This window comes from Megachile rotundata, chromosome 2, assembly GCF_050947335.1.
Source record: "Megachile rotundata isolate GNS110a chromosome 2, iyMegRotu1, whole genome shotgun sequence".
Taxonomy (NCBI): Eukaryota; Metazoa; Arthropoda; class Insecta; order Hymenoptera; family Megachilidae; genus Megachile; species Megachile rotundata.
This window is the reverse complement of record NC_134984.1, coordinates 3,035,228-3,107,316: the sequence shown is the minus strand read 5'-3', so window position 1 is coordinate 3,107,316 and position 72,089 is coordinate 3,035,228. Positions and strand designations below refer to the sequence as shown.

The 72,089-nt window shown below is 38.4% G+C and overlaps 3 protein-coding genes and 1 pseudogene across 3 annotated transcripts; 2 read left to right on the top strand and 2 right to left on the bottom strand.

Annotated features, from left to right (window-relative positions):
- The first annotated feature begins 23,208 nt into the window (after positions 1-23,208).
- On the top strand, positions 23,209-25,151 carry LOC105663865 (uncharacterized). Its single transcript, XM_076540150.1, has 2 exons — positions 23,209-24,637; positions 25,044-25,151. Exons 1-2 carry the CDS (start codon positions 23,926-23,928, stop codon positions 25,055-25,057), a joined length of 726 nt encoding a protein of 241 aa, XP_076396265.1. The 5' UTR covers positions 23,209-23,925; the 3' UTR covers positions 25,058-25,151.
- A 14,796-nt stretch (positions 25,152-39,947) lies between these two features.
- Positions 39,948-42,097, bottom strand: eIF3l (eukaryotic translation initiation factor 3 subunit L). Its single transcript, XM_003707659.3, has 3 exons — positions 41,789-42,097; positions 40,220-41,680; positions 39,948-40,136 (listed from the first exon to the last, which is right to left on the bottom strand). Exons 1-3 carry the CDS (start codon positions 41,807-41,809, stop codon positions 40,002-40,004), a joined length of 1,617 nt encoding a protein of 538 aa, XP_003707707.1. The 5' UTR covers positions 41,810-42,097; the 3' UTR covers positions 39,948-40,001.
- Positions 42,098-42,892: 795 nt separating this feature from the next.
- On the top strand, positions 42,893-59,512 carry LOC100883526 (developmentally-regulated GTP-binding protein 2). The gene is made up of 5 exons (XM_003707660.3): positions 42,893-43,053; positions 43,498-43,805; positions 43,868-44,298; positions 44,439-44,640; positions 59,219-59,512. Exons 1-5 carry the CDS (start codon positions 42,990-42,992, stop codon positions 59,303-59,305), a joined length of 1,092 nt encoding a protein of 363 aa, XP_003707708.1. The 5' UTR covers positions 42,893-42,989; the 3' UTR covers positions 59,306-59,512.
- LOC143264019 (uncharacterized) lies at positions 50,094-51,029 on the bottom strand (annotated as a pseudogene).
- Positions 59,513-72,089: the final 12,577 nt, after the last annotated feature.

Sequence of the window (72,089 nt, the reverse complement as noted above, 5' to 3'; positions counted from 1 at the left end):
CGACCGAGATGCCATTTGGCAGGAGGAAGCGTTGCTTCTTTTACAAGTACAAGATCGTTCGGTCGGAGATTTGGACGACGTTCACGCCACTTTGTTCGTTGTTGGAGGGTATGGAGGTAATCTTGGGACCACAGTCGCCAAAATTGTTCGTACTTTTGTCGCATGAGGGTCCATCGGTTTAGTCGATTTTCGGGTTTGTCGAATACGGAAGGCATAGGAATGCTCTTTAACGCCGTGCCGATTAAAAAATGCCCTAGCGTGAGGGCATCGAAGGAATCGATGTCATCCTTGAGAGGGGCCAGAGGTCGTGAGTTTAAACATGATTCTATGTTACATAATAAAGTACTGAATTCCTCCACCGTCGGGGTGGAGGCGCCCAGCACCCTTCTTAGGTGGTGCTTCACGCTTTTGACCCCGGCCTCCCACAAGCCACCGAAATGCGGAGCTGCCGGAGGAAGGAACTTCCAATCAATTGAATCTTTTAATAGTCGGTTTCGAAAAGAATCGCTGGTCATAACGGTTTTAAACGCTTCTCGCAATTCACGCTCCGCCCCGTGAAACGTGGTACCGTTGTCCGAATACAGGGATTCTGGAATTCCGCGACGAGCACAGAATCGTTCGAGCGCGGCGATGAAGGCGTTCGCGGAGTAGTCGTGGACCAATTCAAGATGAATTGCGCGGGTCGCGAAGCACACGAAGATGGCAATATATGTCTTGATCGTCGTACGGCCACGACCGGACGCTGGTCGAACTCGAATGGGACCGGCATAATCAACACCACAGTGTGTAAATGGACGTGATATGCGGATACGGGATTTTGGAAGGTTGGCCATGAATTGAGTTTCGGAGATAGCTCGCTCGCGGACACACCGGACACAACGATGTATGCAATTTCGAACTAGGTTTCTGGCGCCGAGCACCCAATACTTTTCCCGTAATACACGAAGCATTAACTGGACTCCGCCATGGAAAGTGTCAAGATGAATTTGGGAAATAATTAGTTTCGCGATATCACATTGCGGGAGTACTATTGGATGCCGAACAGAGAAGGGAAGGTCAGAAAGTCGCAGGCGTCCTCCTACTCTGATAAGACCGGACTCATCTAGAAACGGGTCAAGCTTGCGAAGAGGTGAATTTGCGGGCAGAGGATGGCCTCCTTTCAATGACCGGTATTCGAGGGCGAATGCATTGCGCTGCGCGGAGCGCACCCAAAAGAACTGTGCGCCGACGACCTCATCTCGCGACAAACAAATTTCTGTGTCTGCCACGTCAGGGTATCGGCATCGCGTTACAAAGCGTCGTACATACGCGGTAATACGTAGAAGGCGCGGCCACGAGGAGATGCGGGTGCACAAGTCCCATTGCACTTGCACATGATGCACAGTAACGGTTTTTATTTCGGGATCAGGGCCGTCGCAAGCGTTGGTAAGGGGAGTTTGGCTTGGCCATGCGGTAGGTTCAGCCGTGAGCCAGGAGGGACCGTGCCACCACAATTTGAAGGTCGCGATTTTCGAAGGAAATAATCCCCGGGTCGCACAATCTGCGGGATTGTCCTCGGACGAAAGATGTCGCCAGTTTGCGGCGGGTATTTCGGTTTGAATGGCAGCGATCCGATTCGCGACAAAAACTCGTAACGTGGAGGGAGTTTTTTGAAGCCAGCTCAGGACTATGGTGGAGTCGCTCCAACAGTGAACGGACGCGACCTCAAACGGGAGTGATCGAAGAACACATTTCAAGCACCGTACCAGCAATACTGCCGCGCACAGCTTGAGTCGGGGAATGGTGAGAGTTTTCACGGGAGCCACCTTCGTTTTCGCGAGGAGTAATTGAACACGCGGTCCAGACGGAGTTTTCACAGCGAGGTAAACAACCGCGGCATACGCGTGTTCCGACGCGTCGCAAAATCCGTGGAGGTGGACACTTTGCGTGTCGCTTCCGTAACCGGACCATCGAGGGATGGTTAGGGAGTTGAGCGCGGTCAATTCATCGTAGAAGGTGGTCCACCGTGACGCAATCTCGCCTGGAAGGGCTTCGTCCCATCCTCGTTTAAGCTTCCACAACTCTTGGATGAGGATTTTCGGAATCAGGATGACTGGTGCGAGCCAGCCAAGAGGATCGAAGAGGTGAGCGGCAATGGATAGAATTCGTCGCTTCGTCGGGGTTTCCCAGCGGGGAAGTGCAACAGAAATTTGGAATTGGTCGCGTGCAGGATTCCAACTTAGTCCGAGGATCTTGACCTTGGATTCTAGGTCAAAAGGACGCTCCAGCGCGAGTCCATGGTTCGATGGTTCTATTTCTTTCAGGATTTCAGGGTCATTGCTAGCCCATTTTCGGAGAACGAATCCACCTCGCGCAAGACAATTTACGGTTTCTCGCCGTTTCGCGATCGCGGCAGGGATGGTATCTGCGCCTCACATTATGTCATCGACGTATCGCTCATTGCCTAATACTGGGATCGCGAGTGGGAAATCGGGGCCCTCATCCTCCGTTAGCTGCTGGATGACCCGTTGGGCTTGGTAAGGAGCAGAGGTCGTCCCATAGGTGACCGTACAGAGTTGATATGATTTCACCGGTTCAGAAGGATTAAACCGCCACAAAATTAACTGGTATCGTTGATCGTCGGGATGTACCAGAATCTGCCAATACATCTGTGCGATATCCGCAGTAAAAACGACTCTCCACTGTCGCCAACGGAGAACGAGGGAAACGAGATCGGTCTGTAATTTGGGGCCTGCTAGAAGATGGTCGTTAACTGATTTTCCGTTTAAGGTTCGCGCTGAAGCGTTGAAAACTACCCGTAGCTTAGTGGTGACGCTATCCTCCCTGGTCACGGCATGGTGTGGAAGAAACGCGTTCTGTCGCTGGAGGAGGGATGGATCGGCGGGACGCATATGACCGGATTGGAGATAATCCTCCATAAACGCGGTATAGTGTTCGCGCAACTCGTTCGATTTGAGGAATCTTTTCTCAATGCGATTCAAAGACGCTAATGCGACGGAATAAGAGTCCCCGATGTTAATAGGAGGGCCTTCGCGAAAAGGAAGACGAACGATATAACGACCGGTGGAAGTGCGAGAATGAGTCGCCACAAAATGGGCCTCACATTGCTCCTCTTCCAACGACAGAACGGAACCGCAGGCGGGAAGATCCTCCACCTCCCAGAAGCGCTGAAGGGTTTCATTGAGGTCGGAGAGATTCGCGTGGTGGACTCGGATGGGCAGTCGCGAACGGTGAAGGGTTGGAAGTGATCCGGAAAGAATCCATCCGAAGATCGATCGCTGGGCGAGTAAGGTTCCGGTGGAATTTTTTCGAATTCCGTCCAGCATTATTGCAGCGTAGAGGTCTGCACCAATGAGCAGGTCAATGGGTGTGGAGGAGCAGGGGTCAGGATCTGCGAGCGGTAGGTCTTGACAGAACGTCAGCGCTTCAGGGAGGCAGGTTCGGTCGGGAATGTAGGAAGTAATTCGCGGTAAGACCAGCGCGCGAGCTGGTACGATTGGAGAGGGGGTATCAGTGGCGCGAAGACAACAATGAACTATGGTGTTGATTTCGGTAGAGAGCTCGCCACCTATACCCGCGACACGAGCGGAAGCCTTTTCTCGTTTGAGCCTAAGGGTTTGCACGAGAGACCCGGAAATGAAGGTTGCATCGGAACCTTGATCAAGAAGGGCACGCACTGTGGTGGTTCGTCCTTGAGTGGATTCCACCGTCACCCACGCGGTTGCAAGTAAAATCAAATGGTGTTGACGGTCAGCGTGCGCGGATAATGTCGTGATCGTATTTGGAATTGGCGGAGTACTTGACCGTTCAGGCGCGGACGGAGTGCAGTCAGAGCGCGTTTGGTTGTTGGAAGAATTTTTAGTCGCGGAGGTAGATATTAAATTTTCAGGATGGAGCAACGTATGGTGTCGATTTTTACAAATATTGCACGAGAAAGTGCTAGGGCAATCAACCGCACGATGGCCACGACTTAGACAGTTGCAACATCGAGCCTGTCGACGCACCCACGCATCGCGATCTGCAGGTTTCATGGATCGAAATTTATTACACTGCACCAGACGGTGTGACTCCGGACACCACGGACAATTTCCGTGAGAAATAACGGTATTATGGGTTCGAACAGTATTTCGTATCTCCGACTTTCGCGACTTATTCGAAGTTGACGTTTCACTCCGCACGGTTCCGGTTGTTGCAACCGGGAGGGGGACGGTGGCTTCCAACGCGCGTACATGCGAGTCAATCATCGCGATTAGCTGACTCAATAATGGGAAAGTCATCTCCTCACCGATGTGGAGTTCCCATTGGGAACGGGTCTTGGGGTCCAATTTTTGGACGAGGCAGTGTACGACAATGTTATTCCAGGCGTCTACTGGCTGATCAAGCTTCCGGAGAGCGTTAAGCGCCTCCGTATAGCCAGCGCGGAGTCTTGTCAACCCGGTGTAGCGATCGGATCCCACAGCAGGGATCGCAAAAAATTGATTTAAGTGAGCGGTAACAATTGCGCGGTGTCTGTCGTATCGCGCAACCAGTAGACCCCAGGCAATGTCGAAATTTGCATCGGAAAGACTGATATGTGCAACCAACCTCGCGGCGTCCTTTCGGAGCGTCGACAATAGATAGTGGAGTTTTTGCACTCCGGTAAGACTCGAATTATTGATTATGAGTGAAGTAAACAAATCGCGGAACGCGATCCACTCGGTGATCACGCCCGAGAACGTCGGGAGGTCAATTGCAGCCAGTTTTATGGGGGTTTGACTCACGGGGCCCGGACCGGGCGACGTCGGAGTGGAGGTGGGTGGCAGCGTCTCCTCGAAGGTGGCCAGCTTGTTGTGCAGGTAATCATATGCAGCGAAGTATGAGGATTCCACCTCCTCAAGGTAGTCCCCTTGGAAGAACGGGAGCTCCTCCCGCTCGATGGTGGTGGCGGCGACTTCAATCCTTGAACACGCCGTTTGGCACTGGGTCCAGTAGGTGTCCAGGAGTTTGAGTCGTCCCTTCAGGGTCGCTTTGGTTCGGTGTTCTTCGCCAAGCTTCTCCACATTCCGGATGAAATTGCCGATCAGCTTCGCCGTGCGGTCAAAGGTTGCCATCTCCACCTTCAGGTTGATCCTCTCTTCTCCAGTTTTCGCCATCTTGGAATTTTTCAAATTCGGAACGGCTCTGGGAACTGGTTGGTTGCAGCGCGAGGGTGCGCTTCGATCGGTTGGTCGTTGGATTTAAATAATTTCAACGACCCTTGGCGAACCGTTGGGATGGTCGTGTGCGTGTCTCTCGGTTCGGGGATGATTTTCCACAATCCGGTGTCGATAGGTGCAGGTTTCACGGTGATACACTCGTGAAGATCCGGCTCGAAGGACCACTTTATTGTTTGGGAACTCAGGAATGGTGAGGGTTCCTTCAATGAACGGAACTCGATTGTTCTTAACTAAATTTAATGTTAACACAAACGACACTGAGTATTATCACGCACACACCGAAAACAAGACGATTCACACACGGAGACGAAAAACGTGAAAAATTAATTATTTGTAATTGGGGAGTGACTAATATCACTGTCGGATCGGTAATCGCGAGGATGTGTCGTACTTGGGGTTTCGTTGTCTTCTAACCGGCGAGAGCTAGACGATCACCTGAATTCGGAAACGCGCCGTGACGTCACGAACCAATCAGCTGTCGCTAATCCGGCGCACCGTGCGATCGGAGCCAATAACCGGATTAACGACAATGCTAACGGTAACGCGACGAACGAAAAACATTGCCGTTGGATTTAAAGACAGCAGGGATGCGGGGAGACGAAATGGTTTGTTTTCGTCTTGAGGTGAATTCAGGGCCGCCTGCGCTCGCCGGTTACAATACGAAACAACTCAGAAAACCGCAAATTACCGCAAGATATCGTTACAGATCCTTATTCGGGAAGCTTCCAGCTTTCATTTAAGCCTACTTGGTAGGTGAACTGAGGCGTAGATCACAACTTTTACCTTACATATACATTAAATATATCTATGGTTTATATCTCTTTCCATATCAGTATTAAAAATAAACATTTTGTTGTGTAACTTACATAATTTGTAACGAGGCATATTTTCATTTAGTTGATTACTTTCTTTTTTCTTGGTTACTATGCCTCGTTACGAGGATTCTCCCGAATTGCCGGCCCCATTCCTCCGCCCAAGCGGACCCCTCGCCGCTGGGGCAAGAACGAGAGAGAGAGAGAGTGAGAGTGTGCCCCGTTTTTTTTTACTTCGGACGCCACGTCTTCCTCCCCCCTTTCTACCCTTGTAACGAGGCATATTTTCATTTAGTCGATTTTGTTTTTTTTGGCTGTTATGCCTCGTTACGAGGATCTCCCCGAATTACCAACCCCACTCCCCTGCCCAAGCGGACCCCCTCGCCGCTGGGGCAAGAATGAATGAGCATGTGTGTGTGTGTTTTTTTTCTTTTTCGAATGTTTCCTTTTTATATATATTTTGCGAGCCCCGCTTTTCTCTCCCCCCCCTTCTGCCTCCAGCCACCATCGGAGCCACCGTTGTCCCCGGTCGCGGAGGAACCTCTCCTTGAGCGACGGAGGCGCGGGATGGGTCCACCAAAGATGACATCGGCTGTCCGATCGCGGCGCCACCCCGTCATCCTCCGCGGGGGCGACCGGCAGCCGACCATCAAAAAACGCCAGGCCTGGGGACGAGTCACCCCCAACTGCCACCTCGAGAGGGCCCCAGGACCTGGCCACCAAACGTCACCACGGAATGGCCCATCCTCGACGCCGAAATCCTCGGGGTGGGGGAATACCGCGAACCGGGGAAGAAGAGGATGGATCGAGGAGAAGCAAGCGAGCCGCCGCGACGTCGAGTAGGATTTTCGCCAAGGCCCCGCTAAAAGCCTCGGTTTCGAACCTTTTCTTTTACTCTTTCTTTCGTGTCTCGTTTTTAGTTTGATTTGTTTGTAGTGCGTTCCGTTTTTCTGCTATTTTTCTGCTTATTTCTATTGTGTGTGTGTGCCTGCGTGGAGTGTTTGTCGCCGCCGCCCCAGTGTGGAATATTTTTGGAGTACACCAGCGCAAAAAGAAATCCTCGGGGTGGGGGAATACCGCGAACCGAGGAAGAAGATCACGAGGAAGAAAAGAAGCAAGCGAGCCGCCGCGTAATCACGTCGAGTCGTTTTCGCCAAAGCCCCGTTAAATAAATCGGCCGTGGGTGTGAGCTTCGGTGCGTGGAGGGCCGCTTTCCCTAACTGCCCCTACTCTAGGGAACCCCCTTCGGGCTTTCCCCCACCGATCCGTCACAAATTATAATACTAAAGTATTATATAAAAAGCTAAAAATACTAGATGAATATAATATTTAAAAAATAATAAACAACATTATGTTAAACTTTGCCCGGAAAAATTGACTTTAAAAAATGTTCAACTTTGGAGGCTTATATCTTCGAAATGGTAATAATAAAATCATTTAAAGTGCGAGAACATTATGCACAGATTCCTTATAAACTAGTTCCATTAAACAGATTTCAAGAACTGCGATTTTCATTTTTTGACTTTTGTCCACGTTTTCGCCGTTTTTCGCCACTGTGCAACGTTGAAAAGTTGAAAGAGAAAAGAATATACCAAAATAATTGCTCTGCAAAATATATTTGAAGAATATGTATTACGGAAATGATTATTACAAATAACTTATAAAAAAATGAAAATCTATATATTACAAGAAATTACAGATGAATGTGTTACAGAGATATGACAAAATATTTATAACAAATAAATGACTGGTGAATATACAAGTTTAAACTATTGTTTTTCGACCGCCATACTTCTACACTATGCACATGCGCACCTCCAATTCTTTTGATTTGGACATTTAAATTAGTTGTATCCTCTATCCTCTCTAGGAAATAGATTTCCTTGTCTAGTGTCGCCTCTTGTATCCCTACTCTTTGACCGAGACTTGACTTTTTCCCTTCCATACATTCCCGCGTCTAAGGCAAGGGTCTGCTAGGATGCCTTACTGTCGAATCCACTAGCAGGATCCGGATGAAACTCTCTCTCTCCTTCATTTTTCCTAGCTCTCCCACTCAGTCAGCCAAACCGCCAAACTACCTATAGTTATAAATTTTATGGTGGCGTATGCGTTAATGTTTATTGCCATTATCAACTAATAGGGCCAATGATCATAGCAGTCGAGGCCCTTATAAAATCTATCAATCAATCAATGTTTTTATCAGATTATATTATACTTTTTATTGAGTACGACCAACAATGCATAACATTGGCGTTATTAAATTAGTTCTATATATAGTTGAAGGGCTTTGTGCGACTTGATTGCCGAAAGTTTGAATTTTTCCGGTTCAATCTCGTTACGCTAAGAGAGCAAAAGGTCCGGATCGTGCCCGATGCGTTCGCGTTGTAAAGGAGGGAGTTGCGAAGGTGTAAGTCACCACGAGAAAAGTTCGCTTAGGTCAGATTTTATTAAAAGGGCCGCAAAATTACAATGACGTCGATTGAGCGCTAGCGATTGAACAGCTGATAGATTCCAAACATACACTGACTGTTTTCGAGAATTCGGCGCGTATATAAACCTAACGAGGTCGATAGTTCTCGAAGTACGAACCTTCTCGACGCAATATTTACAAAATAGGTGTAACCGACCGCGAAGGTTCGCGTCGAGCGGGCCTTCGCGGTCCTTCGCGAGCTAGCTCGTCTCGCTCCCCGCGCCCCTCACCTCGTAGTATGCTTCAAAACAAAGAGAGACACGCAAGAGGTGGGAGCGAGAGAACGAGAGCGCGGTTTGGATGGTTCGATGGTTCGGGATTTTTCCCAAACAGGCTTAAATTAGTTATATATATAGTTGAAGAATAATTATTTTGTTATATCACTATATCAGGCGCAGTTAATTTTTATTTTGTGACACACAAAATTGTTCCCTTCTTTTTACCAATTAATAGTGTTGAGAGGTAACGCTTCTTTCTCACCTTATATATATATATGTGTGTGAGTGTGAGTGTGGTGCCATCTGGGGAGCGTGTGAGAGGTTGAAGAGAGTCGGAAAAAGAAATGAGAGACACGTGTGGTGCAAGACATGAAAAGCATTACAGTCTATTGCGTTATTTTATTATTGTTAATTAATTAAAGGAAATATATATCTCTAAACCAACGAAGACAGGAGTGGATTATTTATACATAAAAATAATCATAGGTTATGGGCCCAGGAGGCTTGATTCGAGTGGATTAAGAAAATTGAGGTTAACCGCGTGGAGAAAAACGATCCGAGAAATGGCGGTATGTGTTAACAACTATTTTAACATTGATCCCTTAGTGAGAGATAATTATTACGCATGGAAATTTAGAGTTGAAACTATAATGATTGAACAAGATGTAAAAGAAATGGTTAATAATGAATATAGAGATATGGATTACGCAATAGTTGAAAAACGGGAAGAAGCAAGGAGAAAGGATAATAAATGCAAATCAATTATTGTTCAAAGCGTAGACAATAGCCAGTTAGAGTTAATCAGAGGAAAGCAGACAGCATATGCTATGTGGGAAAGTCTAAGAGAGGCATATGAGAAAAAGGGCATGCCAGGGCAACTATTTCTGAAAAGGAAGCTAATGACGATGAAACTAAGTGAAAATGAAAACTTGGAGGAATTCATTCTAAAATTTGAAGAAGTGCTGAATCAACTTAAGACATCTGGTGTGGAAGTTAAAGAAGAAGATGCCATATGTAATCTGCTCCTCTCTCTAGCAAAGTCATATGAAATGGTGGTGACAGTGTTGGAGAATATGCCAGCAGAGATTCTCACATTCAATTTGGTAAAGTCAAAGTTGAAAGCTGAAGCTGAAAAGAGAACGGGAAGATCAATAAATAACGATAGGGAAGATGTGGAATCTGCTGCTTTCGCAGCGAACAGGCATAGAGTCTGTTATGGCTGTGGAGAACATGGACACTTTAAGAGGGACTGTAAGAAGTGGCCATCGGAGGAATCTAAAAGATACGAACAACCTAGAAATCAGAGAGGGCAAAGCAGAGGATATCCAAGAAGAGGGCTAACAAGGGGAGTTAGCCAAGGATATGGCACAAGAGGATCGTACCAAACTCAACTCGCCAGAAATCAGAGAGGGCAAAGCAGAGGTTACCAAGCAGTCAGAAGAGGAAATTATACTGAGAGGAATCAGCAAGCCAGAGAACTGGGAAACAACAATATCTGCTTCATGGGTAATAGTAAAGAAGATAAAATTGTTGTAGATGACAAGGAAATCACGTTCTTTGTTGATTCAGGATGTACTGACCATCTGGTAAATAATGACAAATATTTTTCAAAGTTAGTAATTGTAAAAAAACCTATAATAATAGCTATTGCCAAAGATAACCAGTACTTAGAAGCTGTTGGAATAGGAAAGATAGATGTATTAAGTCAAACAGGAAATGGAAAAATAAGATGTACAATCAAGAATGTGTTATATGTACCTACTTTAAGGAGAAACCTTTTGTCAGTTAAAAGGTTGGAGATGTCAAATATAAAAGTAATTTTTGAGAATGGTCAGGTGCGACTTGTGAATAATAAGACTCTGATAGGGTTAGGTCATAGAGATAATCTATATGAGATTTCGTTTAAGATATTAAGAGATGAATGTTTAAATACTGAAACTGAAAATGAAGAAGCAACATTATGGCATAGGAGGTATGGTCATATTGTATACTCAAATCTTAGGAAACTGGTAGACGAAAAGATGGTTGAAGGTTTAGGTAACATAAAGGTAAATAGTAGTGAGCTTTGCGAACCCTGTATAAAAGGTAAGATGACAAGATTCAGTTTTGGCACTGGACTCAGAGTAGGAGAATTCTGGAAATTGTGCATTCTGATGTGTGTGGGCCAATAACACCTATTTCAAATGGCGAGTATAAATATTTTGTAACCTTTATTGATGGGTACTCTAATTTTGTATGTATTTACCTTATTAGAAATAAGACTGAAGTGTTTGATAAGTTTAGAGAATATGCTCAGATGGCACAAGTAATGTTTAATCAAAGAATTGCTGTGTTGAGGTGTGATAATGGGAGAGAGTATACGAGGTGTGACCCAAAAGTAACGAGACTGGTCCAATAAATCATTGTACCTGCAGAATCAGTTCTCCGTGACATTATCACCTTCAAAGTAGTCCCCTTTAGCATTCACACACTTATGCATTCAGCGCTGCCATTGCATGTAACACTTCTGGAACGAGGTTTTTGGAAGTCCTTTCGGAAGATTCTCCGTTTTTGCCTGAACCTCTTCAACTGAGGTGAAATGGGTTCCCTTTAAGCAAAATTTAACTTTAGGAAATAAAAAAAAGTCGCATGGATCCAAATCAGGTGAATAAGGAGGATGCCCTATCACAGTAATATTTTTGCTGGTCAGAAACTGCTTGACAGACAATGCCGTGTGAGCGGGTGCATCGTCCTGGTGCAACAGCCATCCATCGCTCCACAACTGTGGCCTTTTTTTCCTAATTTTTTCACTAAATCTTTTTAGTACTTCAATGTAATAGTGTTGGTTAACAGTTTGATCACTGGGAAACCACTCAATCATTACAATTCCATTAATGTCGAATTTTGATTTTGACATGCGTGCTTTTTTGGGTTTTGGGGATCCTGAAGATTTCCACTGCATCGATTGGCGCTTACTTTGTGGGTTATAGGTAAAAATCCATGTCTCATTACATGTTACAACAGATTTCAACAAATTTTACAAGAAACTTGATGTTTATTCGCTGTTCGGTTTTTACGTTAGACATTTTTCCGGCAAAATGCAGTTGCACGTGTTCACTAAATAACGCAATACTTCCAAATGGTATGACCGATTCAATCGAAATTTGCAACATGGATAGAGGAGGTATGTGGAATGATGCCACAAAAACAATTGCTGCCAATTCCATTGTTTTTTCAAGATACACACCGAGTCTCGTTACTTTTGGGTCACACCTCGTATTTTAGAAAACTTGAAAAATTATTGTAAAGAAAATGAAGCTAGAATAGATTATACCATCCCATATACACCTCAGCACAACGGTAAAGCTGAACGATTTAACAGGAGCCTCATTGATAAGGCGAGGTCAATGATTAATGATGCAAACATTTCTAGGGAGTTTTGGGGTGAAGCTATTAGAACTGCGGCATATATTGTAAACAGGAGTCTCAGTGCAAATCTGTTGGGAGTTACACCAGCTGAGGTGTGGTATGGTCGAAGACCAGATGTCAAAAATATGAGGGTTTTCGGTTCAGTGGCATACGTCCATATACCGAAGGAGTTGAGAAGTAAGTTAGACTCGAAAGCAGAAAAATGTATATTGATAGGATACGCTCAGAATGGTTATAGACTGTGGGATCCTAAAAGAGAGAAAATTATAGTATCAAGAGACGTCGTAGTCAATAAAAAATCCACTCAGCAGAAACTAAAACAGGTGCAAATAGTAGATGAAAATGAGAATAATTTAGAAGACATAGAAAGTAAGGAAGAACTGAGAGATAGGACAACTGTAAGAGAGGAAGATACTTTAGAAGATATAGAACAGGAAAGAGTGAGTGAGGCTAATACTGAGCTCAAGAATAAGAGAGATAAAAGGGTTAGAATGTTGCCATCTAGACTAAGAGATTATGAAATGTATATGGCTTTTGATGCTATGTCCTATGTTGGGGAAGCTCCTAAAGACTTTAATGAGATAGAAGAAAGGCAGGATAGGAAATATTGGTTACAGGCAATGGAAAGGGAAATAGAATCGATCAGTGAAAACAATACTTGGGAGGAAGTCGAGATACCCAAAAATTCAGAGATTTTAGATACTAACAAGGAAAGGCACGCAAATGTCCCCCTCCGATTTTGATGAAACTTCGTAGGTTTGTTAAGCAGGCAAAAATAAGGGACACGTATTTTTTCTTTAACGGCTGAGACGCGAGTTTAAGGGGTGAAACGAGCCTTTAAAGTTTCGACCCCTTTTTAACCGACTTCGAAAAAGGAGGAGGTTACTCAATTCGATCAGTATATTTTATTTTTTATGTGTGCCCGCCAATTACGCCTAGCTGGATGGACCGATCGGAACGAAACCTTTTGCATCTGGTAGGTTCTGACTCCCCATTAGTACCATTATCAAAAAATTTTTTATTTTTTAATTGCAAAGTGTTGTTATTGCAAAAAAACCGGCAACTTTTGAAATAAACTTTTCTCGATTTTAGTGCGCTTTTAATTTTGTTCATATACAAATTTCGCGGAAAGCTTTAGTTTTCGAGATATTAGCGAAAAATTGTTGAAAAGTTTTGAAATCAACTTTGGACGATTTTAATGTCCTTCTAATACGTTATTAGTGGCATGATTCTGAACGAGTTTTTCCTTATGCATAATTGACGGAAAACTCTAGTTTTCGAGATATTAGCGAAAAACTATTGTTATTAATATTAGTGGAACGCCCCGTGCTATGCACGGGAAAGACAAGAAAGGGCAATTACAATGCACTGTACCAAAATACTAACTAAGCTTTGCCGCTTTGACACGTGACTTATGCAGCAAGATGAGTTCACGTTGACGTTGGTGTATTATTCCCATTGCTTGGTACAGTCTCCGTATCGTTCTAAAAATGCATCAATTTGATTTGTTAGAAAATGGTCTGTAACGAGGCATATTTTCATTTGGTTGATTACCTTCTTTTTTTTTGGTTATGCCTCGTTACGAGGATCCTCTCGAATTGCCAGCCCCACTCCTCCGCCCAAGCGGACCCCCTCGCCGCTGGGGCAGGTATGAATGAGTGAGCGGGTGCATGTGTTTTTTTTTCATTTTAATTTTTTTCGCGGACGCCACGCTTTTCTCTCCCCCCCCCCCCCCCCCCCCCCCCCCCCTTCTCCAACACCAGGAAGGATCCACCGTTGTCCCCGGTCGCGGAGGAACCTCTCCCTGAGCGACGGAGGCGCGGGATGGGTCCACCGAAGGGGACACCGGCTGTCCGGTCGCGGCGCCACCCCGTCATCCTCCGCGGGGGCGACCGGCAGCCGATCACCGGGAAACGCTAGGCCTGGGGACAAGCCACCCTCAACTGCCACCTCGAGAGGGCCCCAGGACCTGGCCACCAGACACCACCGTGGAATGGCCCATCCTCGACGCCGAAATCCTCGGGGTGAGGGAATACCGCGAATCGGGGAAGAAGAGGATGGATCGAGGAGAAGCAAGCGAGCCGCCGCGACGTCGAGTAGGATTTTCGCCAAGGCCCCGCTAAAAGCCTCGGTTTCGAACCTTTTCTTTTCCTCTTTCTTTCGTGTCTCGTTTTTAGTTTGATTTGTTTGTAGTGCGTTCCGTTTTTCTGCTATTTTTCTGCTTATTTCTATTGTGTGTGTGTGCCTGCGTGGAGTATTTGTCGCCGCCGCCCCAGTGTGGAATATTTTTGGAGTACACCAGCGCAAAAAGGTAGGAGTCATCTCCGTACCCTTTTTATTGTTATTCATTTGCGCGTGGGCGAGGGCGATAGGACCCCTGGCCCCAGTGACGAGGACCCTAGAGGCCGCGGACGGTTTACACGACACCGTCCCCTCTAATCTAGTTTTTTTTTCTCTCGCTGTATTTCGGTATTTAGGACCAACGTCCCCTTACTGTCCACGACCCCTAAGAGGGCGTGTTCCTTCGCGGGCGAATACCGCAGCGTTTTCTTTGGACCGTTCTATCTTTGTACTCGCGCGTACCGTGAGCCCCCGCGCCGCGAAAGCCTCCCTCGCAACTGGCGAGTCGACCCCTTTTCCTCGACCGTTGCTTGTAACGCGTGGGGCCCACGCGAATTCATTTTTCTGTTTTGCTTACGTGGCCTACTTGGAGGCCCGAATAAAAGCATTTTCTATTGGATACGAACTCGCGGGTCTTTTACTAGTTTTTTTTCTGACCCCCTCTGATTCCCGCTCCCGACAGAGCAGCCGGAAGGGCGATTACTACGGACGAGTGCATTAGCACTGGCGCCCCGTTAAATAAATCGGCCGTGGGTGTGAGCATCGGTGCGTGGAGGGCCGTTTTCCCTGACTGCCCCCACTCCAGGGAACCCCCTTCGGGTTTTCCCCCACCGTCACAGGTCTAGCCGGATAAATATGGGAAAACGGTCCCCGCACCAATTTTGATATTTATTCATTCTAAATATTCCTTTATATCCAAAAATCAATTACAGAAAGTTTCAAATGCCTACCCCATCGTATAAGGGAGATATAGGGATGACAACCCTCAGAGTTAACGCCGATTTCCTCGAAAACGAGTTGTGATATCTGCACACATTCAAATGGAAAAGACAGATATTTATTAACTTTATAACATTTATTTTTTTCAGAATTTTAGTTTAATCACAAGGGGTGGAAAAAATTATTTTCATTTTTTGGGGTGGTTTTTGAGAACAACCCTTTGAGTGACAATCTCCAAAAAAATTAGGAATGATGTATTGCTATCGAATTATTATGTATAAAATCCTCAAGAGTGTCGGAGGGGTGGAACATAGTTAAATAAATTAAAGAATAGAATGATAACGCGATTATTTCGATAACCGGTAGCACACAGGTTGCAATGATTGCCTCTAACATATTCGGATTTTGCAATAATAAGCAAGGAATGGGAATACCCATTTTTAAAAATATATTTTACACCATTTACAAAATGCACTGTTTTGTAATACCGACCGCGGAGCAGGTATTCGTTCTCTCCTCAGCGACCGAGCGAGTAACTTATAAGACGCTTGTTTTCCTTATACATCAAAATAAAATTAGTTACATTATCAATACAATAATTGTATTAATTATTTACGCCTCAAAAATCCTGCACATGCACCACTATAAAAAGTGTGCAAGGGTATTGGGAGAATTGAAAAGAAATTCTACTCTTATGAAGGAAATGTTTTTATTTAATCTTCATCGCTATTTTTCTCAATAATTGGTACTGTTTGTGTTGTGTCGAATATATTTTGTATTCTATATAACATTAGTACGTTTTTCTATTAATATGGCGTGAGCGCACCTTAATATTATGCACAGGTGCGTATCAGTTAGCGCAAGCAGTGTGTTTTCTTGCAGAATTATTAAATAATGAAAACTCTTTAAATGTAGAGTATTTAGTAGAAAACAAGAACATTATTAGAATGAAGGAATGTTTTAAATAAAAATTAACATTTCCTATGTTTAGGAGGGCATTAACCTGGGCCAATCATATGTTTAGGCGATTACCGTGAAGCAGTGCGAGTGCGATAGTGCGTGTGCGACAGTGCGAGTGAGATAGTGCGAATGCGAAGTATGGATGCAGGCGAACAAAGGAAACATTTGACGAGCGAAAGAGAAAGAGAGAGAACATGTAAAGAAAGAGAGAAGATAGATCGCGAGTGGGTCAAGGCATGAGAGTCGAAACGGAGCAGTTTTTTTTAGAGAAGCGAATGCGAATACAGCGAAAATAGCGATCACAGCGAATTTGGAGTTTTTGTATACGGTAGCGAAATAAATTTATGAAATTTATTTCATTGGATAGTTCCTTTTCATTTGCCATCCCGACTACTCTATTAATCATTCGCATACTCTATTAATCTAGATAGAACATAGTTACATTCTATATGCACTAACACCTACTTCGCGGCCTGCTGTCGAATTATATGTATGGAAAAAAAAATAGCTATACAAGCTTTGCCTATGTCCGGCTGTCCAAAGGTTGACATGTTCAAGAAAAGGTTGAAATGTATTTAATATACTACCTAACGAGTAAATAGGTTTCATTCATATCTGTTACGTAATTGTATGATTCAATGAAATAGAAATTACTTCATTAGGAAATAGGAATTATTGTATACTTTTTAGTGCATTTCGAAGTCGGCGTATTTTTTTTTTCTTAAAATTATTTTATCTGTTTTCTTGTTGATCGTTTATTTTTATATATCGCTTTTTTGTGCGCTTGGTATATTTGTCCTCTCTTTTTTATTACAGAATATACTCTACGAGCAACTGGAAGCTTGTTATATAGTTATTAACAAGACAGCAGACCCCAGTAAATGGGGTGGGTTTGCATCTGGAACTGGAGGTGGTAGTGAAACTCTTTAGAGGGAGTGGTATCTTAGTAAAACGAGAGGTACTGTCCAGAGTACGAGAGAAAAGTAGCGGGATGGGAACGGGGCTAGAGGGACGAAAAGAGCATCGCAGTGGTCGGATTGTAACGTTGCCGCCTATTGTCACACGCATTTTCGGCAACAACACGCTATTTGTCGAGGCGCACACATACATTAATCGGTCGCGTGACGCGGAGATATATGTAGAACAAGCGAGACAGAACGAGCGATACGTTGAGCGGCATTCCATTGTCGTAGTGTCCAAAAGTTTTACGCATCGCGTAAGAGGAAAAAGATAGAGTTTTTTAACATATAGTAGCAATATCTGTTTTTATACGTATGTAAAACCACACCATTGCGGATGAACGGTGGGAGCTACGCGTGAGTCGAAAAGTGGGGATTAGGTGGTCCTAGCGGCCTACCCTCTTTGCCCCGCTCCCGTCCCGCTACTTTTCTCTCGTACTCTGGACAGTACACGCCTCAATAGGGTGGCCCTTATTTTTCGACTTCCGATTTTTTTTGGTCTCACCCCCTAAAATTGTGACACTTGATGAAAAAATGATAATGTCAAAGTTTCAGCATAATTGGATAACAGAAACCCGTGCCGCAATCGAGTTGAAGTTTTGAAATTTGCGCGATTTCAGGTTATCGTCGAATATGTTAGTGGCCCTTTATTTTACAAGTATCAGCGAATATTTTATAATGAAAATATCATTTTTTATATATATAATTTTAGTGTTGGTGTATGATTTTCAAAAATATATTAAAAATTACTGAATGTTACCGCTAATGTTAATATGAATCTCATTCTGTAGTTGCTGAAGCGGTCATCTCGAATACGAAAACTAATCTTCTATTCAGTTAGCCATTAAAGATCTTATGTAAAATGAAACAAATATTTCGGTATTAAAAGAATGTATAGTAGGTTCTCTGCATGGTAGGTATACAAAAAGATTCCCGGCAGTTGTGAATATTACCGAGTTTTACCTGATCAAGGGATCAGGTAAGAAGTACCGCTTTTTAAAAAATTTCAAAAAGCTTGGCCTAAGATTAATTTATTAAATTTTAAAACAGGTATACAAAATACTTATGTTTATGGAAGGCTCCAGGATGTAGAAGAAAAAATCAATTTTTGCTTGTACCATTTACGACAAAAGCAGCCGAGAGATGATTACAAAGAACTTTTGGAGTTGATGATAATTTTTCTTGGTGGATCTCTTCCACGATGGAAATACTTTTCATGTTCCTGGAGCGTTTCATAATGCTAGGTGGATGGCTAAAGCAATTTACGTGCTAAAAATTTATTTATTCCGACAAGAATTGTTATTGGATAGTAACGAAATCATAGGGATAAGTGATATACGTATTCTTTTAGCTAATTTATACATTCAAGCCTGGATTAATGCACCAATTCCCGTAAGAGCGTCAGTACAAGATCTAAAATTCCTACAAAATCTATACTTGTATTTTACAATTGATAATAATATTGCTAGAATAGGAATACGCATATTTTCTAACCATTTATGGTACCTTGTATCTGAGAACGTGGCATTATCCTTTTTCAATGAAATAATACCATTGAACACAAAAAGGAAAATGATTAAGGCTCTAAGAAATGATAATAAGGAACATTCAACAAAGAAACTTGTAATACTTCCGGAAAACGTACAAAATTATGTAAATATGAATATTGATAGCTTCATTTCTACTGAATCCAAAAAATGACTTAACAGGTACAATATACCTACAGATTTCTTAGAAAAAGACCCTTCCTTATGGAAAAATAATATTTCATATCAAAAAGGTTTGGAAATTGCAAGAAATTTGAAAGTGGTAAACGATACCGCTGAACGTGGTGTTAAACTTATATCTGAATATAATAATCTGCTGACCAAAAATGAAGAAGAAAAACAATACATATTACAAGTAATTGAGAATTAGAAAAGCTTTTATCCTAATGTAAGCAAATCTACATTAACACAGAATACATGTATACATGGTGTGTTCCATAAGTAATGCGAAGTATTTTTTTTAAAGGAATTTATTGTACCAATTCTTACAAATACTTAAAATTCTTCAAAGTACTGCCCTTGGGCATCTACACATTTTTGCCAGCGACCCTGCCATAAACGGTACGCTTCCTGGAATGCGTTTTCCGGAACCGCTTTTAGGGCCTCGGTCACGGCCGCTTGAATGTCTTGTACGGACGAGAAACGCGTTCCTTTCAGGGGTGTCTTGATCCGGGGGAACAAGAAAAAGTCTGCCGGTGCCAGGTCAGGACTATAGGGGGGTTGGGGAAGCGTTAACACTTGGTTTTGGGTCAAAAATTCTCGTACTTGCAACGCGTTGTGGCAAAGCGCGTTGTCGTGATGCAGTATTCAGGTACCGGAGATGTGTTTTCTCGTCCTGACAACCCTTTTTCGCAGTCTTTCCAGCATATTCACTTAGTAGGCGGTGTTAACTGTCTGTCCTTCAGGAAGAAATTCTTTATGGACTGTTTGACGGACTGTTTTGCTGGTTGGTGGCCGCCCGGAGCGTTGATCGTCGCGAACCTCTTCCCGCCCTTCCTTAAAGGTCTTTAACCACCTCGAAACTTGTGAATACCACAGAACAGAGTCCCCATAAGCCTCACGAATCATTTTAGTTGTCTCCTCAAGAGATTTGTTTAGTTTAGCACAAAAGCTTTATCGCGTATCGTTGTTCCGATCGTCGACTCCATTTTCTCCGTGACACGGTCACCAAACAGGGGGTCACAAAAATTAACGTCCTGTCCCTTTCACAGCTCGGAGAGCCCTGGGACCGGGTTCGTTGGAAAGCTAAGGGTCCCCCGCATCTAACGCGCGTGGTCCGATTCCCCTCCGACGAACAGGAGCGGCTCACGAATTTCCTTCGCATTACTTATGGAACACACCATGTATATTAAACGCTACGTACAATTTAATAATAGGCTAATTTATAAGACATAACTGAAATTCCTTTAAAGAATATTTTGCTTATAAGTATTTAAAAAAAATTCGTTTACAAGTGCTAATACAATCGAGATTATTGAAAAATTTACCAACTTTTGTACAAATTATATACAGCTCCCAATTGCTGAACCGCCACATTCTCCGGTAACTTAAAAGCTACGTTACATTTGTGTGTAAATGTATTGTATGTAAGTATGTAAATATGTATGTGTTGTAATTGTATGTAAACGCTAGTATTACACGTGTAAAAAATTATATTTTCATTATAAAATATTCACTGATTCTTTTAAAATAAAAGATCACTAACATATTCGACAATAACCTGAAATCGTACAAGTTTCAAAACTTCAACTCGATTGCGGCACGGGTTCCTGTTATCCAATCATGCTGAAACTTTGACATTATCATTTTTTCATCAAGTGTCACAATTTTAGGGGGTGAGACGATGAAAAAATCGAAAAAAAAATCGAGCTCTATAGCTAAGGGCCACCCTACGCCTCAATGGTGTATAGATCTGTTAAGTATTGTATATATTTTATTGACGCACGGCTAGTTTACGGACAACCCCTAATTAGGGCCTAATTAATTCCCTAATTTGGTGTGGTGTGATAGGTGTGAATGTTTTTGTTTTTGTTTTTTTCTAGATGTGCATATATGAGAAGTGTGCGATTAGGAGTGTGTGGGCCTGGAGTGAATGTTTCTTAACTTTTTTAGTACTGATTTGACAAAGCATTCCTGTGATAGTAGGTGATAGACACAGGGGTATGGATTTTTACAATCAAACCTAACTTCCCCATGAAGCAGGGGCCTCCTGCGTTCCCACAGGTGTGTGTACCCTTCATGAGGGCAACTGCGATAGCCCGTCCCAAGCCGGGTTGAGAAAAGTAGAGAGGCCTAACGTAACCTAACCTGAATGTCCCCTACCGGCCACCCAGTGCCTGGGGTGGAAGAGTTGCCGAAAGGCGACTGCTCCATCCCCCGGACTGAGGAACCCCAACTCGGCGGTGGTGTCAATATAAATTTTTCTGCTTTCGAGTCTAACTTACTTCTCAACTCCTTTGGTATATGGACGTATGCCACTGAACCGAAGACCCTCATATTTTTGACATTTGGTCTTCGTCCATACCAACAGATTTGCACTGGGATTCCTGTTTACAATATACGCCGCAGTTCTAATCGCTTCATCCCAAAACTTTCTAGAAATGTTCGCATCATTAATCATTAATCTCGCTTGATCAATAAGGCTACAGATAAATCGTTCGGCTTTGCCGTTATGCTGAGGTGTATATGGGATGGTATAATTTATTCTAGTTCCATTTTCTTTACAATAATTTTTCAAGTTTTCTGAAATATACTCTCTCCCATTATCACACCTCAAAACAGCAATTCTTTGATTAAACATTACTTGTGCCATCTGAGCGTCTTCCCTAAACTTATCGAACACTTCAGTCTTATTTCTAATCAGGTAAATACGTACAAAATTAGAGTACCCATCAATAAACGTTACAAAATATTTATACCCACCATTTGAAATGGGTGTTATTGGCCCACGTACATCAGAATGCACAATTTCCAGAATTCTCTTACTCTGAGTTCTAGTGCCAAAACTGAATCTTGTCATCTTACCTTTTATACAGGGCTCGCAAAGCTCACTACTATTTACCTTTATGTTACCTAAACCTTCAACCATCTTTTCGTCCACCAGTTTCCTAAGGTTTGAGTATCCGATATGACCATACCTTCTATACCATAATGTTGCTTCTTCATTTTCAGTTTCAGAATTTAAACATTCATCTCTTAATATCTTAAACGAAATCTCACATAGATTATTTCTATGACCTAACCCTATCAGAGTCTTATTATTCACAAGTCGCACCTGACCATTCTCAAAAATTACTTTTATATTTGACATCTCCAACTTTTTAACTGACAAAAGGTTTCTCCTTAAAGTAGGTACATATAACACATTCTTGATTGTACATCTTATTTTTCCATTTCCTGTTTGACTTAATACATCTATCTTTCCTATTCCAACAGCTTCTAAGTACTGGTTATCTTTGGCAATAGCTATTAGTATAGGTTTTTTTACAATTACTAACTTTGAAAAATATTTGTCATTATTTACCAGATGGTCAGTACATCCTGAATCAACAAAGAACGTGATTTCCTTGTCATCTATAACAATTTTATCTTCTTTACTATTACCCATGAAGCAGATATTGTTGTTTCCCAGTTCTCTGGCTTGCTGATTCCTCTCAGTATAATTTCCTCTTCTGACTGCTTGGTAACCTCTGCTTTGCCCTCTCTGATTTCTGGCGAGTTGAGTTTGGTACGATCCTCTTGTGCCATATCCTTGGCTAACTCTCCTTGTTAGCCCTCTTCTTGGATATCCTCTGCTTTGCCCTCTCTGATTTCTAGGTTGTTCGTATCTTTTAGATTCCTCCGATGACCACTTCTTACAGTCCCTCTTAAAGTGTCCATGTTCTCCACAGCCATAACAGACTCCATGCCTGTTCGTTGCGAAAGCAGCAGATTCCACATCTTCCCTATCGTTATTTATTGATCTTCCCGTTCTCTTTTCAGCTTCAGCTTTCAACTTTGACTTTACCAAATTGAATGTGAGAATCTCTGCTGGCATATTCTCCAACACTGTCACCACCATTTCATATGACTTTGCTAGAGAGAGGAGCAGATTACATATGGCATCTTCTTCTTTAACTTCTTCTTTAACTTCTTCTTTAACTAGACAACACCAGATGTCTTAAGTTGATTCAGCACTTCAAATTTTAGAATGAATTCCTCCAAGTTTTCATTTTCACTTAGTTTCATCGTCATTAGCTTCCTTTTCAGAAATAGTTGCCCTGGCATGCCCTTTTTCTCATATGCCTCTCTTAGACTTTCCCACATAGCATATGCTGTCTGCTTTCCTCTGATTAACTCTAACTGGCTATTGTCTACGCTTTGAACAATAATTGATTTACATTTATTATCCTTTCTCCTTGCTTCTTCCCGTTTTTCAACTATTGCGTAATCCATATCTCTATATTCATTATTAACCATTTCTTTTACATCTTGTTCAATCATTATAGTTTCAACTCTAAATTTCCATGCGTGATAATTATCTCCCACTAAGGGATCAATGTTAACCCTTTCCTTACGGCAGTCCGCTCCGCTGGAGGGACGCCACTGAACGGGTCACCGCGCCGCGAAGTGTGCACTTTGCTCATCAGTGGTCTTCGATATTCGGACTAACGTTTTTCAACGCCACTTTGTGATTGTCTTGTATGTACACTTTTTTAAGAGCTACATAACAACTGTTTCATCGTATTATAGGAAAAACATGAAAATGAGTATATTGTATGAATATTCAGTTATTTACATATAACACCCGTACACACAGGTCGTCGCGCGGCCGCCGCCTATAGGCACCCGTAATGAAAGGGTTAAAATAGTTCTTAACACATACCGCCATTTCTTAGATCGTTTTCCTCCACGCGGTTAACCTTAATTTTCTTAATCCATTCGAATCAAGCCTCCTGGACCCATAACCTGTTATCGTTTCTTGCACAAATAATCCACACCTTTGTTCCTTGGATTTGAGATATATATTTGTTTATTATGTATTAGTTAACAATATTAATACAATGCAATTAAACAGACTTATACTCTAGTCTTCGTTATTAATCTCACGCGTTCCTTTTCGATTCCGAAGGAGAGAAGATGGCGGCGAGTGAATAGGAAGCGCGTGCGTCAGCTTACTGTTATTTGAGTTTTTTATTTAATTTGCGTTTTTGTTGAGTGGTGGTGGAGAGGCGTAGTGTATAAATAGACACTGAGAAACTATTATTTATATTGGGGTTTGGGTTTGAGAGGCGAATAAATAGATGAGGGGAAGTGTATGAGAAGTAAGGTCTCCCCTGGTAGTGCTGGAACCAGGGGAAATATAGAAGGAGGAGGGGAAGACAGGGAAGGAGGAGTGGATAAGAAGGAGAGAGCGAGAGAAAAGAGAAAAAAATGTATAAGGATAATGAATAGAGAGGAGGAAGAAATAGAGAAGGAGGTGAGAGAGGAGGAAATAGGAGAGGAAGGCAGAACGGAAGACAAGTCAGTAAAGGATAAAAAGGGAAATGAGGTCTTGGAAAATTTAAGAAAAGACTGGGTCCTCGAATACTTGTCAGGAGAGGAAGAGGCGGTATTAACTGCAGCAGCTAAAGAGAAAAGTGAAGAGGAGAGCCAAGAGAGAAGAAAAGAAAGGAATGAGGAAGAAAGAATGGATATAGAGGAGTGTAAGAAAAGAAGTAGGGAGAGAGAGATGGAAGATGACTCACGGGAAGAGGAAGAGGGGACGGAGAGGAAGAGGATAAAGGAGGTGAAGGAACATGAAGTTGGCGAGGAAAACGAGGAGAATAGGTTGGCAGGAGTGACAGTGTTGGCAATGGCAGAGATGCCAGCGCCGGAAGAGAAGAAGCGGTGGCGTGGTAAAATAGCGAAGGACGCAACAAGTGTCGGCCATTTCAGTTTAGAGAGTGGTGCGAGAAGGTCGAGAAGTGTAAGTAGTGAGCGTATAGAGAAAGACAAAGAGGACAACAAGGTGTTGCAGGAGAAAATAGGTATTAAAGACAATGCTTGTAATAATAAGATAGTAGATAAGAAGGATAGTGATAGGGAAAGCACAAAAAATAATGAAAAAGACAGAAGTAAGACTGACTTAGTGTTAAGAAACGCGTGCGGGGAAAATGGCGTGGGTGTCGAACACGTGGCTAACGAAAGAGTGAATGATAAGTCTCCAACAAGGAGAGGTAGAGAATGGGGAATGCAGTTATATGATGATGATGTAAATAAGGATGAGTATGTGGTGTGCATGATTTTAAAAAATAGACATGTAGGCAATACTAATAATAATAGAAGGGATAGAGTAATAAAAGCGTCGAAGAGAAATAATTTAATTAATCTATACAGAGTAGCCCAGGGCGCTGGCGTTAAGATAAAAAGTATTAAAATGGTCGGTTTTAACAGGGCAGAAATCGTGACAAGGGAGAGAGAAGAGGCGAACGCTTTATTAAGAAAATATAGCAGGCCGGAAGGAAGAGTGAGAGCATTCTTATCAAGAAGAATGGCCTACAGAAAGGGAATTATCTACGAATGGGAGGACTCGGTGGACGAACTAAGAGAGGAGGCGATGCCGGGACAGGGCCAATACGTGCTCGAAAGGATGACGAAAAGAAGAATCATCGACAGAAAGGTTGTGTTTAGTCCTTTAAGAACAATTTTGATTACTTTCAAGGCGGGCGTATTACCCACGCGCCTACTGATAGGACAAGGCCACGTGGGAATTAGAATAGAGTCCTATGTGGAACCGGTCAAGCAGTACTTCCGTTGCTTGAAATTCGGACACTACCAGGCCCAGTGTAGGGAGGAACATAAAAGATGTGCGATGTGTGATGATAAACAGCACGGTGAATGTGACAGGAAGCCTAAGTGCCTTAATTGCGGAGGTGAACATGGATCTCTTGCCAGGCAGTGCTGGGTATGGCAAAGGGAGGCTGCCATTAAAAAGGTAATGGCTTATAAAAACGTCGAATTCGATACTGCTAGGGGGATGGTGGCGCGTGCCACGGGAGACGTGAAACCGGATAGAGTTGAGGGAGTCGAGGAGTTTATGGGGAGTAGTGGGGACTTCCCAATACTACCAATGAAGAAAAGAGAGAACTGGACAATATTAAAAGAACAAGACCTGGAAGAAATAATAGAAGGGTCGCAGGTGAGGCACAAACAGAGAACGGAAGAAAGGCATTTAGCGAGGTGGTAAAGGGAAGAGCGGAAGAGAAAAGGACGGAGGAGGAAGAAGAGGACTGGCGACAAGGAGCTTGCGGAGACAGAGAGGAGAATGCGAGCGGAAAGGAGGGTACGAATGGAAAGGAAGAGGAGGAAGGGTGGAGAAAGGTTAAGAGAGGTATAAAGCCTGCATGCCTTAATGAAAAGACTGATCTAGTAGTAATGGGCAACAGATATCTGTGTCTTGACTGCAAAAAGAAGACTGAGGGGAAGAAGAAAGAGGGCAAGATAGAGATATTAAAAAGGATACCTCTACCACATTTAATGGTGGGAGAAGAACCGGAGGGAGACTGTGAATACGAAAGATTAGAATGGGCTCTCAATAAGGACGAAATGGAGAAGGAGAGGAGGAGAATAAGAAGAGAAAAGCAGATGAATAGAGAATGGCTCGTCGAACTGGAAAAGAGAAAAGAAGACGAGATATTGGAAGAAGTCATAAAAATGCTAAAAGAGAAAAACCTCGAAGGGAAGTTCCACGAGATAGTGAGAACGCGGAAGTACAGAGAGAGAAGAACGGTGCACTCCGACCCAGAAGAAGACTGGAATGAGGTGACAAGCCCCCCCTTTGAAATAGAGATAGATCAGAGGACCAGAGACAGATTAAGAAGAAGGGTAGAAAAAGAAAGGGAGGAATTGAGGAAAAGGAAGGAGGAGGAAATGATTGAGAAAGTTATGCTGAGAGAGTGTTGGAAGAGAACAAGGGAAGTTAGAGGAAGGACAACAGCAGAAGGAAATAAAGATGGAGGAGACAACGAGAAAGGAAAGGAAATGAAGGAGAGTGAGAGTATGCGGAGGAGGAACTAAAGTCAAAGGAGAAAGAAGAAGGGGAGAGGAAGAGTACAGGAACAGAAGAAGAGCAGGAAAAAAAATGAAGAAGAGGGGAAAGAATGAGGGGAGTGATATAGAAGAGATTAAAGTGAGCAAAGTGAAAGTAAGAAATAAGTTAGAAATAGTGAAAAGTTTAGAGTGGAGAGTCAGAAGTGTGACTAAGACTAAAATAAAGAATGAAATCAAAGACTGTAAAGAGTTAGAGATAAGGCGTGCTAGCGAAAAAAAGACTGTGTTAAAGACTGTAGTCTGCGCAATTAGTTTTAAGGTTAGGTATAGGACTAGCGGTAGACAGACAAGTCTTAACTTGAGATGCTCAAGATGGTTATATAGTTACAAGGGCTGTGCGATGGTCCTTTTTTTTTGACTTCAGATATTTCTATGTATTCATATATATATTTTTCTATATACATTTATTAATTTTATATGCGATCGCGCTTAGTTGTAGTAAGTTAGTATGTAAGAGCAAGGGGAGTCTAAAGGGCGCATTTCCTGTAGGTAGTTGTCCTAAAAATATGTTCCTAAAGAAAAAATGTTACCTAGGTTATAGAAATCACAAAGATATAAAGGTTTGGGGTTTTTTAAAAAAGAGGGATCAAGAAAATGGTTATTTGTTTTATTTTTTTCTGTTTGTTTTGTTTTGTCTTGATTGGGTATGCGTCTGGTTTGCTGCTGGAAGTGGGAAGGATGGAAATGGGAGTAAGACCGGGAAGGAGAGGAGCGTGAGGAAGGTTGAGATATGACACCGGAGATGTCAGGGGGTTTGAGGTGTGGGATATGGAATGCTAGGAGTATTAGGAATAAGAGAGAAGAGGTTAGGGGAATGGTAGAAGGTTTGGATGTGTTGGCGATGGTAGAGACATGGCTAAGACCGGAGGATAGTTTTAGGATTCCGGGCTGGCATTTGATCAGGAAGGATTGTGAAACGGAAAATAGAAGTGGGGGCTTATGCGTAATGGTAAAGGAAAATATTAGGATAATTAGGTCGGGAATCTATTTAAGAAATGATAATAAGTGGGAAAACGTGTGTGTGGAAATAGAAACAGAAGAGGGGGGGGGGGGGGGGGGGTGTAGAATTGATTGTAGTATACAGAAGACCGGGAACGGCATTGAATTGGGAGGAATGTAGGAGAATGTTCAGAGACGCGAGAAGTGGAAGAAGGAAAATATTTATAGGTGACTTTAATGCTATGAGTAGGAGTTGGAATTGCGAAAATGGGGACGCTGCAGGGGAAGTGTTGGAAGAGGTGCTTGATGAAGAGGGTATGGTGGTAGTGAACTTTGGCACCTTATCAAGAATAGGTAGACCAGATCAGGTGGCCTCTAACATCGACCTAGTCATAGTCCCGGCAGAAAATGCTTTAGATATTAGTGCAAGAGAAACGGGAGAAACTGGGGGCTCGGATCATCAGGCGATAGAGTTTAGATGGGGAGAGGAAGCAAATTGGGTGGGGGAGAGGATAAGAGGAAGGAGGTATAGAATGGAGAAGGTAGACAAAACAGAGCTGTTGAAATGGTTGATTAGGAGTGAGGAAAAGGTTAAAGAAATAGTGAGATCAAGAAGGGGGATAGAGGTAAGATGCAAAGAAATAGTAGAGTTAATGGGGATAGGAAGTGAAGAAAGTTACAAAGGGCCGAGAATGGGAAGGGGGAATAGGAATGGAGGAGGAGAAAGAAATGGAAATAGAAATAGGAACAGTAATAGGAATAGGAAAAGGGTTAGAAGGTAGCCATGGTGGGATAAAGAGTGTGAGGAACTGAAGGAGGAGAGAAGAAGAGCAACAAAGGAGATGGGAAAAAGGCCAACAGAGGGGAATTGGGAAAGGCTAAAGGAAGCAAGGAAAAAGATGGAAGAGGCAATTAAGAGGAAAAAGACTAAAGCTTGGCACGATTTCATAAAAAGCATCAAATACAAAGGAAATATCGGAGAGATGTGGAAGAAAGTGAAAAGTCTGGCCAGGGGAGTGACAATGGAAGACCAAAGAGATATGGGAACCTGGGAAATAAAGAAAATGGAAGAGGAGGAGGTAAGAAAACTAGAGGAAACGGGATATTGTTGTAGGTTAGGAGAAGAAGAGGAAGAAGAAGCAGTTAATAACGAGGAGAGAGGAAGTAGCGAGATAAACGAGGGAGATGAGGAGGGAGAGTCGAGAGAGGACTGGATAACGAGAGACTTGGAGATGGAGGAGCCGTTGAGAGCCGTTAAGGGGAAGTCGACGCCGGTAGAGGATGGGATCGGCTACGACGTAATGAAGATATGGACGCTGGGCTGGAGGGAAGCCATGCTGGAACTATATAACGACGTATGGAATAAAGGGAATATCCCAATAAGATGGAAGATGGCGGTGGTTAAATTTATATCAAAGCCACAGAAAAAAGCGTTAAGACCTATATCGTTGATGAACTGTATGGGAAAACTGCTGGAAAGGTTGGTTAATGAAAGGATGAGAATTTGGGTGGAAGAAAATGGGAAGATGGATAATAACCAGAGCGGTTTCAGAAAGGGAAGGTCGACGATGGACAACATTGGCATCTTGGTGAACAACATAAAGGAATGCTGGGGGAAAGGAAAGATGGTAACCGCGGCCTTCATAGACGTCAAAGCGGCATATGACAATGTGGTACATGAGGAAGTAGCTGTGAAATTGAGGGACATGGACTGCCCGAAGAAAATCAGAAGATACATCTTGTCCTGGTTAAGGGAGAGAAGGGTGGAGATTAGGGGCTTGGATAGAGTTGTGATTCCATTGAAATTGCTGAAGGGTCTACCACAAGGATCAGTCCTCAGCCCTCTCCTGTACAATTTGTATAGAGCAGAAATAGCGGAGGGTTTAGGGGAGTTAGGGGTTAAAATTCTGCAATATGCAGATGACATTGTGATATATGTAGAGTTTGAGGATAGGGTAGAAGGGAAAAGAAGAATAGAGACGGCAATTAACAGGCTAAGTGAAAATTTAATTAAAATAGGTTTATCAATTTCGGCAGAAAAAACACAAATAGCAACATATGCGGGGAGGAGAAGAGGGATGTATTATAGGAGAGAGAACTTCGAGGTTAATGGGGAAAGGATAAGAGGGATTGACGCGGCAAAGTTTTTGGGAATGTGGTTGGATGAAACATTGAGCTTTAAAAAGCACACGGACCACATGATTGCGAAATTAAGGAAAAGAATAAATTTACTTAAGTGTATAGGGGGTATAAGAAAGGGAACGGGACCGGAAACTATTTTGAGGGTTTTCAAGGCCTTGATAAGATCGGTAATCGAATATGGGGGTCATTACTGCATGAGGGAAAGGATTCAGAAGATACATAATGCAGGCATAAGGATAGCCATGGGGTATAGAATTTCGACACCAATCAATGTAATGGAGACGGAAGCGGGAATAATGAACTTAGAAACTAGATTGGATATGCTGGTGGAGGGATATCTGGCTAGAAAGTTCTGGATGAGGGATGATAGGGTAATTGAGGCCGTTGAAAGCAGGATCAGGTATAGTGTTCCTGAAGAAATAGAGGAGGGTAAAGACGCGATGATTGACGCATGGAGGAGGCTGGAGGAGAGAAGGGTAGGAATGTATAGAAGGGGAAGGGAAGAGTATGTGGGGATGTGGAGAATATATAGGATGGAGAGGTGTCTGGAGATGGAATTGGGCGTGGGATATTCTGACAATCCTATAGGAGAGGGGGTTTTGATAGGGGAACTTAAACAAAAATCTTTAACATGGAAGAAGTAATAGAGATTTATACGGATGGGTCAAGAATCGACGGTAGAAAGAGTGGGGGGGGGGGAGCGATAGTTATTAGGCACGGAGGGGGTAGGTGGGAAGAGGAAATGTTCACCGCGCCTGCGGAATGTTCGGTATACACAATTGAAATGATAGTGGTAGGCAGGGCGGTGGAGATAGCGGATGGTAGATATAGGGAATGTAATATGTTGATCATGTCGGATTCCCTGAGTGTGATAAGAAAACTGGCAAACGACAACAGAGAGCAGGACGAGGGAGACATGATAGATGAAATAAGAAATAGGATAAAGAAAAGGAATTGGAGGGTGGAAAATGGGGGAGTGATAGGAGGAAAGGTGGCGGTTGCGTGGATCTCGGCTCATGTGGGGATAGAGGGGAATGAGAGAGCGGATAGAGTGGCAAAGGAGGCAACGTTGGGAGACGCTGATTTCTGGGTGAAATATACCCTGAAGGATTATAGGAGAAAGATGAGGGATAGAGGAAATATTATGAGGCAAGATGGAACAATGGGGGCAAGGACTTCCCATGGTTCACAGGAATAGGACAGGTGGGAAGGGATACAATCTGCAGCCTAAACAGAATTAGAGCGAATCATTACAATTTAGGATGGTCGCTCTTTAGGAAGTTCATGGTAAACGACCCCTACTGTGAGACGTGTGAGAGAGTGGAGGATATAGACCACGCTTTGTGGGAATGTGATAAATACGAGAATGAAAGGGTGAAGTTTGTGGAGAGAATGGAAAGATGTAAGGTAGTGAAAGATAGCAATTTCTTCGAGACCAAAGAGATGGGTGCTTTCAAACCACCGAGACTGATTGGAGCATTTATCAAGAAATGCAAAATAAAACTGTGATCAAAAAGTATTTGTCGAGTGAGAAAAGAGATATAATTTTTATTTTTATGAACAGAGATATAAATACAGCTATTTTTATAGATATATGTATACAGAGACTGGAAGCGATTATAGCGGTTATAGTATATAGTTTGGATTGTAACTTTATTTATAATAAGTGCAATGCTGGTATGCGGATGAATGTGTGTGGGGAGTGTGAGTATGAAATAATGTATGAGATGGGAAGCCTAAGGGCGAATATAGAAACGTGCGCTTTATGGTGCGGGAACGAGATGGCGTTGTTGAGATGTTGTAAGGAGTAGAGAATATTGTAGGCGCAATGAGCCATAGTCTGGCCAAAGTCGCCATCTTCTTTGGGAGAAACCTTTTCGATTCTCTTTTATTCGACTCTCCTTTGTTTTCTCATACACTCCCAGATGGCACCACACTTTCACACACATATATATATAGGGTAGAAAGAAGCACTACACTTCTCAACAATTAATATAATGAATAAATAATAAATTCATGCACTCTCCCTTAAAAGCTATAATAAATACAAGATAAGTAACATAATAAACTAACCTTTCTACATCTTTCGGGAATCTAAACAAAGTTTCTTTTATTCCACGTTTTTCACTCGTTGCACTTTGACAGCCTTTTATACAACACCATTTTGCTTCGCACATTATATATATATATTTATTTATTTATTTGAAAAAGTAGGTGACAATAATAACGAGCACATGTGCTATTACCAGCCATTCACAACCACACAACCTGCTGGTTGTGCGATTCGGTCATGCGCGAGTGACAAATATTAAGCCACTTTTGGGTAGAGTGAACCTGCTGTGCTTTCTTATACTGTGATACTACTCTAGAATACGTATCTGCAAGGTTATGAGCATCTTTTTCGATGAACGCTGGTTTCAACCGTTCCGTCGAAAGTACCACTTGATTTCCTTTAATATCTACTAAAAAGGTGGTATCCGTGACACGCTTTACAATTTTATAAGGTCCTTCATATGGTTGCTCCAGTGGTTTCTTAACAACGTCAATACGGATAAAAACGTGTGTGCAGTCATGTAAACTCTTAGGGATGAAGTATTTCCGTTTATAGTGGTGTGCCGTTTGTCTAGGTCTGATCTGTCGCATGTAATCTCTGAAACTGTCTAAACTAAAATTGTCCTGTGCTTGAGTGTCGACGAAGAATTCTCCTGGCAGTCTGAGGGGTACACCATACAGCATTTCTGCTGCTGTTGCTTGAATGTCTTGTTTAAAGCTAGTTCGTAAACCTAATAGAACCGTAGGCAAAACTGCTGTCCAATTACTACTTTCATGGCACATAATGGCTGCTTTTAATGACCTGTGCCATCTTTCCACCATGCCATTTAAAGCTGGATGATAAGCTGTGGTGTGGATGTGTTTACAACCAATTAAATTAGTGAGAGCTTTGAAAAGTACTCCTTCAAACTGTGAACCCTTATCGGTTGTAATCGTTGCTGGAGCTCCGAATCTTGTGATCCAAGTATTACAAAAATTTACAGCAACAGTTTTGGCTGTCATATCTTTAATTGGTATTGCCTCAGGCCACCGGGAGAATCTGTCAATCATTGTTAAACAGTACCTGTAACCGTCTCTTGGTGGTAATGGACCTATTAAGTCTAAATGTATATGTTTGAAACGGTCCTCTGGAACAACCATACGCTGTGGAGGATTAATTATATGCCTGCCGACCTTGCTGCGTTGGCATGGAATGCAGGTTCTAGCCCAGCGCAAAATGTCTTTATTCATTTTGGGCCAGACGAATCTGCTGCCAATCAGCTTCTTGGTCGTCGAACGCTAGGATGTGAAACGTTCGGCGGTCTTGGTCCGGGGTGTCGGAGTTCCCGGGATTGACCGAGGCCGCCATGGCCGCAGGTGTCATGGGCGGGGGCCCATGACACCATTGCACGCGGTCAGGTGTGTGGAGACGACGGCGGGCGTGGTGACGTCGTCGGCTTCGATAAGGGTGGGGTGGGATTTAATATTGTTGTGTGGGGAGGCTTCTCCTCCCCACGAGAAGGGCGACGGTTTGGTCGCAAGGCGGCACATTGGCGGGCCGTGGCGACGAATATGGCACGACCCCATAGCCCGCCATGCCGCAGAGGGTGGGCATCACCGAGGGGTTTTAGTGGGTAAAAATCCCACACTACCCCCACTCCTCTCCCGGGGAGTGGGGGCGTCTTGTAGGAGATTTCCCCCCGTAAAAAAAAAAAAAAAAAAAAAAAAAAATTATGTGAAACGTTATGAACATTATTAAATATTTGCATTCTCAACACTGCTGGCACATATGGCCTAATATTATCATATGCAATATAGCAGTAAATTGCTTCGTCTGAATCATCTACTCTGAGTTGCTTTAGATGCAGTGCTGTATTACCTTGTAATAATTGCTGTAATTCTGAGTCGCTTTTTTGCTGTTCGGCTAACTGTTGTGTGTTTAACACGACTGACATACTAATAACGTTCAATCGTGATAAGGCATCAGCCACTTTATTATCTACGCCTAAAGTATGTATAATATGCGTATTAAATTGTCAAATAAAATCTAATTGTCGTAACTGTCTAGGTGAGGCTTTGTCAGATTTTTGTTGAAATGCGTAAACTATTGGTTTATGGTCAGTCTGTATCGTGAAGTTACGTCCGTCAACTAAATGTTTAAAATGCTAAATGCTAAATGGGGTAAATTTCTTTGAGAAAAATCTCAAGGGTTCCCATTTACCGTTTACCTCCTGTTGTAGCACTGCACCTATCGCAGAATCTGAAGCATCAGTAGCTAAAATTAACGGCGCGTTGTCAGTTGGATGTACCAACAGTGTTGCGTTTGCCAATGAAGCCTTACATTCATTGAACGCATTCACTGCTTCTGGTGTCCATTCAAAACGCTTGTCGCGTTTTTTAGCCCCTACTAAATATCTATACAAAGGAGCTTGTATGGCTGCAGCATTTTTAACGAAACGTCTATAAAAATTTAAAATGCCTAAAAATCGGCGTAATTCTTCTATCGTTTTTGGCTGTGGATACTCGCTAATCGCTTGAATTTTTTCCGGTACAGGTCTGATTCCCTTTTTATCGATGACGTACCCCAGGTATTGTGCCGAACTTGCGCCAAAAATGCACTTTGCTGTATTTATCGAAATGCCGAATTGCTGCAGCCTCTCCAATACTAATCGAAGGTGTAATTCGTGTTCGACGTCATCCTTGGAAGCTATCAAAATATCGTCGATATAGCAAAACGCAAAATGTAAACCGCGGAGCACAGCATCCATAAAACGCTGGAAGGTTTGTGCTGCGTTTTTAAGTCCGAAAGTCATGACGTTGTACTCAAATAAACCGAATGGCGTTATTATCGCTGTTTTTGGACGATCTTCTGGTGCGATAGGTATCTGGTGATAAGCGCGGGCTAAGTCTAACGTAGAAAAAATCTTTGTCCCGTTTAAATTGTATGAGAAATTATGAATGTGCGAAATTGGGTATTTATCAGGAATTGTAATACTATTTAAGCGTCTATAATCTCCGCACAATCTCCAATCACCGTTTTTCTTTTTTACAAGGTGCAGCGGGCTAGCCCACGGACTGCTGGACGGTTGGCAAATTCCTTGTGAAAGTAACGTATCTATTTCGGCTCTTGCTGCCTTAAGGCAGCTTTTCTGTTTTGGAAGCTTGGATGCTTTTCTGAAGGCAGTCTACGTGCCTTCCCAGCTACCGGAGTGCCTTTAGTCGTGATATAATCCCGTACCTGATGGGTCGGGTTGTCCCGTTTCTGTACAGTCCGCGTCACGTCGATGAATTCTTTTAATAGCGCGGAATACCTGTTAGTAGAGTCGACTGTGGTTAACGTCGGTTCTGTGGAATGTACTGTCAATCCCGTGGTCCGTAAGTTGGTAAGTCCGTCGATCAGTCGTCTATTGCGCAAATCGACCAGAAAACCGTACCGTTTTAAAAAATCGGCGCCAATAATCGGTTGTTTCACCCTAGCCAGTAGAAATTCCCAGGCAAAAGGATGCCGCAAACCTAAATCTATAGTTACATTACGAGTACCGAACGTGTCAATTGGAGTACCATTAGCTGCAAAAATCTTAAAATTAGACGGGGTAGATTTTCCTTTTACCGTCTGAAAGGGTAATACAGAAATATCTGCCCCGGTATCTATTAAATAGCTTAAATTATTTGTCCTATCCTTAATGATGAGACGACAATTCCTCTCGTAGCCATCCGACGCCGTCTCTATTCGGGGTTGGTCGCCTAGTTTCCCGACGCCGTATTAGATGGCGCTGCGCCGGTTGGTGGAGGTCCCGTCCATCCACAGGATATTACGCAACGGTAAGCCCTGTCGCCGAATTTTCTATGATAAAAACAAAGATTGGTCCTTGCTTCCTGGGAACTCGAACGGCAGAAAGGCTGTCGGCTCCTTGATCGCGAACGTGGCCGCCAGGGTTGGCGAAATCGCTGATCCCTTTGTTCCGCCTGCTGCATGCTAAGGGATTCCACCATGTTGGTCAATCTAGAAATCTGATCCTCCAGATTGCTAATCCGGTCCGTTGACGGTGCCTTTGGTGCATCCACCGTCGCGACTGTAGGCGCGTACATTTCAACAATTTTATCTGCCAGTAGAGCTAATTTGCTGACATCCGCTATGTCTTATTGCCAAAATGCTCCTGACGCTTTCGGGCAAATTCTCCAAAAGCAACGTGCGAAGCACGGCCTCCCCGATCTGGCCTCCTGCGAGATTACGTAACTTTTGCAGACAATGCGATGGCTTGTCGCTGCCTAAATCGTATCCCCGGAGCGCTCGACGCAATTTCGATTCGGACGATTCGTCAAACGCATTAATAATTCTGCGCTTGACCTCTTCATATTTCCCTTTCGCCGGTGGGCATGTAAGGACGTCGGCGATGAATGGCAGTACCTCGTGGTCCAGTTGCGTGACTACTTGCTGATATATTTAGTGCTGTCGCTCGTAATTCGCGCTAAGTCGAACGTTGCCTCGACTTGCGCAAACCAGACATTAGGATTTTCCTTCCAAAAGGGCGGAAATTTCTGGAAAGACGCTGCATTAATGGCGGGTTCGGCGAAGGTTGACGCTTCTTTGTTGTCCGCCATTTTGTGCAAGACCGCGTCCTTTGATGGAGAGTGTGAAACCGCCATTTTTCCGCGTCGCTTTTTACTCTCGTTGCTTTTCACAATCACTCGCGAACTTTATTCTGCGCGTTTAAGAGTCGCGGGTCACCAAATGTGGGGGCCTTTAACAAAGCAGGACTCCTACTTTACCGACTATAGGTAATTGAATAGAAATATTCACTCGATTTAAAAATGAAAAAGGTTCAAAAGAGTTTATTTAAAATGTCTTAATTGTTTATAATGTGGATAATATACTAGGAGTACTGCTCACAGTGGAGTCTGAGCGAGGCGAAGCGTAACTCACACTGACCGAATAAATATTTTTGCAAACTTACTCCCGGTTTATCAATAAAATATTCATTTTTTAAACAATCAGTGAGGGCGCTGCTGACAGCAAGACTTTAATAATAAATTAAATTCAATCAAAGCCGACATACAGTCGCTTCGATTCATCAGTCTAATTAAGACAAACAATATTGGATTTACTTATCTAGATAAATTTTTCTATTAACTAACCATTTTTTATTATCCCCTTTGTTCTTCCCCAGAGCTCCATTTTGATTTGATAAACTCAATTCTCTCTTTAAATTCTCTTTGCCTTCTTATCAAGTCAAGACGCTCCCAAGATGGATATGAGAGTAGTTCAATGTCTTCGAACCTTTTTGCTCTTGAAAATGCAACATATGTCTTGTTCTCCTCAGATGTGGCATACTTAGGCTTGCTTTTATGCAATGGTTTTCGGCTAAAAGAGAGTTTTAAGAAAGAATACTTTTATAATAAATAATCATGTGAAGAAAAAATATTAGCCCCTTTTCTTCCATTGTATATATATGTACCTGAGTATGTCCTCCAAGGGAGCTAACCCGATTAAAAAGTTGTTTGAAACCAGACTCCTAAGTCGTCTCTAAATTTTCGGAAAAGTATCTCGAATATTGTCTTCAGAACCTATGCTAGGCCAAAAAGATTGACGCGCCACTTCCTTAATTCCTCTGGTGAAAAAGCCGGGATACTAAAGATATTCGCCTAACTAATTAAACTGGTCCTTTCGACCTTCTTAGGACCTCAAATAGTCTAATGAGACGTTCACCAAGGAGAAAAGACCAGATTTCTGTTATTTCTAGTGAAAGGACCTCGTTCTGGGCTAAAATTAAGTCTAACTCCTTTAATTTTTATCCGATTTTGTTCAGTATTGAACTTAAAGTTGTTTTTATTTAGAATATTCGCTCGGCTTCGCCTCGCTCAGACAAATATATTCCGAAACACAGAGGAATTCATGACCGCAATGTGGACGGTTTCTTCAAGTTTACCACGTTGGAGCCTATATTCGAGCTTAGGTGCGTTCATGATTCGTTCTGTTATACACTTTTAATATTTTTAATCACTCTTGACTTAACCAAATGTTTATACCAGTGCTCGGATTTAGATGCCCTTTTCGAGCCGATTTCGGAGTCGACGCCTACCGTGCTCCTACTACCGCGCTCGACTGCCCACGTGACGCCGTGCGCCAGGGACGTCGCACGATAGATTTGTCGGGCCATGGGGCCCGTGATTAGAAATTTTCCTTACACTGTTAATAATTATTATTTTTATAGATTATTAAAATTGTTAATACTATGTTTGCATTTATAAACATCTTCCATATATACATATAATAACAATAACACAAGTTATAATAATTACAATTTTGTCAATAGCTTTCCACATCACCCAGGAGGTACTATTGTTGATGCGTTTTTTTAAAGTGGTTTCCCCTATAGGCCTATTCCACTAAATAAGAAGAACGACAGTGACTTGGCAGGAAAATAGAAATCGAAAATATTTCAAAAGTCTCTTGATATTCTGGGTCGTTTGCACGATTCTACAAGGGATGGTATATCCACAGAAAAAACGCATCAACAATAATACCTCCTGGGTGATGTGGAAAGCTATTGACAAAAATGTAATTATTATAACTTGTGTTATTGTTATTATATGTATATATGGAAGATGTTTATAAATGCAAACATAGTATTAACAATTTTAATAATCTATAAAAATAATAATTATTAACAGTGTAAGGAAAATTTCTAATCACGGGCCCCATGGCCCGACAAATCTATCGTGCGACGTCCCTGGCGCACGGCGTCACGTGGGCAGTCGAGCGCGGTAGTAGGAGCACGGTAGGCGTCGATTCCGAAATCGGCTCGAAAAGGGCATCTAAATCCGAGCACTGGTTTATACTCATCTGTCGCCAACGTCCAACATTATTAACAGTTTACCTTTCAACTCTCCTTTCTTTCCGCCATCATAGTCATAGTTCATAGTTCATAGCTTTCCGAAACGATCTTTTCTTTTCTATCTACACAGTCACCATACAAAGCAAGTTCCTAAAATTCATAAATAGCCCTACTTCTCCGTTCTACAGCCAATCTAAGATTTTCCGAACACATTAACTGTTACAGTCGTATTGTGACATTTTGTAATAAAGTTATATTTTTCTACGAACATCGATTCTGAAATGTATTTCTTTTAAGTGATACCTTATCCGGTAAACTCAGTTTCGACAAACTATTTCCAAACCAAACATCACAGTTTAAATGCGCGGCACGTGTTCGTGGTAAAACTTAAGCAATGTGTACACCTTATAATATCGCATTGTAACTACAGCGCGTTTGTTTGCATCCAACTTTACATTTCTCGACGAATGAGTTTGGGCGTTTCAAGGGTCCTTCCCCCCAATGGTGGAGATAACATTTTTGCTTATATGTATAGAATGATTAGTATATTCTGTCCTTTCTTACGTTCAGAAAAACGTCAGTCAATATAGAACCTGTATGATTACGCTAACAGCATACATATTGTTTTGCTTGCTATTTTTGTCTACGTTCTGTAAATTTCAATCAGTGTAAAAACTACAGTATGTAAACGAAAGTTCAGACCCGAAAGATTCGCTTATATCAAAAGTTTACTGTCCTACTTCCTTCCTCTTAAATTGAGATAGGAGTTAAGAATTGGTATGAGATTTATTATGGATATGCTATCACAGAACATATTGTATGTTTCATTTGGCTCCAAAACCTATTTAACCATTTTATTTAGTTATATCTTTTATTTTGTCAATAGATATGGCATAATATCAATGCAATACATATATCGTTAATGTAAGATTGTATTATATGTCTTTAAAATATATTAAAGTGTGTTGGAAAAATAGAAATTAATGAACAGTGAAGGCAGGTCATGTGTTTTTTATCAGTGTGCTTCCCCTTCCTAAAGGAACTTTCTGTGGGTTCAAGTGCCCTAAACAACAGGCATGCTAAAAGGCTGTCCTAAGAACAAATTTATGTTGCCAAGGGCAGTTTTGTACTGACAACTGCTGTGAGAGGACAGAATACAGAAATCTAGTATTTTAAATGCACCCACTAAATTTGTTCGGTGATATCTCACCCTTTCATCGAATCATTTTAATTAGCTTACAGGTGTTTAATTTTTATAATTTTATGTTTATAATTATGTAAAATAACAAACACACAGGAGTCTTTAATAAATGTTTTTATTCTACATTATTTTATATCATTACAAAAATGATAACTAAATTTTAATATGATGTAATTTGCGGTTTAATTCTTCAAATTTTAATATTTTTCGAATAAAAAAGTCACCATAACGGTGTGCTACCTTTGTATCAGCAATATGAATCATATCATGATCGATGTAAAAATCCAACTGTAATAATACACAAAGTTATTATTTTTTATTTGTACTTAATAGGATTGCAATAATAAATATCATATTAAAAAAAAACTTACTTCAGATCCAGATTGAAATTTGCCATCTAAACCTGATGCACCTTTTGTCCATACAATATTTTTCATTTTATGTTTAAAACACAGTAAATGAATAGTTAATGCACTAACTTCTTTATCTAAATCCCAACTTTCATCAGGCCTTGTATTACTACACATAAATGTAGCTAGTTTACTTAATGGTAAAGTAGTATACAATTTTAAATATGAACGAATTGTTGGTAACATCTTTTGTTGAACAACTTCATCCATAAAAACTTGTGTTTGGTGTTTGATTGCTTCTCGAACATAATCTTCAGTTGGATTATCAGGATTTGGTGGTGTAAGAGACAAAAATTTTGGACATGAAAATAGAAAGCATGATTCAAATTCAACAAGATCTCCATATTGCATCTTATACATTTTTTCATGATAATTTTTATCTCGTAATGCTTGTTGTAATCCTTCATCTATGCATTGTGGATGAAGAACAAGACAAATTGCTAATAAGTGGTACATTTGTTCTGTTTGTTTATTTATTTGGTCATTCTGGAAGCTTCTTGTTGCAAATAATTGCTTTGTTCTTTGAATATATAATAGAATGCCAGAAAATGTTCTTATTGCATCTGCATATCTACGCATCATCATATAAGCAAAACCAACATAATACGCTGTTGATATTTGACAACCAGGAACATGAGAGTATGCACTTTTTTTATAAAGTTCAACATTTTCTAATACTTTAATAGCTTGGTAATAATCTCCCAAAAGGGAATGTAAACGTAACAATCCTACGAGAGAAAAATACCCAAGCATTTTATACAAAGAATGTCTTCCAAATACACCGGCTACAGAATCTGGATCTCCACCACTTGCATATACTTCTAATTGGCTCTTGATTTTTGATTTGTCAACTAAATAATGTAAAACGTTTAAAACACATAGTACATCCCATATCTTATTATGTGTGTTTAAATTTTCAATTTCTTCAGGTGTTTTATTTGACAAGATAGCACGATATTGTGCAAAAGATTGAAACTGATAAACAAATTCATCAATAAGTTCCCACAACCATTGATCAGGTAACTCTAGTTGAACAGGTGTATTTGGATGTAAAATATAATTAAACAGATCACAGTAATTATAAAAAGAACCAATACGTTGTTCTAATGTTGGTCCTTGCATTCGAGCATAAATGTGACGATAATATAGCTCTTTATATAATGTGAGGAATACTGGATCATTATCAACTATGTGTGCAATTGCTTGTGCATCTGGCCAGGAAGACTTATCAAATAATTGTTCCGAAATTTTTGGAAATGAGGTTTCGTATAAATTTTGTATATCAAAAATCATTCCTTCATTTATACAATTTCGTAAAAATACCAGAAAATTTCGTACAACTTCTGGCACTTGACGATAAGTTAATCTATCATATTGATCATTATGAACATCTGGTGGTCCATAATCATCGTATGCATCATACTAAAAGAATTATATAAATATTAATTTATGTTAACCTAGTATTAATTCCATATTGTTATTTTTATATAATTTTCTGTATTCAAATATTATTTTTTATTTAACACTTACCTCATTATAATCATCATACATGGTAATTAATTTTATTGAATTTATTTAAAAAGTCAATATAATCTATATCTTCGGTAAATCTTCAGTAAACTACAAATCTAACCAAGAAAGCTGCAAATGGTGTTGCATACAATCATAAAATAATCATAAAACAAGATTTGCTTCTAGGTTGTATTTTACTGTAATTTAGAATAGTTTCATGGCACTGTTGCATGTGAGCGGTGTTGGAATGAAGACTTAGGGATTTTAAGAGTCCAGAAATTCACTAGATCGAGCGGTGTGAAGTTCGTCGAATGTTTTCTGTCTATTTACTGTGTTTTTGGTTAGGAAAGACAAGGACGGTAAATATGATGTTACGAAAAAACACGCATTACGCGAGCCAAAACGACTCTATGACTACGTTTCCATCGAGGGTTCAAATCGGGTCAGAGTCGGGTTAGAGTCGGGTTTGAGTCGCGGGTTGGAGTTGCGGCAGGGTTGAACATTACCAACTGCACAAAGTCAACTACCATATTCTGACATGTAAAGGAGAGCAATATCAAAATAACATACAAAAATTATTTCTCAGATTACAAGATCACCGACAAAAAGTAATAATAACCTCTTCTACACCGATTAATACAACACGTGATACACAATGCAATTTGGATTTGTTATGTTGGCAACACGAACTCGACTCTTGTCGTTTCCACCGAACCTCAACTGAACGCTACCCTATAGGGTAGAGTTCAACTAAAACTTTGGTGCTTCCACCGTAAAAGCGCTCACCTCAACCCGACTCTAACTCGATTTGAACCCTCGATGGAAACTTAATCTATATAGGTACGTATTATGAGTCATAGCGTAGGTATGCTTCAGATAGTATACACACTACACATATACATTATCTGTATATATATCTAAAATAACCCAGCGAATTTGTGCATAGTATTTAAAATACGTATCTAAATTAGATTTTCCTACAATTAATGCCTTCTTCTTCTAAACAGATGAACTTTTTCTGTTTTTTTCTTGGTTTAGATCACTATGACTTTAACCAATCAAAATCGTAGACACAATTTTGTATCGTCTAATAGAAGCAATTTAAACGTATTTCTCTTTATTTCATAGTTCATGAGAAATATCATTAAATATATATATTAACACGTAATTGTGTTCGTGTATATAAATGTAAATTTATATCACATGCCTTAAATGCAAAATGGGTATATTAGAAAAAATATCTGAAATTGAGAAAGAAATTGCTCGGACACAAAAAAATAAAGGTTTGTCATATTTGAAATTCATAATTTTTATTAACCCTATTTGCAAATAGTTTCACACATTTATATTTTTATAACATACACCATTTTTTACACTTCAAAAATTCAAACATTGCTCTTTTGATTATAAAATATGTATAAATAAATGGATATCAGTGATAAATTATGAATAAACACAATATTAGAAATAGCTATTCATAAATTTATTGAATGAATGTTACTTGTTATAAGTATGATGACAATTTTGAAAAGTATTTATTTACTTTATTAAATGTTTCTTCGTTAATATTACATTGAATTATAATATTATTATTATATTTAAAATAAAAATTTACATTATTTAGTATTAAATAAAATTTTATGTTTTATATACAATTATAATTATTAATTGATGTCTGTGATCATATTATTCTGTGATTATTTAAATTATTGTATTTATTTTTTTAGCAACTGAATATCATTTGGGACTGTTAAAAGCAAAACTTGCAAAATACAGGTCACAACTGTTAGGGCCTCCAAAAAAATCTGAAAAAGGAGAGGGTTTTGACGTATTAAAGTCAGGAGATGCAAGAGTAGCATTAATAGGTTTTCCTTCTGTAGGAAAATCTACATTGTTAAGCACATTAACACATACAGAATCAGAAGCAGCATCTTATGAATTTACTACTCTAACTTGTATTCCTGGTGTTATTGAGTATAAAGGAGCTAATATTCAACTTCTTGATCTTCCTGGTATAATTGAAGGTGCTGCACAGGTAAATATAAGTTTGCAATAATTATTGTATTGAATTTTTATTTTTACACATAAATATTTCAGGGTAAAGGAAGAGGAAGACAAGTTATAGCTGTTGCAAGAACAGCAGATTTAGTTCTTATGATGTTAGATGCAACTAAACAAGATGTACAAAGACAACTTTTAGAAAAAGAATTAGAATCAGTTGGTATAAGACTTAATAAAAAGAAGCCAAACATATATTTTAAAGTTAAGAAAGGAGGTGGATTGGCTTTCAATTCCACATGTCCTCTGACAAAAGTAGATGAAAAATTAGTTCAAATGATCCTACATGAATACAAAATTTTTAATGCTGAGGTTTTGTTTCGTGAAGATTGTAGTGCAGATGAATTGATTGATGTAATTAATGCCAATAGAGTATATTTACCATGTCTTTATGTTCACAATAAAATAGATCAAATATCGATAGAGGAAGTGGACAGAATTGCTAGGCAACCTAACAGTGTAGTAGTTAGGTAAACTTCTTTTGTGTATTTTTCATTGGTAAAAATAGATACAAAGTTGCTCAAAATTTTGTAACATAAAGTGTCCATACATTTAAATTAAAAATTACTTAGTGGTTATTATAAAACATTTCATATTATTTTTCTTACAGTTGTAATATGAAACTAAATTTGGATTTTTTACTTGAGACATTATGGGAATATTTATCATTAATAAGAGTTTATACAAAGAAACCTGGCCAACCACCTGACTTTGATGATGGTTTAATATTACGAAAAGGTGTTACTGTAGAACACGTATGTCATGCAATTCACCGCACACTTGCTCAACAGTTTAAATATGCTCTTGTATGGGTAAGTATTAGATTAAATCAGTAGATTAAATTATTAAATATAAAAAGTGTCTGTTAACAGTGATGAGTAGTTAATTGTACCCATTAAGATATGAAAGCATAGAATTCCATTATGAAAAAGTAAATTCTGTAATTTTACTTATACAATCATAAATTACAATGTAGGAATGTAGTTGAGCTTATCATTGTTACATTTAATCCTTAGAATCCAGGCTATGGAAGCCTGCACATAATGGTTAAAATACAGAAATTGCAATTAAAACATTACACAATTCATATTTCTAAACCAATGTGGTTTTTTTTTAACAATCAGTACTCAATTTATAAGGAACGTAAGGTGTATTTTTAATTTCATGTGATGTAAACCATCTTTAAATATATTGCCATAATTAAGTACTGAATTATAGTTTCATAGACGTTTTATTTCGTATGAGAAATAATTATTACTGCTCATGTATTAAAGAAGAAATTAGTAATTTTAACACCTTATTTCTTTATATATTATTACGTATAACATGAAATAAAAAATCTGTTACCTTATGTCTTTTAAGAATTCAATGTTCATCATTTAGGAGACAAAAAATGTTCAAATTGAATCAGAAATAAGGACTATAATAAGATATTTTGAATAGTAATTTCCTAATTATAGTCATTAGACACTAGTGAGGTACATAGAGATCCATGATAAGTGTTCATTAATACATGTTTTGGTTTCCAAAATAATTGACAATCTTTTTAACTAGAATAGCTAGTTTAAAATTAGTAAATATTACTCTTTCCAAATTTTTAACTGACAATAAGTTTGTTAACCATTTTTCCATTGTTTTCCTCTATGTAGTTAGTCACTGAGATTTGGCTCACTATTTTCTTCTGTAATTTTTGGTAGGAATTTGATGACCATTTTCCTTCATTTTTTCTATACTGTCAGTTCCTAATCTTTTTTGGCCTACCATCCTCTTAAAAAAAAATTATTCACTGTCCTCTTCTCAGAATGAAAAAATATACCGATTTTCATTGTTGACATCAATAATATAATCCATATTTTTTTAACTTTTTTGGAAAAAAACTTCAAGCCTTTTCAAAACAGTGATTCGATGGTACCACTCTTAGGTGAAGTATACTATACTATAGTATGTTGAAAAAACAAAAGCAGATTTTTTAAATTATTTTATTAAAAGATTAACATATTGATACATTGTTCAAAGTTTGATTAACAAATATATGCAGGAAAAGGGGGTGATTCCACATAAAACATAAGTCGAAAATGTTGAATAAAATTGTTTCACTTGAGGCTTTGTTTTCGAGAAAAATAGGTTTGAGAACTTGTCGAGTGAGCTTGCACTTTGTCTACATTCGACTTGACTGATTTCGCTATAAATTAACTTTCTTATCTTCTATAAACATATACAATATTTTTATACATGGAATACATCGTGATTCAAGGTCACAACATGATGTTTCCTGTATCGTTCTCCGAGTTTTTTTATGCTTATCAAACAGAACGTTTAATTTCCGCGAATTTATGACAACATATAGCAATTGAGAGTATACTGATACGATTCCTCAATGTTCCACTTCATATTCGTATAAATTTTTCAATAAGACGAAGCATTACCACACTACAGTCGCGAGATAAGGTAGTTTTTAAATGAAAATTATCGGTGCTGGATCGGCTGTGATACCAGAACTTCTCGGTCGTTAATATTCCCCAATTTTTACCACTGGATTTTTATTTGTGGGTTCACGTTAAGTCTATTGTGTATAGTGATGACTTAATAAGTCTTGAACAATTATGATAAAAAGTTATTATGGCGTTTGACGAACATGTTCGTAGGAATTTGTTAAGAAGAGTGCAATTATGTGTGCAATAACATGGAAATCACTACTGGCAATTTATAAACCAAGCTATATTACTCCTGAATATTGTGGCCTTGACTCCCGATGTATTCTATATATACAAAAATTATATATGCTTATAGACGTGAGTAAAGATAGTTCAGAGCGAAATCCGTCAAGCCGAAAGCAGACTAACAAGGGGACATCAGGGTCGACGAGAAACGGATTTTCCTGAAACTTGCACTGTTTAAAGATCACATATCTAAGCATAATTGGGCAAAGCAGTAGCCCGCGCTTCTCAAGATTTTCCGAGATAATTGCATTGGAAAATTGTCTTATTCTGTCATAAGGTGTTCGTGTTAACGACTAGTCAGGCAGCAGAGTGGCTAAGGACGTAAGGTCAAAGAGTGGTACACAGTAGATTGGTGGGTCGAAATTCGTTTTGGACATTATTTTTTTTTCTTTCAATTTATACCTACCTTAATTTTAAGCATAACATTTATAAAATCTGCACCAATGAACAGTTATTTTTGCATATTTTTTATTTGTGGGCATTGGGGAAAATGTTGAACATCTGCTGCTTGACCAATCGTTAACGTGAACTCCTTATAAGAGAATAAGACAATTTGCTAATGCAATTATCTCGGAAAATCTTGAGAAACGCGGGCTACTGCTTTGCCTAATTAAGTTTAGATATGTGATCTTTAAACAGTGCAAGTTTCAGGAAAATCCGTTTCCCATCGACCCTGATGTCCTTTTGTAAGACGCTAAGCATTACAGGGGAAAGAGAAGTTGAAACTTGAAGGATTTCAAACATTACATACGTAGTAGTAGAAATTCAAGCGTGCGAATATTTCTGTATAAAAAAATTTACAAAATTCATTGCAACAAATTATTCTGAAGATTTGACTGATACTACTCCCGGCAATCAATTTTTGCCCAAACGTAATATAGTACGTAATTAATTAGAATTGCCCAATTTCTTATATGTCATAGAGCAAGTTATATATAAAAAAAGCTGCATGTTTTCATTCAATTGGTTTAATATAATGTAAGAATAAGGAAAATAATTACAACATTTGTGTATTATGCCCACAAAAATAATGATAGTAATGGAAAAATGATTAGCAGTTGCTGCACAAACTATTCTTTTATTATATTACAACGAGTATTCATTCCTGATGCCGGTTGTAAATTTTTTTCTTTCTTTTTCGAAATGTAAAATTTGATTCAATAGTCGACACTCAGCTAAAATAGAAAATTTAGTAGTTGACATCTTTTTGTTTTAGTAGTTGATATAGGGAGAAAATTCAATTAATGAACTAGTCTTGACAATGTGGGAATACAGAATTTTATTGAACATTTGAAAAAGATTATTATTGAGTAAGTTTACAAAAAAATATTTAAAAATTAAGAGTTAATATGAAGAGTTAATAATAAATATTTAATATAAAGAGTTCGAACTCTCCTCGTATCGGAGCACTCAATTCACTTTCTTTGTTCTATGTTTCTGAGATTTTTCTTGTTTATTTTTTTCTTTTTCGTCTCTTGTCCGACTTCTTTCGGCAACATGCTCCAATTTCCTTCTTTCAAATTCTTCTTTTTTGACTACCTTCTTTTAAAATACTCTTGGCATAGACGTCCTGAGACAATGGTGGGCATTTTTTCTTTTGAGCTTCGTTTTCTTTTTGACTCCTCGCTGTTTCTCATAGAATAAGTGCTTCTTAAACGGGCTGGGAATTTCTGCAGAGGCCGAAGAAGACTTAGCTTTACAAGAATTAGGAGCTGACTCTTCGTTTGCAACAGATGTGGATGTTTCAGTTTGCATATTATCTATATTATCCTAAAAATTCTGATTGATAGGTGGATTAGGGAAAAAAGATATACTGTCAAGTTGTTGTTTCGTGTTTTGTCACAGTTGAAATAGCGACATATCCCTTTCTTTTAACTCATTATTTGGATTTCCCTTTTTAAATATATTAAGTTCCGCCCCGTCAATCATTTTATTAACACGTTCCGTGCCACGTGTACCACCGGTGGTACACGGTAAACTTGATCGTCAGGTCACGTGTACCACCGGTGGTACACGCAGTCATATTTATTCAATGCGCTGAAAACATATATTTTATTACAAATATAATTCTGTAAACTATATTTCTACAATACATAAAAAAAAGCATTATACAAGATACAGTATAGAACAAAATACATAAGTTTATTTAATTGTTATATATACAATAATTAATAATTACATTTAATGGTGCATTTCGTTGAAGCAAGGGAGGCATAAAGACGGCTTTTTCGGGCAATCGCTGCAAAACGTTATTACTCTTATAGTTTTTTGTCTTGCTACTTCAGTTCCGAATTTTTTTACATTTTTTTTATAGCAAGAAATGAAAATAAAATAATGAAAGAAAAATAATAATAATAATGAAGTAAATAATAGAAACTTGTTTTCCAACAGAAACAAATGAAAAACAAAAAATGTTATCTCCGTATATTTACCTACTCCTTCTTTTGTTAAATAATTTATTTTATTTCTCTCGTTTTTTATTCAACAAATTCGAGTGCAGCAGGTTTTTTTACTAACCGAAAAGTTTCGAACTGACTGACTTTTGCACTCGAACTGATCGCAGCGCCACGTGTACCACCGGTGGTACACGATGTGATAACTGCTCTAAACAAGAGAACTAATTATGTATTGATGATATAATGAAATATTGTGTAATAATATATCGATCTTTAGTTAAAATATCAAATGGCCTGAACGACAAGTCAGGCAAAAATGGCTTGGCACGGAACGTTGGTCGTTAGTCCTTTGAAATACAGTCTCGAGTGCGCGTCACGTTGTAAATACTTTATATTTGTCTGAGCGTTAGCGAAGACTATAAGATGAAAAATGTAGGGAAATTACCCACGCTAGGGCCAAAACTACTGGACCAATCTTAACCAAATTTTGAACTTAGCATTCTCATGGCATGGGGCATTGCAGATGAAAATTTGGTTGAGATTGGCCCACTTTAATCCATTTTTTTACCTTGCAATCTTGAAACCATTTACACGAGAGCGACTTGACAATATTCAAAGGAAACCATCCGTTGTTGAAAGAAGAAGATTTATGGCATCAAGAGATTTGTAGTTTTTAAATACATCCTACTTTGAATATAAGTTGTAAATTATCTTTTCATGTTGTTTTCCGCATAAATTGCTTGAATTGATTCCATAATTTTCACATATCACAAATTTCATCCACAAAAATAAAAAAATTTTAAAACTTAATACAATTGACATAATTTACATGAAGCATAATCGATAAAATAAACAAACTAAATATTATCAAAGTTATAGAAGTTTTTAACAGCATAAAATGAAAAAAAAAGCTCGAGGCTAATGCTATTTATATCTTTTCAAATCATAGAATGAACGATTGATTTTTATTGGTGTAGCACAATCAATCTATATACGCACGCTCAGACTTCACTGTTATCAACAGTAGTCTAGTAAATACATTTATTCTTTACTTTCATCAAAACCGTGTGTGTTTTATTCTCGCTCCTGACAAAAGTTTTGGGAAATATTTTTTTTTACTATCGGGTTATCCAAATTTGACAACTTCCAAGTATGAACCTTCTTCTTCCATAGCACTTTTAGAGGTCTAAAAATCACAACATCCATCGCTTGAAGCAGATGGGTAGCATCAGGGTAAAGGGCACCGAGGATTATTCCATTTTGTTCACAGAACTGGCTTACTTGTAAGCATAAATGAGACGCGTGTCCATCAACAAAAAGTATAACAGGCAAACGAACATTTTCTTTCTTTAACCAAGGGTGGAAAATATTTGCCACTAACTCGAAAAAAGCCTTGCAGGTCATCCACCCTCATGATGGGAAGTTTTCGGCAATTTCCTGCGCAATTCTTTTATATTTAAACAAAACTGTTGTACAGCACCTGCGGCACTGCCCGTGACTAGAATGGTCAGGCATTCCTTTTCATCAGTATTAACTTGCTGATATTTTGTTCTGTCCCCCCTTTTTGTCAAAACCTTACCACCCTGAGGATTCAAAAAAAAAAGCTGTTTCGCCAGTATTGAAAATTCTGCTGGAATCCTCTAAAATATCCCCGTTTCCACTTTCAGTAATGCACGTCCTGACTTCATTAAATCAATTTAAGAGATTTTCCTTGCAAATAGCAGCCCTTGTTTTTGTCAGGTTTTGAGACGTCCTAACAGAAGTCTCAGGATGATTTTTCATAAATCCTTTGACCCACGATCTTTCCGGATGATCATCTTTAAAAGGGTTGGACCGGTTCAAGTCTTTTATAATACGCTGTACGCTGTGGGTAACATGTTCGTTACTCACAGAAAAACTTACTCGAGCCATTTCGAAAATCCAACTTTTTATTGCATTTTCTTTTGCATGAAAAGAACTGCAAACTTTGCATTGTTTGCAAAGACAAACAATGGGTCCATTTTTCTGGACCCAGAAAAATGGGTTTGATTGGGTCCATTTTTCTTTTAATTGGATATTTGTCTTTAATCTTGTATTTTAAAGTTATCCTCGAAAAACTTCCTAGCTGCTGTTTTATACGGAGTGTTATGGAGCCGAACATCTTCCACAGCTGCTTGCATAGTCTCTTCTGCATAGTTTCTGAAGTTACCCTTCATAGGAGGCATCTCAAAATTAACAGAGAAATAAAGTCAGTAGGTGACACGTAGTAATTTAATAGTTCACACCCCATGTCAACTACTGAATAATAGACCATTACAAGTTTCAGTAGTTGACACGGAGTGTATTTAGACAATTTAGCATTGTTTGTTGCCAATTTTAATAAATAAACCTCTTTTTAAGTTTCAAACAACATAAACGAATGCCTTTTTTACTCACAATGATTAAATAATACAAACTTACAGTACTTACATTTTAACCAAGTCCTTAGCGATTTATACAAGAAAACACTGAAAAATCGTAAAAGCCGTGCGCAAGTTTGATTAATCAGTTGCTATGACATTTTTGAATGGTGGATATGTATAATAGTTCGCAATTAAGCCACTGAAGCGTGACAGTATACAGATTAATAAGGTTTGATGTATTCCAACTTGTGGTTTCCTTATTTATTTACTTTTTTTGAAAAAGTATCAAGTATTGGTACAGTGTCAACCACTGGTGCTCTTACCTTATACAGAGTATCCACGGCTAAGCGTGACAGCGCGATATTTCATGAACTATTGATGACAAGAAAAAGTGTTTATATAGAAATTGCAGGGTAAAAGGGGTTCTATATTTTGGCGTAAACAAAATTTTTTTATTTTTATTAATATAAAAGATATGATGGTGAAGTTTTGTTTTTTAAATGGAACTATATTTTTTTCGATCACGCGATAGTGCTTTTCAAGACGAATTCATTAAGGTTTAATGTATTTACCCGATTTTTATTAGTTTTCGAGATATAACGCTTAGATATTTAGTGATTTTCAGCATTGACGTCTCGGTTTGAGTAGTAAGTCATAAAATCGGTCTTATTGTTGCGGTAAGTGACGCATGTTTGACTCTGCCTACCGAAACCGATAGCCGGTGTTTACGGTCGGAACGGCAGGTCCGAAGAGTAAGAAACGAGAAAAATATTGTCCATTACAGTCTATGTTTTCCGTATCGAAGATGATATTAATAATTTGGAATGTTGGAACATCTATTTAAATGTTTTAGTAGAAGGTAGGTATAAAAACAATTTGATGTTAATTTTTAAAAATATTTTATGCAAAAAATTTATTCCACATGCCTTCCGCTGTTTAAAATACGGGTTTCTATTCGCTTTATAAATTCGTTTTCGACATTTGCTATGATTTCGGATGGAACATTCACGCACGCAGTTTGGATTCTATTTTTTAAGTCTATTATATTGTGTACTGGTGTTTTGTAAATTTGTTGTTTTATATATCCCGATAAGAAAAAGTTGCATGATGTTAAATCGGGTGACCGTGGTGGCCAAGAAATTGATCCACCATGGCCTATCCATTTTTGTCTGAATATTTTGTTTAGCCAGTTCCTAGTCTCTTTTGCGTAATGTGGCGGAGCTCCATCATGTTGGTACCACATATTTTTCCTATCGACAAGATTTATGTCCTCCAAAATATTAAATAAAAAATTGTTTAAAAATGTAAGGTATGAATGCGCCGTGATAGAGCTTCCAAAATAATACGGTCCATAAATTTATCTATTAAAAATTCTGCACCAAACCAAAATGTTTGTTCTGGATTGGTGATTAACTGGTCTCTTCCAGTGTGGATTTTCTAACGACCCCATTCGCGCATTTTGATGACATATTTGTCCGTTCGTCGAAAATACACATTCATTCGTAAAAAATATATTCCGGAAAAAAGTTCGGTCCTCCGCCAATTTATCTGCAAACCATATTGCAAATTGCAAACGAACTTCAAAGTCTTTATCAAACAATTTTTGAACTTTGATTGGCTTATATGGCATCATATTGTGCTTTTTTAAAATGTTGTGAATAGTGGAATTTGATATTCCACAGCTCTCCGCTAATTTTCGTACACAAGTTGTTGGTTTTTCATTCACCGCTGCCAGGACATAGATTTCATCCATTCATGTCCAACTTTGCTGTGGATGGGGTAACATCTCTAACTATTCTTCCTTGACTTACAATTAGTGATCCTGTTACTTGAAAACGATCACAAATTCGTTTAATCTGCAAAATATAGCGACTTTATATAAACACGAGTACAGAAAAAAAACTTAAGAGAAAACAATATCAATACCTACAGTATTCTCTCCGTAAATGTTACTTTTGCCGGTCTCGATTGTAACATTTACGGTAGAGGTCCTACATTCTTTGTAGTGTGCCGAACGTAGAAAGAGACAGCGATACAAAAGACAAAGAGGGATAGAGTTTCGAGCGTTCGGCAAACATGAAAGGCTTGTGCGTGTTCTGTCTTTTAAATTTAAAAATTAAAATTCTTTATTTTTGGTTTTTCGTCAATGGAACTTTTACCATCGTATTTGTCTCATTTTTCTGATTAAAATGACACCAAATACGATATGATTACGATCGTAATTACTTATGTAACAAGTCATAAAAGTTTGGGATGTAACATTTACGGTAGAGGTGCGAATTCCTACTAAAGGCTTGCTATACAAGTAATTATGATTTTAATTATACCGTGTTTGGTACCATTTTAATCAGAAAAACGAGATGAATACGATAATCGAAGCTTCATTGATGAAACCCTAAAAATAAAGAATTTTGATTTTTGAATTTAAAAGACAGAAGACGCACGAGTGTTTCATGTTTGCCGAACGCGTCAACCTTCTGCTTCTCTTTCTTTTTAACCGACTTCGTCTATTCGCCGTCCTCTTTTATGTTAAAAACTTTAATCACTCGTTACACACACAATTGTTAACGTAATTATATCATATTTGGTGTCATTTTAATCAGGAAATCTAGCCAAATACAACAGTAAAAGTTTCATGAAAAAATAGTAAGAAATAAGAAAGTTACAATCTTTTCCTTTGCTTGCATTAGTATGTGTCTCACCAATATTTGATCCTCGTCGTTTCGGCGACCGATCGTGTTTCATTCTTGACTGATTTCGAGGGGGATCCCCCCAGTAGTGGGGATACAATTTTAACATTTACGGTAGAGATCTTTTTAACATTTACGGAGAGAATACTGTATTAGTGTTTTGATAAATGAAAAAGGAAACTTCACTTACCATCATAGGATGTGGTTTTGGTCGATTTGGATGTCGCTAAGAAAAAATTTGGCCTATCCCGATTTGACAAAACAGGAGTAACACCTCACAACTGCACAAATTCTATTTTTTCTTCTACGATAAAACAAGACATTTTCGATACGTGTTCTTATATTAATCAAACACTAATGTGTCAAGATCTGAAGAATTCTGCTTTAAATACTGTTTTGTACTTCTTGAAGGAATCTGTTAGAAGATATATTCTTCTATTGGTTGAAAAGGTCTAAACAAATAGTAAACCGAAGGGAATGAAAGCCTTACAAGGATAAAGAATGTAAAATTTGTTAATAACAGAAGGATTCATAAAACGTATTGAAAACTGTATTTCGGTACACAATAATCTCATAAAACACCAGCAAGTCTAATTAGATATTCCCGGGAAAGTTGGAATTTTTACTAGAAGCTTAGTTAGTTATTATAATAAATGCATTATTTGTGTGTAGCAAAATTTTTCAATGATTCAGAGATGTGCCTTAAGAAGCAGAATTTTACGAGTTTATCGTTTGCAATCCGGTGACCAGCTACACGGATTTCGTGTATTGTTCCTCACAATTAGTCACCTCGTAAGGGCCATCATTAGGTAGAGGTAAATATCTTTTCTTTTTTAAAAATTTTGAATTCTACAGTACAAGTTATAAAACGAATATAAAATAATAAATGTCGAAAACGAATTTGTAAAGCGAATAGAAACCCGTATTTTAAACAGCGGAAGGCATGTGGAGTAAATTTTTTGCATAAAATATTTTTAAAAATTAACGTCAAACTGTTTTTATACCTACCTTCTACTGAAACATTTAAATAAATGTTCCAACATTCCAAATTATTAATGTCATCTTCGATATGGAAAACATAGACTGTAGTGGACAATATTTTTTTCGTTTCTTACTCTTCGGACCTGCCGTTCCGACCGTAGACACCGGCTATCGGTTTGGGTAGGCAGAGTTAAATATGCGTCACTTACCACAACAATAAGGCCGATTTTTAACCGACTTCGAAGAAGGAGGAGGCTACTCAATTCGACCAGTATATCTTTTTTTTTCTATGTGTGTCCGCCGATTACGCCTAGCTGGATGCACCGATCGGAACGAAACCTTTTGCATCTGGTAGGTTGACTCCCCATTGGTACCGTTATAAACAAATTTTTCATTTTTTAATTGCAAAGTATTGTTATTGCAAAAAAACCGGCAACTTTTGAAATAAACTTTTCTCGATTTTAGTGCGCTTTTAATATCTTATCATGTCACGGACATGATTCTGAACAATTTTGTTCATATACAAATTTCGCGGAAAGCTTTAGTTTTCGAGATATTAGCGAAAAATTGTTAAAAAGTTTTGAAATCAACTTTGGACGATTTTAATGTCCTTTTAATATGTTATCAGGGGCACGATTCTGAACAACATTTTCCTTATCCGCAATTAAGGGGAAGCTTTAGTTTTCGAGTTATTAGCGAAAAACTATTGTTACTAATATATGTATGTATTGAATTCCGCGTATGGCTTCGTGTCTCTGGTGGTGTATGAGTCAACATGCGTCGCCGATTTTCTACTGTTTCTACAAACATGTCTTGTCGGCCGAAAATCAGTATACATGTATAATTGTCTGAGCGTTAGTTGTCTGAGCGTTAGCGAAGACTATAAGATGAAAAATGTAGGGAAATTACCCACGCTAGGGCCAAAACTACTGGACCAATCTCAACCAAATTTTGAACTTAGCATCCTCATGGCATGGGGCATTGCAGATGAAAATTTGGTTGAGATTGGCCCACTGTAATCCACTTTTTTACCTTGCAATCTTGAAACCATTTACACGAGAGCGACTTGACAATATTCAAAGGAAACCATCCGTTGTTGAAAGGAGAAGATTTATGGCATCAAGAGATTTGTAGTTTTTAAATACATACTACTTTGAATATAAGTTGTAAATTATCTTTTCATATTGTTTTCCGCATAAATTGCTTGAATTGATTCCATAATTTTCACATATCACAAATTTCATCCACAAGAATAAAAAAATTATAAAACTTAATACAATTGACATAATTTACATGAAGCATAATCGATAAAATAAACAAACTAAATATTATCAAAGTTATAGAAGTTTTTAACAGCATAAAATGAAGAAAAAAGCTCGAGGCTAATGCTATTTATATCTTTTCAAATCATAGAATGAACGATTGATTTTTATTGGTGTAGCACAATCAATCTATATACGCGCGCTCAGACTTCACTGTTATCAACAGTAGTCTAGTAACTATTGTTATTGCAAAATCCTATTTTTTGGTATTGTTATGTAAGAAATGTTTCACAGTATCCTATACAATTCTCCCCATTCCACTAAAATGCGTGAAATAAAATTATTTTAAGAAAAAAAATACGCCGACTTCGAAATGCACTAAAAAGTATAAAATAATTTCTATTTCCTAATGAAGTAATTTCTATTTCATACAATCATACAATTACGTCACAGATATGAATGAAACCTATTTACTCGTTAGATAGTATATTAAATACATTTCAACCTTTTCGGAGGCGGCGCATAATTAAAAATACCTCAGTAAACGTTGCTGCCAATAACCAGCTGATTGTGGTATGGCGTATTGTAAATTAATAAATCCTGAGAAAGAATACGAAAGAATACGATTAAGTTTCTGATATAAATGAAATTGAATCGACTCCGTTCGCATGTGGAAGCCATGGATCTAAGAACCTATAAACGGAGCCCACGACGCGGGAATTACCAAATTTGCGGCAGATGGGCTCTATCTTTATAGTATATGCGGCGATCGAGTCTTTCCGTCGCATACTCTATGAATCTAGATAGACCATAGTTACATTCTATACGCACTAACACCTACTTCGCGGCGTGCTGTCGAGTTATATGTATAGAAAAAAAAATAGCTATTCAAGCTTTGCCTATGTTCGGCTGTCCAAAGGTTGACATGTTCAAGAAAATCTTTTAATTTTGCGCCGCGTCCGAAAAGGTTGAAATGTATTTAATACACTACCTAACGAGTAAATAGGTTTCATTCATATCTGTGACGTAATTGTATGATTGTATGAAACAGAAATTACTTCATTAGGAAATAGAAATTATTTTATACTTTTTAGTGCATTTCGAAGACGGTGTATTTTTTTTCTTAAAATAATTTTATTTCACGCTTTTTAGTGGAATGGGGAGAATTGTATAGGATACTGTGAGACATTTCTTACATAACAATACCAAAGAATAGGATTTTGCAATAACAATAGTTATTATACATGTATCCTGTTTTTCGACCGACAAGACGTTTGTAGAAACAGTAGAAAATCGGCGACTGCATGTTGACTCATACACCATCAGAGACACGGAAGCATACGTAGAATTCAATACATACATATATTAGTAACAATAGTTTTTCGCTAATAACTCGAAAACTAAAGCTTCCCCTTAATTGCGGATAAGGAAAATGTTGTTCAGAATCGTGCCCCTGATAACATATTAAAAGGACATTAAAATCGTCCAAAGTTGATTTCAAAACTTTTCAACAATTTTTCGCTAATATCTCGAAAACTAAAGCTTTCCGCGAAATTTGTATATGAACAAAATTGTTCAGAATCATGTCCGTGATAAGATATTAAAAGCGCACTAAAATCGAGAAAAGTTTATTTCAAAAGTTGCCGGTTTTTTTGCAATAACAACACTTTGCAATTAAAAAATGAAAAGTTTTTTGATAATGGTACCAATGGGGAGTCAGAACCTACCAGATGCAAAAGATTTCGTTCCGATCAGTGCATCCAGCTAGGCGTAATCGGCGGGCACACATAGAAAATAATAATAATAATAATAAAAAAAAAATATACTGATCGAATTGAGTAACCTCCTCCTTTTTCGAAGTCGGTTAAAAAGTGTTTCTATGGATCGTTGGACGCTCCTGAGACACTACGGCACTCGCGCGATCGGTGGCTCGGCCGTCGAGTCTAAAGCGGTAGAGGGGGTTCAGAAGGTGGTTTCCTCACGAATCGGCCCGAAATGTGCAAGGATTTCCGAGCACTGTTTTCTATCACGAACCGAGAAACATTTTAAAAACGCGAACCAGTAAGAAACATTTAAAGTCCGAATAACTGTAACAAACGTTTAAAACTCAAACAAGCGAACAACATTTTAAATCGTGAATCCGTAAAGTATGAACTTACAACACGAGTATTAATAACACGGACGAGTAAATCAAATCACGAAGTATCAGTCAATCAAATTATGGCTGAATCAGAATTAGCAGTGGGTACCTATACTGCGCAATATAAGCAGTAAAGACCATCATTGGCGGAATTATTAAGAGTCGTCGAATCGCTGTCTGTATTTTTGAACGCAAGTTCGCGCCTCACTGAACATATTCTTTCCATATTTTTTTTTTTATAATTTCAAGATAAATTTAAAATACTTTTAAATGACTGTCATTCATTTTTGCATCTTCAAGATAAAAAGAAATTACAATAAAAAATTTATTGTTTAGTTTGACTATTAAACATTTGAAACGTCATATCATGTTATAGTAATATCATTGCATATAATTATTATGTCCGTTAATGCTAACGATTACGTATATGTTTTACAATCAGCGTCATTTTACAAGTATTTTTTAAAAATAGAATTATAATTTAATCTGTATGCATTAATCTACTGCAGATCTTGTAAGTCTAATTATGTTACGTTTATGAATATTATCATATCATAATACAAAAGAAATTCCTTACTACTGGTTTTATACAACTTATTAAAGATGCTTTCTTCTGTAAAGTGAATTACGTTCTTCGCAGAGTTAAATCAATATACTAGATGATATGCTATTTTCATTTAAATTCAATGCAAAAATATTTAATGAAGGAACTTCAATTATATTTGTCTAATATGATAGAAAAATTAAGTTTATTTATTTTTTATAGTTTTCGAAGATAATTGTAGATATGTTGAATAATATCTAGAATTTTCTTTTTCAGGGTACAAGTACCAAGTATTCACCTCAGCGGGTAGGACTGCAGCATGTTATGCACGATGAAGATGTTATTCAAGTAGTTAAAAAATAAAATTTTGACAATTATATGAATTATTGATGAAAATTCAAATATCATAGAAATGCTTTATATATTTTTATTTCGTATACATTAATAAGCAAAAAAATAAATTAAATTTGGGATTTATTTTAATTAATTTAAAAATGAAACTTTCAAAACGTATATTTTAGAGTAGTTTCCAAATATAATCATTTAAATAAAATTTTTTATACATTTAAATTGTACACAATTAATTTTATAAGCACATTTTTTATAATTTTATAACTGGTTGAATACAGTAAAGTCACATTAACTACTCGTTAATACTAGATCATTTCACTAATTTCACTACATCATGATTATGAGGTATCGTGGTCATCATGAAACATCGTGTAGCAGTCCCAATGAACATAACCGTAGATTAGAATTGTACGTACTATGTTTTTAGTAACAGAACGCAGCATGCAAATACGCAGTCTTGAGCTGCGATTATATCCATTACAAACACTGTACAATGTTTCTTTGTTCTTGTTGACATGTTCGTTCCTTGAAACCAATCAGCTTTCACAATAATCAATCGTATTTAGATTCAAATGATGATCGGTTAACGCGACTTTACTGTTTACAATAGTAATACCTACACGTCATTTTAAGAACATATATGTATTCTTTAGATGATAAAATTTCATTTACGTAGTGCATATTGTTTTTACACCAAAATAACACACAGAACGATGTTTTATCTGCTTGTTGGAAAGCTGGCATTTACTTTATTTATTTAAAATATTTTGTCTTTGATGGGCAGGTGTTGCATCACAACATTTGATATAGATTGCAACATCTGATCGGAGATATAGTATACACAGTGGGCATTTTTTAACGTATTTTAGGTCATACGTGAACCAAGATGAAAGGTAATCTATGACGCTACTTATGTTCTTTATGCAAAACTATGCAAAATTTGATAAAAGGAGGCAAATTCACTATGACCGATTTTACTTGCTTTTTTCTTTCTTATTATTTTCAGTTATAATACTCAATTACAAGAATTAATTATTAGCTAAGATATGAGACAAATGCTATTTATAAACTGTTTTGATAATTTTATTTATATTCTATTAATTATAGTGATAATAATAAGTGTTTGTGCAGCTTGACAGTCAAGAATTGGATTTGGTTTACAGTAACCTAATTACAATTAATTCACAATTAAATGAATTATGCATTCATCCTTTGCATTCATTCAGTCATTCAGATTATCACTCTTCTGTATAGCAATTTTGTTTTACATTGAATGATTTTTATCTCTACTAACATTTGTATTATAATCCTTGTCTATTTTTCTGTCCTTTTCATTTGTAACTTTTTCAACCGCTGTATAATCTTTCTATTGCTTTGTCCGCTTACCATTTCTTCTAAAATAATATCCCTATCTATTTCTTCACATTTGATTGAGAAATGTTGGAGGTTTCCTTTGCTGTTGTACTTCGGAATAGAGACTGGGGTTCGGCCTCCTCACGACCGCGCCTCGTTTGCATAATATTTCGTCGGTCAAAAGTTTAAGACTACACAAAAAATATTGATTTTTGGTAAAAAAATATCCACAATTTTTGTTTAAACTCAATATTTTGTCCAATGGTTGTTATTTCTTATTACTTCAGTACATCTTCTTGGCATAGAATCTATTAATTTTTTACATTGATCTACCGTAATATCACTCCAAGCTGTTTCAATTGCAGAGTAAAGTTCATTTAAATTTTTCGATTTATAGCCTTGCACTGTCTTTTTTTATGATGCTCCATAAGTTTTCGATTAGATTAATGTCTGGTGATTACGACGGCAACGGCAGCACGGTAATATTTTCTTCTTGAAAAAACTGTTTCACAACCTGAATTGTATGCTTCGGATCATTGTCATTTTGAAAAATTATATCATCCCTGATATCGTTGCGTGCAAAAGGCAACATTATGTTTTTGAATATGTCCATTAGGGTGGCCCTTATTTTTCGACTTCCGATTTTTTTTTGGTCTCATCCCCTAAACTTTTGACACTTGATGAAAAAATGATAATGTCAAGGTTTCAGCATGATTGGATAACAGGAACCCGTGCCGTAATCAAGTTGAAGTTTTGAAATTTGCACGATTTCAGGTTATCGTCAAATATGGGCCTTTTATTTTAAAAGTATCAGTGAATATTTTATAATGAAAATATAATTTTTTATATATATGTAGGATCGAAATTATCGAGGACCACGGATTACTGTTTTTTGGGAATAACAATAACAAAATAGTTTTAATAACTTAACAAGAATACAAAATCAACTACAGACAATTATACAACGACTTTTCCGGATAACTTACTATTTCAATGGTTACGACAAGACTGTTCCGCGACGCCACGCCGGTTTCCTCGCTTTCTACCGATTCCCGCGTAAAATGAAACAATTGCTATTCGATTCTTTGTTCCCTCGCTAATTTTCGCGCCAACACGTAATAACGCCGAATTATCTTGGCGCCAACTGTCCGAGTCGCCCGCTCGCCCGATCGCGCCCGATCGTACCCGATGACCCTCGAACAAACCGATCCCTCATTCAGCCATTCCTGCTCCATCCTCTTCGTCCCCCGAAGAGATACTCCCGTATCGTTTCATGAAGTCAGCTGACGTTGACGTGAGCCGCGGACCTTCTCTATCTTCTATACGAACAACTTCGTACTTGTTATTTCGTTTTATTTTGGTTACCTTGTAGGGCCCCAGAAACTTCGCCTTTATTTTGAGACCGGGCCCAAACTGAGTTTTTTTAATGCCCACCCAATCGCCCTCTCAGTACGTCGTCGCCGCCTTGCTGTGCTTATTGTAATTTTGGCGGTTTCCATCCTGTATTTTGATTATATTTTCCTTTGCCATCTCCTGTAACCTGTCCCGTACCTCATTAAATAGCTCCGTCGGTTCCTGCTGAATGAGATCCAGAATTTTACAGTCTTCCCGCTGTTTCATTCTCATCCCAAACATAACCTCGAACGGAGACATCCCTACACTACGTTGGTAGGTGCTGTTGATGCTGCGCTGCACCTTGTCTACATACCGATACCACCTGTCCGGATTATCTAACGACAACTTAGCCAATACCGGTATTATTATTCAGTTTATTCTTTCGACCTGGCCGTTGCCCCGTGGCACTCCTGCGGTGATGAGTATGTGCTCTATATTTTCTCCGGTGCAATACTCACGAAATTCGCTCGACGTGAATGCAGTCCCTCTGTCCGAAATTATCCGCGTCGGGTTTCCGAACGTCTTCTGCTGTAGCTTCAATCTGTCCAACACTTCTGCTGTTTTGACGGTCTTAGTGGGATATATCCATACAAACTTGGAGAATCCATCTACAACTATGAAAAGTTATTTGTATGCTTTACCTGTAGTTGTCATTGGGCCCAGATGATCTATGTGGTATGTCGCCAATGGTACGTCCCCTTTGGGTATCGGTTGGAGTTCTCCTTCTACTTTCCCCTTCTTTTTTTTCGGCTAGTATGCAGGGTATGCAACATTTTACATACCTTTCCAGCTTCCCCGTCAAATTTGGTATATAAAACTCTTCGGCAATCTTTTCAGCCATCTCTTTTACTCCAAAGTGCCCATTCTCGTGCTCTCCCCGGATCACATCATTGCACATTGAAGTCGGCAGGACCACAACTCGTAATCTTCGTAGGGTTCGCTCCTTAACACCTGCTTTATTGCTCGAATTCGGTCGTCTTTTTCCTGTCTCACACGCAACATACTACTTAACCTATCCTCGATTACGCGAACGGGATACCGACTTAACGCATCGACGTAATTGTGATCCCGACCGATGTTCGACCTCGTACTCGAACTCCTCCAACGTCAACGCCCATCTCGCGACCTTAGGTGCTATGTCTTGTTTATATAACGTTTTTTTCAGCGCTTCGCAATCCGTAACTAACTTAAATTTAACTCCTAAAAGATATAATCTAAATTTTTGCACCGCTCTTATGACCGCTAACAATTCTAATTCATAAGAATGATAATTTCTTTCGGGGTCAGACGTTTTTTTATTCATAAAATGTACGAAAGCAACATTTTTTCTCCTACATTCTTCTGCAACAATACCGCGCCATATCCTTCTTTGCTCGCATCCGTGTGTAGTTCGGTTTCCGTCATCGGACTGTAGATTCGTAACATCGGTCCGCTCGATAACGCATTCTTTAACGCATCGAATGATCTTTGTTGAGCCGCTCCAAATCGAAATTTCGCATCATTCTTTAACAGTTCCGACAGCGGACGGGCCAGCTTAGCATAATCACGAATAAATTTTCTAAAATATCCCGTCAAATTTAAAAAACTTTGTACCTGCTTCCTATTTCTCGGCGCTGGAAAATGCTCTACCCCTTTCGTCTTTAGCGGCGAGGTGTAACGTCCCTGGTACTAGACTCAGGTATTTACAGCGCTTATGAAGCAAAGAGCGGCTTTTGCCTATTAAGGGGTAACGCCACTCTAGAAGTCAGAAAAAAAGGTGATTTTCGGGAATTTATAAAGTAATAATCGTACAAGTTATAAGGTCAGAATAAAAAAGGCCTTATTATATATGTTTTGAAGATGGTTTGTAAATTTTTAGAAACAATTTGGATTAAAAATGGCGGCTGCAGGTGCTGGCAAGTAACAACACCATTTTTTGAAAGGGCTTTATGGCCGGACTGTTTTTTCATTAACGCATGGTCCTAAATCAAAAAATCCAAAAATTTCTCATATTATATACCAAAATCTATGGAACATCGTACGGAAATTAAAAAATATTAATAATTGTTAATTTAGTGTAGATATGAACAAAAAGTTTCGAAAAACGGCAGAAAATTAGGCATTAAATTGTTAACAAAAAGTTAAGTAGTTAATTAATCAAAAAATCCGTACGATGTTCACTGCATTATACTATTTTACACCTCTCCACGAAATTTCAAGTCGATTAGTTAAAAACTTTTCGAGTTATTTGTCCGGCCAGTTCAAATAAAGTGATTTCGAGAAAAACGCGTTTAAAGTTTTGATTGCCATTCAGCATAAGAAATTTGTTATATAACTTTAATCAGCGATGCCTGCACCATACATTTGGCCTTCTATATTAACATCCTCCATGTCCTCTTCCTTCTTATTGAATCTAAGATTCAATCTCGACATTTTTGAAGCTTCATTCAAAGATTGTTCTGAAAACTCTACGCATCGGGCGTCGGTTTGTAGGCAAAAATTGTAAAAAAATTCGTTTCCGACCTGCCCCTCACCTAAAACTTTTTTCTCATATTCTATACATAATAAAACATCATTTAAGCAAAAAAAAAATTTTTCGACTTTTTCAAAATTCTAGAGTGGCGTTACCCCTTAAGCGACTCGTTTTTACTATAACTAATTTTAAAAGAATGTGGGATCGTGGTGGCGTATGGTTAAAGAGTGAAATATATAGGTTAATACCTTTCATTAATTAGGTTTATTCAAGTAACGATGAAAAAGAGTTATAATTAAAAATTTCTTTAGCAAATATGAAAATATATGTACGACTGAATTTTGTAAGCAAGATGGAGTATACTAGACTTGTTGTTGTCGAAAATCGCAGAATGGTAGCTAACTACTTCAATTACGCGGTTTTATAGTGATATACGCAACGCAAGAAAATAACGCAACTGAATAATGGATCTAGATCCTAACAAAACTGACAGAACAATATTTGGTTATTTACAACAACTCTAAATTTTGTACTGGACGTAGAACAGTTACTCCTTGTTTGACTCTATACTAATTAGTTTCATGGCCCTTTTTATCAGAGTACAAATCGGCACCCAAAACCTGATCGCTTAATTAGGGAGCCTGCGTTAGTTAGCTGCTAGAATTACCCAACGATGCAAGAATCAAGTGACCGACGTGTGACCAACAGGATTGCAAATAAAAATGACTCGACTTTAATTCTTTATTGAAGTTACTGAAACGCCACTCAAAAGACACGGGCTTCAGAGACCAAGCCGCTTAATAATGGGGAGCCTGCGTTAGCTAGCTACTAAACTACCCAGAGCGAACTCCGAGAATCTGACGGCGAGTTAATAACTTAGAAAAACAAGAAATATATATATGAGTGAATGGTGAGCTCTCGTTTGATGTCTTAGTTCTTTCTGGGGCTGAGCATAGCACTCTCCTTATGGAGTTTTAGAGACAAGATCGTTAAGCGTCCGACCTCCTCAGGCCAAAGCATTCTTTAAAAATCCAGCAATAGTACCGGTAAATGTAGAGACACAAACTTTTTTATCCAACAAACGGATTAGTCGCGGATCGGAACAGTAATGACGTTTCCTTAACTCTTTTCGTTGAAATTTCAAAGTTTGATCCATCAGTTCATAGGGAACAAAGAATCGGAGCCATTTGAAACTTCGCATACATTTTGTGGGCAATATGAGCTCAAAAAAAAAGCCTAGACGTAATCATTGCAATACTTATTTACAAAGATACCGCAACTTTTGTAATTTGAGGAAAAAACACCGTTTTCGGACGTTGTTTTACATCAACATTAAGCATAAAAAAAAACATTTAATCAAAAACTGATATACCCATCTTAAAGGGTACACTCTCCGCTTTCTGGAACCGTATTTACAATTTTTGTTCGATGGTGAGTTCATGAGATAATGACTATCAAAGGAAAAAGCGTCATTTCGGCCTTGGTAGCTCATAACTTTGCGACCGATCGTCGAAACGAACTTCATGGACGTGCAAATTACACTGTACAACAAATTTTGACTTTTTTTTGATTTCGTAACGGCTACTATGAAATTCTTATAGATTTTTGCAAGCTGAATACGAATCTGAAATCAGTTTTTCTCTAGGACGTACAATTTTTGAGAAAATTAACTTTAAAAAAAAATGCAAATTTTCAACTTTGGAAATTTTTTGTGCTTTTACCGCAGCAGCTATTCAGTGGCTTTTTACACGAGAAGAATCTGTGAATTTTCCTGAATAAAACTATATAAATTGTTATTACATTGTAAATATTTAAATACGTTTAAATGATGATCAAAGTAAGAAAAACACCAAAAAAGCACCAATTTTTCCTGATATTTTTCAATTTATTTAAAAAACTATGGGTCTAGGCGAAAATCTAACCATCCCACATGATAGAGTAGACATTTCTGCAGAAGAATGTAACAAGCGAAGTTACAAAATCACTTTTGCTTTCCTTTTATAAAAAAAATAATTTAGCAAAACACGCGCCGCTGTCAGTGGCGCGGCGCGGCAAGACAATAGGCAGGGCGACTGCCGCGCCGCGCCAACATCGAGTACCACTGATAGCGACGCGTGTTTTGCTAAATTATTTTTTTTATAAAAGGAAAGCAAAAGTGATTTTGTAACTTCGCTTGTTACATTCTTCTGCAGAAATGTCTACTCTATCATGTGGGATGGTTAGATTTTCGCCTAGACCCATAGTTTTTTAAATAAATTGAAAAATATCAGGAAAAATTGGTGCGTTTTTGGTGTCTTTCTTACTTTGATCATCATTTAAACATATTTAAATATTTACAATGTAATAACAATTCATATAGTTTTATTCAGGAAAATTCACAGATTCTTCTCGTGTAAAAAGCTACTGAATAGCTGCTGCGGTAAAAGCACAAAAAATTTCCAAAGTTGAAAATTTGCATTTTTTTTTAAAGTTAATTTTCTCAAAAATTGTACGTCCTAGAGAAAAACTGATTTCAGATTCGTATTCAGCTCGCAAAAATCTATAAGAATTTCATAGTAGCCGTTACGAAATCAGTTGGCTGTTGTACAGTGTTATAGGTGAAGGAACAGGGAACAGCAGTCTAGAAGTGGCATTAATCAACAAAATTTTTCTACGTCTGTACAAACCTTAAAAAAAAGAAAAAAAATTCGAAAATTTTTTTATCGCGATTTTTTGTATGTTTTATTAATGATAATAGGCTCAAAAAATTTTTGAGATAAAGGGTCGAAAACTAGAGACCTGAAGCTTCAAAATGACTATTCTGGATGTCTTCTGTGATGAATTTCAACGGAGGCAGAGCAATTTGAAAATGGCCTAAAAATTTAAGGAATTTTTCTGTTCCCTTAATTTTTTTGACTAGTGTATATTTAAAATTCGCGCAACGGCTGAATCAAAATCATTCTGAAAATCACTTTCTTTCCGAGATACCACAAAACCGTTATCAAATGACAATTTAATTGAAGGATTCGAAGAAAAATCTCGTCCCAAAATTGCCATAAAAGTCATTGTTTTATCTGGAACTACGAAAAATTTAATTTTAAGAGGAATTCCTTCTACTTTAACTTCTCGATCAAAAAGACCCAATATCTCCATTCGCGAACCATTAATCCCTATAAATTCATACATTTCATCCGGTAACGGAGTTTGTATCTCTTTCGGAACCAAACTGTTTTTTAACCGACTTCGAAAAAGGAGGAGGTTACTCAATTCGATCAGTATATATTTTTTTTTTTTTTTTTTTTTTTCTATGTGTGCCCGCCGATTACGCCTAGCTGGATGGACCGATCGGAACGAAACCTTTTGCATCTTGTAGGTTCTGACTCCCCATTGGTACCATTATCAAAAAATTTTTCATTTTTTAATTGCAAAGTATTGTTATTGCAAAAAAACCGGCAACTTTTGAAATAAAGTTTTCTCGATTTTACTGCGCTTTCAATATCTTATCACGGACATGATTCTGAACAATTTTGTTCGTATACAAATTTCGCGGAAAGGTTTAGTTTTCGAGATATTAGCGAAAAATTGTTGAAAAGTTTTGAAATCAACTTTGGACGATTTTCATGTCCTTTTAATATGTTATCAGGGACACGATTCTGAACAACTTTTTCCTTATCCGCAATTAAGGGGAAGCTTTAGTTTTCGAGTTATTAGCGAAAAACTATTGTTACTAATATATTGAATACTATGTATGGCTCCGTGTCTCTGGTGGTGTATGAGTCAACATGCAGTCGCCGATTTTCTACTGTTTCTACAAACACGTCTTGCCGGCCGATAAAAAGCGTGAAATAAAATAATTTTTAGAAAAAAAATACACCGACTTCGAAATGCACTAAAAAGTATAAAATAATTTCTATTTCCTAATGAAGTAATTTCTATTTCATTCAATCATACAATTACGTAACAGATATGAATGAAACCTATTTACTCGTTAGGTATTATATTAAATACATTTCAACCTTTTCGGAGGCGGCGCAAAATTAAATAACATATTCAAAATAATCTTTTAATTTTGCGCCGCCTCCGAAAAGGTTGAAATGTATTTAATATAATACCTAACGAATAAATAGGTTTCATTCATATCTGTGACGTAATTGTATGATTGAATGAAATAGAAATTACTTCATTAGGAAATACGAATTATTTTATACTTTTTAGTGCATTTCGAAGTCGGCGTATTTTTTTTCTGAAAATTATTTTATTTCACGCTTTTTAGTGGAATGGGGAGAATTGTGTAGGATACTGTGAGACAGTTCTTCTGGGCTTTTTTTTGTCTGCGTAAATGCCATGAGCATAATTAAGTAAAAGACAACGTGGATATTCGTTTTTCAATCTTTTTTGCAACAATAATCCTTTGCAACTAAAAAATGAAAAAATTTTTGGTAATGCTACCAATGGGGGAGTCAAACTCTACAAGATGCGGAAGGCTTTGTTCCGATCGGACCACCCACCATGAAAAAAAACCGGCGAACATGCATAGAAAAAAAAAATAAGGGGCACTCTTTCAGGGACAACTACAAACTAATTACATCATGATTGAGGGTTCTTCATCCATTTGTTCTTTGTCAACTTTCTTTGCAAAAATTTACTGCGCATGTGTATCTCTGACGGTTTAGGACTGCGCAAGGGTCAAAGTATCCGTAAAATAATAGCAGATCCTGCGCAACAAATTTTCTAACAAATCAAATTGATGCATTTTTAGAACGATACGGAGACTGTACCAAGCAATGGGAATAATACACCAACGTCAACGTGAACTCATCTTGCTGTATAAGTCGCGTGTCAGAGCGGTAAAGCTTAGTTAGTGTTTTGGTACAGTGCATTGTAATTGCCCTTTCTGGTCTTTCCCGTGCATAGCACGGGGCGTTCCACTAATATTAATAACAATAGTTTTTCGCTAATATCACGAAAACTAGAGTTTTCCGTCAATTATGCATAAGGAAAAACTCGTTCAAAATCATGCCACTAATAACGTATTAGAAGGGCATTAAAATCGTTCGAAGTTAGTTTTAAAAGTTAACAACAATTTTCGCTAATATCTCGAAAACAAAAGCTTTCCGTCAATTATGCAGAAGGAAAAAGTTGTCCAGAACCACGTCCCTAACAACATATTCGAAGGACATTAAAATCGTTCGAAGTTGATTTCAAAAGTTAATAACAATTTTTCGCTAATATCTCGAAAACAAAAGCTTTTCGCGAAATTTGTATATGAACAAAATTGTTCAGAATCATGTCCGTGATAAGATATTAAAAGCGCACTAAAATCGAGAAAAGTTTATTTCAAAAGTTGCCGGTTTTTTTGCAATAACAACACTTTGCAATTAAAAAATGAAAAATTTTTTGATAATGGTACCAATGGGGAGCCAGAACGTACCAGATGCGAAAGGTTTCGTTCCGATCGGTCCATTCAGCTAGGCGTCATCGGCGATTGTATCTGTTATGCTTTGTGCCAGTTTAACTTTGTTTTGATTTATGTGTGCTTCCTGCTTATTAGAGTTAAATATTTTCATTAAAATGTTTATAACATTAATGGGATTAACATCCATACTTATAAAAAATAAATTTTACAAATGTTCAAAAAGGGAAACAATAATACAATTACCATATACTTATTCATACCCACTTTCCTGTAACAGTATATTTTGGAATAATTTTCGTAAAGAGTTTCATTGACCATAGAAATCTATGTTCCGTATTACGACGACTGATACTGCGGCGGACTTATACCTGTCCGCTGGACCTTCCCTGGCTACCGATGGAACAATAAACATCTGACATTATCCAATTGTTAAGAACGTGACAAATTATCGCATAAAAAGGGCTGACCCTCTTCGAATACAGATCTCAACTCACTTCTCCGTTAAAAGTAGAAGAAAATTGTATATGTAATAATTATTGCTAAGTTGCAATAAACAAAAAATTTCAAAAACACGTATCCCTTATTTTGATCCATATTTTTAGTATACAAAGCTGCAAAAAAATCGAACTGCATTTAGGGTGAAAAATTGAAAAAAAGTGCATTTTTTTAATATATTATTTAAATAAATAATTTCTCCCGAAATTTTTGACACTAACTAAATTCCTGACTAAAAACTACACAATTTAAAAAAAAATTCACCTTCCTACACTCTCTAGTTTCCGAGATATTAAGGAAAATGTGTTTTCAACTCCGAACTTTGAGGGCTATTTTCACCCCCTCAACATGGATGTCCGCAGATATAAAAAAATACGTGTCAAATGATTTTTAAAAAGCTACCAGATATGTCAATTTCAATAAAATCGGCGTGTAACACCTTGGTGATGTCCCTTGTAAGATGTGCTCACACAATAAAATATACGATCGTTCACGAAAGAAAAATTTTACGAAAATTGCACCAAACACAATTTTTTACCGCCCAGACCCAAATCTCACGACAAATTCAAGTTCTATCCCACTTCTGAATTTTTGTAGCACTTCCAACTACTTTAAACATTTATTTAATGGGACAATATTTAAATATTTTATTGAATCTTTTAAAACACGTCTTTTACAATTCAAGGATGGCAAAGGACTGGTAACAAATCAATTGAACATTAACGGCATTCGTACATTTCCAACGATCATTCGTCTCCACTTACAACACCTTCATTCACTCCATTCACACTTCAAGAAATTATAATATACATATAACGGGTCTTACAAATAATATTAAACCAATAAATGCCTACACTACTGAATCCAAAAAATGGCTTAACAGGTACATACCTACAGATTTCCTAGAAAAAGACCCTTCCTTGTGGAAAAATGATATTTCATATCAAAAAGATTTGGAAATTGTAAGAAATTTAAAAGTGGTAAACGACACCGCTGAACGTGGTATTAAACTTATATCTGAATATAATAATCTGTTGACCAAAAATGAAGAAGAAACACAATACATTTTACAAGTAACTGAGAATTAGAAAAGCCCTTATCCTAATGTAAGCAAATCTCTTATCTTTCCACGCCAATAATAGAATATCGTCTGATCGACAGGCAGCAACAGTATTACTTTTTGTTACAGCTGGTTTTTTTATCGTTGCTGGTATATATTTTCTGTTGGTGTTAAGTGTACCAGTTAAATAGCAGCCTTGTTTTAGAAGCGCCTGTGCTAATGAGATCCCTGTAAAGTATCTATCTGTAAAGATATGGTATCCCTTTACTTGAGGATTTGCGGTTAAGATCTTGTGATATAATTGTAACACAATCCTTGAACTGATAGGGAGGTCCGGACGGACGAGACATTCTGTACTAACGCTTCCGTAGTAGAGAAGCGTAGCACATACGAGGTGTGACACAAAAGTAACGAGACTAGTCCGATAAATCATTGTATCTTCAAAATCAGTTCTCCGTGACATTATCACCTTGAAAGTAGTCCCCTTCAGCATTCATACACTTTTGCATTCGGTGCTGCCATTGCTGGTAACAGTTCTGGAACGAGGTTTTTGGAAGTCGTTTCAGGAGATTCTTCGTTTCTGCTTGAACCTCTTCAACTGAGGTGAAGTGGATTCCCATTAAGCAAAATTTAACTTTAGGAAATA

Excerpts from the sequence above, each read along its gene's own strand:
- LOC105663865 (XM_076540150.1), top strand. The coding sequence starts at position 23,926 with ATGAGAAGTAAGGTCTCCCCTGGTAGTGCTGGAACCAGGGGAAATATA.
- eIF3l (XM_003707659.3), bottom strand. The coding sequence starts at position 41,809 with ATGTATGATGATTATAATGAG. Across the intron at positions 41,681-41,788 it reads TGTATGATGATTATAATGAG|TATGATGCATACGATGATTA; the intron begins GTAAGTGTTAAA and ends TAATTCTTTTAG. Across the intron at positions 40,137-40,219 it reads AATTTCAATCTGGATCTGAA|TTGGATTTTTACATCGATCA; the intron begins GTAAGTTTTTTT and ends GTATTATTACAG.
- LOC100883526 (XM_003707660.3), top strand. The coding sequence starts at position 42,990 with ATGGGTATATTAGAAAAAATATCTGAAATTGAGAAAGAAATTGCTCGG. Across the intron at positions 43,806-43,867 it reads TAATTGAAGGTGCTGCACAG|GGTAAAGGAAGAGGAAGACA; the intron begins GTAAATATAAGT and ends TAAATATTTCAG. Across the intron at positions 44,641-59,218 it reads TTAAATATGCTCTTGTATGG|GGTACAAGTACCAAGTATTC; the intron begins GTAAGTATTAGA and ends TTTCTTTTTCAG.